Source organism: Myotis nattereri (genome assembly GCF_964212035.1).
Source record: "Myotis nattereri genome assembly, chromosome: 13".
NCBI lineage: Eukaryota > Metazoa > Chordata > Mammalia > Chiroptera > Vespertilionidae > Myotis > Myotis nattereri.
This window is the reverse complement of record NC_138088.1, coordinates 60,927,614-60,986,853: the sequence shown is the minus strand read 5'-3', so window position 1 is coordinate 60,986,853 and position 59,240 is coordinate 60,927,614. Positions and strand designations below refer to the sequence as shown.

General features: G+C 62.1%; 1 protein-coding gene across 1 annotated transcript; it reads left to right on the top strand.

Moving 5' to 3' along the window:
• Positions 1-23,383: 23,383 nt before the first annotated feature.
• Positions 23,384-58,671, top strand: LOC308528770 (scavenger receptor cysteine-rich domain-containing protein DMBT1-like; the record flags this gene model as incomplete). The annotated part of the gene is made up of 21 exons (XM_081104547.1): positions 23,384-23,435; positions 23,522-23,557; positions 24,175-24,486; positions 30,085-30,467; positions 32,945-33,317; positions 35,789-36,181; positions 38,650-39,042; positions 41,494-41,994; positions 44,376-44,738; positions 47,260-47,589; positions 48,554-48,580; positions 49,389-49,436; positions 50,128-50,457; positions 50,848-50,874; positions 51,934-51,963; positions 52,425-52,575; positions 53,354-53,562; positions 54,477-54,661; positions 55,048-55,442; positions 56,079-56,352; positions 58,150-58,671. The coding sequence occupies 20 exons, from the start codon at positions 23,384-23,386 to the stop codon at positions 56,329-56,331; spliced, it is 4,791 nt and encodes a 1,596-aa protein (XP_080960673.1). The 3' UTR covers positions 56,332-56,352; positions 58,150-58,671.
• Between the last annotated feature and the right edge of the window lie 569 nt (positions 58,672-59,240).

The following is a 59,240-nucleotide window of genomic DNA, read 5'->3' as shown; positions in this document are numbered from 1 at the left end:
CGGATGTGGCGCAGGCCCCCCGGCCCTAGCTCCGAGCTCAGTCAGGAAGCCAGCTCTCTTTCCTTTTCTTTTTTTGGTTAATCCTCACCCGAGGATATTTTTTCCGTTGCTTTTCAGACAGTGGAAAGGAGAGGGAGGGAGGGAGAACCATCGATCTGAGAGAGACATCCACTGGTTGCCTCCTGCACGTGCCCAGGTTTGTGCCCTGGACCCAGAACCAAACCCGCGACTGTTGAGGGCACAGGCCAGGGCTCCTGCCGCCGAGCCCCTCGGCCAGGGCCAGGCCAGGCGCCCCTTTGAAAGGGAGACACTTAGGGGACAGGACTCGAGCCCGAACGGCCCTGCCCACGCCCCAGGATGATAGGGTGACACCGATTCTAGTTGTCCTGGGCTCTGGACCAGAAAGCAGACCGTCAGCCTGGGGGTGCAGAGCAGGGCTCCTCCCAAAGCACCCTTGAGGGGGCCCAGCCTCGGCAGCTCCAGGCACCTCTGTCTCCAGGGGAGGCTGCAGGAGCTCAGGAAGCTGGGCCCAGGAAGCCTGTTGCAAAGCTTGAGCTTGACCCACGGGCGTGGCTCAGGGGCTGAGCGTCGTCCTGCGAGCCAGGAGGTCAGGGTTCAGTGCCTGGTTAGGGCACAGGCCCGGGTTGTGGGCTCCATCCCCAGTAGGGGGCGTGCAGGAGGCAGCCGGTCCATGATTCTCTCTCATCATTGATGTTTCTCCCTTCCTCTCTGGAATCAATAAAATATATTAAAAAACAAAACGAGGAAACATTTGAGCTTGGAAGCGAGCCCAGGCCCGAGCCCCCGAGGCAGCCACACCAGGGGGCCGGGTCCACCCAGAGCAGAGGGAACCGGCTCCCGGAGAGTCAGGGTCAGAGGGGCTCGGGTCCTCAGGTCCCTCGGAGCCCGGAGGCTCAGGGGTCCAGGCACAACCGAAAGGTGGGAGGATGATTAGGCAGCAGCCTCATCAGCGCTGACCCGAGGCAGCTGGGCGGCTCATCCTTGCACTGTGCTCAGCTGACCGGAGAGCCGGAAGGAGCCGGAAGTCCTCCTGGCGTGGGGTTGGCCTTCCCTCCCTCCGTGAAAGGGGGTGACTCAGAGGGGCCTGTGGCGCCAGGCTGCACCCACAGCTGTTTTACCCGTGGCTGCTCCCCGGGTGGTCCCGGCGGGGAGGATGGGGGGGAGGGTACACGGGGGGGGGCAGGGGGGGAGGATGCACGAGGGGGGGGAGAGGGGGAGGATACATGAGGTGGGGGGGCAGCCAGCCGGCCGAGCCTGTCTTTCTCGGCCTGTCATGGCTCCCGAGGCTGCAGATGGTTGGTCTGGAAGGAGTCGGCCCGCGGGCGACTGACCTGGGTCCCTGTAAACACTCGGCAACATCCGGCGTCCAGGGATCTTGGGCCAGAGATGTGCCTGCGAGTGTGGTGACGTCCAAGCCTCAGACGCGGCAGCTCCGCACCCTGGTGGGCGCCTGATGTGTTTGGTTACGTGGCTGCGCTGACCTGCGGGGCCCTGGGCCTTGTGGGGGCTGCACGGGGATGGTGCACACACACTCATCCTCGTGGCTTTCACGGGACCTCCCGGGACATGTGTACCTTCTCCCCCCCCCCATATCCCCCTGCCCCTCCCCCTCCCTCCCCCTCCTCCCCCTTCCCCTCCTCCTCCTCCCTCCCTCCTCCCCCTGCTCCCCCTCCCCCTGCTCCCCCTTTCCCTCTCCCCTCCTTTAGGAGCATGGCTTAGGAGCAGGATGGACTTGAGTCCAACTCTGCTGCCTGCCTGTTGCTGGCTGTGCGGCCTTTCCCACCTGTAACAGGGGATAATCTCAGCACTGCCCCTCCCCCACCCCACCCCGCGGCTGCTGGGGATTGAAGGGGTCAATATGGGGCACCTGGTGAGCAATAAACACCCAGCATCGTCGACGTTACACGAAGGTCCTGGAGCCTCAGCTTCCCCTTGTTAGAACGGGGATCACAGGGATGGCCCCTCGCCTGGCGTCGGAGGGTTCACCGTGCGGTTGCCATGAGCCTGCCCCCGTGCTGGGCTCTGAGGACAGTCCAGCGGCTGCATCTGCCGGGAGCCGCCAGGTGGCAGACGCCGTTCTGTTCAGATCCGCCGAGGTGGGTGCCGGGTTTATCCTCTGACGTGTGAAGTAACCGACGCCAGAAACACTCATCTTGCTCCCGCCACAGGCTCCTGCATGGGGGCGGCCGCCACCCCAGGAGGTCTGAGCCGTGGGCGTGGCACTCTGATGGCCTGGGCGTGCTGGGCCCACGTGGGCAAGTGCCACTGCGGCCAGGGCCCTCCTGAGGTTGTGCGGGGTGGGGGGTGGGGGGGCGAAGGGGCCGGCCCAGGTTCCAGGCTCCTGTGACGTGTGACAGGTGAGGCAGACGCGGCGTCAGGTGGCTTGTGCAGGAGGGCAGGTGGGCTCCACTGTGGCCGCAGGGCGGTCAGCGGGCAGGACTGCCCGGGGCCCTGGGGAGCAGGCTGGGGGACCCCACTCCGCCATTTGGGTGGTGTGCTTGACAGGCAGGCTGGAGCTGAAGGCCCCCTCCTTCCCCACAGCGTCTCCCCCCCGTACCTGGCGTCTCCCCTCCACCTTGTGTCTCCCCCCCACCTGGCGTCTCCCCCCCCACCTGGCGTCTCCCCCCCCACCTGGCGTCTCCCCCCCACCTGGCGTCTCCCCTCCACCTGGCGTCTCCCCTCCATGTGGCGTCTCCCCCTCTGCCGCTAGCATCTGAGAGGATGGTCGGGGTGTGGGCTCCGAGAGCGATGCCTGTTTTGAAACAAGTGTTGTTGGTCCTGGCTGGTGTGGCTCAGTGGATAGAGCGTCGGCCCCTGGACTGCAGGGCCCCGGGTTTGATTCGGGTCAAGGGCACATCCCTCTGACCCGGCCCTGGTTGGGCGAGTGCAGGAGGCGACCCCTCCATGTGCCTCTCACGCTGATGCTCCTCTCTCTGCGTCTCCCCTCCCTTCACTCCCTAAACATCAGTGGGAGCGTCCTCGGTGAGGAGCCGGACAAAACCAAACGGGAGCAGCACGTGCCGCTGGTCGTGTCTGAGCCCCTGTTGTGTGTCACAGGGAGTCCCGCCAGGCGGGAGGCCGGTTCCTAGAGTCGCATGTTGGAGGCCACACCGGAAGGCCGCTGGGCCTGGTTCTGTGGGAGCTGGGCCTCCAGCCCCCTCTGCCCCGTGTCTGGCCCAGCTGGGGCGGCTCCCGCGGTCCGTGCCGGCTCCCACTGGACGCGGCCCCTGGGCTCCCATCCCGTGGGTGGGGCGGCCTTCCTGCCCCCGGGCGGCTGCTGTATCAGGACCACAGACAGCGAGGGTGGGGAGCCCTGCGAATGCAGTGGCGTCACAAGAAGAGCCGTTCAGATTCTTTTCTTGAAAGTATTTCTTTATTGACGTCAGAGAGGAAGGGAGAGGGAGGGACAAACATCAATGAGAGAACCCTGGACCGGCTGCCTCCTGCACGCCCTACCCTGGGGGCCGAGCCTGCAACCCGGGCTGTGCCCTGACCGGGAGCAAACCGTGACCTCCTGGCTCCTGGGCTGAAGCTCCAGCACCGAGCCCCTGGCCGGCAGCACCGCGGGCTCTAAGGCCGACGCTGTCCAGAATGAGGCCGTGATGATGGGCGTTTCTCCGGCCACAGAACGTGCATCACGAGGGAGGAGGCCTGGGCCTGGGCTCTGGGTGGTGATGATGTGTCGGGGGCATCGTGTGACGAGTGTGCGCGCTGCAGGGGTGCTGATGGGAGGCTGCGTGGAGAGGCCTGGGTTGTCTGGGAATTCAGCTTTCTGCTCAGATTTGCTATGAACCTAAAACTGCACTCAAAATGAAAGTCTATTAATTAACATTCAAAAAACTTCTGAACAAAGGAGACTCACAAACACACCAAGAGCCCCAGGCAGCACCTGTCGGACCAGGAAAGGACTCCGGGGGCTGCTCCCTCTATGGCCTCTGCCGCTCTGGCCCGGCCTGCGGACCGGGGGCAGGTGTCCTGGGAGCAGGGAGAGAGGAGCGGGGAGCGGGGAGCGGGAGCTAGAGAAGGACTTTCCAAGGGAGAGACGCCCCGTGGGCCCCGGTGTGCAGAGTCCCCCCCAACGAAAACGGCAACCCAGGCACAGCTGCTGGGAGGGTGGCAGCCGCCCCAGGGCTCCGTGTGGCTCCGCCCTGCTTCCTGCGACCCGCCCGCTGCTTCCTGAGCGGCCCCTCCAACGGACAGAAATGCACGTTCTCATGGAAGGAAATCTGTTCTTTTTAAATACATTTTTATTGATTTCAGAGAGGAAGGGTGGGGAGAGAGAGACAGAGAGACATCCGTGAGAGGGAATCACTGATTGGCTGCCTCCTGCAGGCCCCACACTGGGGATCCCGCAACCCGGGCCTGTGCCCTGACCGGGAATTGAACTCTGACCTCCTGGTTCATAGGTTGATACCCAAACACTGAGCCCCCCGGGCCGGGCGGGAAATCTGTTCCTGAGTCACAGGCCCGGGTGCTGCGTGGTGGGCTGGGGGCTCTGTGCGGCCCTCCAGGGACCACCTCGGGGGGCGGGGCAGTGCCTGTCCTGGTCACAACCCTCAGGCCCCAACAGGATCGAGGGGCTGCCTCTTCTCATCCATCCGCCGCCTCCTCCCTCCCAGGGCTCACGCGAGCCTTCACCTTTTGCAGGCTCCTCCCATCCAGGTGCACCTGCCGGCTCAGGGTCTCCTCCCTCGGGGGTGCCCCCTCCCATCTGTGCCCCATGCGGCTGGGCTGAGCCCTCCCCTCCGGGTCATTCCTAACCTCCTCCCCACCCCGGGCCTGGCTGGGCTGAGGGAGCAGAGTTCCAGGGAACCCTGTGGCCAGGAGGACGTGGAGGCGTGGCCACTAGGGGGTGAGCGGACCTCAGGCAATACCAGGCAGGTGCCAGGGTCCTGGATGTGAGAGGACAGACAGGGGAGAGCTGAGAGAGGGCAAGGGGCAGCTTCCTCCTCCTCCACCGAGGGCAGGAGGACCCGCCACCAGGAGAGGGGCCTGGCCACGCCTCCCACCTCCGTCCCCCACTCCCTCCCCCATTCCCTCCCCCCTTTCCTCCCCCATTCCCTGATGATCGGGAGGCGCGGTGCCCTGGGTGCTGGGCCACCGCCTGGCTGAACCTGCTGCGTGTTTGCTAACAACACAGGACACACAGCCTGGGGTCCCTTGGCTACGATTCCTGACCCCACAGGCCACCCTGAGCGGAGCCCGGACCTGCATGTCGTGCCATCGTCCCCCAGCAGGGAATTCCGGGGCACTCCCCCCCCCCCCCAAGCCCCCGACTCCCTCGCCACCAGCTGCTTTCTCAGGCTCCACAGGAGTCACGCGTTCAGGGACACGGAGCGAGCGCCTCAGGCCGGGGCCTCCGGAGCCTTGAGATGTGAGTCCGAGACGGGCCAGGCGCCCTCCGGGTGGCAGCTCCGGCTCCAGGTTAAAGGGGCCCCGTTTGTGTCTGTTTACAGCCCTTTGGGGCTGGACTTGGGGGGCCTTTGGGATGGAAAAGGGGAGCCCAGCTCCGGAGAATCCTGGTCTCGGAGGAGGAGGAGGAGGAGGAGGAGGAGGAGGAGGAGGAGGCTGAGCCGCCGAGTCCAAGAGGAGAGGAGCTGGCCTTTTCCGGGGCGCACCCAGGGGAGGGGTGTCAGGCCCAGGGCAGCCGAGGGAGGGGGACGGGGTGTGGAGGGGACGGGAGCCGCTGAGGAGACTTCAGGGCTGTGCTCGGCCCAGAGGAGCCAACGGAGGCGGCCAGGCCCCGTGAGCCCAGCGAGCCCAGTGGGCGGAGGAAGCGGGGGTTTCGGAATCGGGGGGCTGTGCTGAGGGCCTGGAGGTGGCGTGGGAGTGGGGGGCTTTATATTTACACCTGGAGACCTGGGCGACGGCCCAGCTGGAGGAGGTGCCCAGGCCCTGACACCTGGTTCCTCAGCCCTGGAAGGTGCCCCTCTGCTCTCCAGTCCCTCTTAGCTCCCGTGTCCCCTCCCAGCTCCCGTGTCCCCTCCCAGCTCCCGTGTCCCCTCCCAGCTCCCGTGTCCCCTCCCAGCTCCCCTGTCCCCTCCCAGCTCCCGTGTCCCCTCCCAGCTCCCCTGTCCCCTCCCAGCTCCCCTGTCCCCTCCCAGCTCCCGTGTCCCCTCCCAGCTCCCCTGTCCCCTCCCAGCTCCCGTGTCCCCTCCCAGCTCCCCTGTCCCCTCCCAGCTCCCGTGTCCCCTCCCAGCTCCCGTGTCCCCTCCCAGCTCCCGTGTCCCCTCCCAGCTCCCGTGTCCCCTCCCCGCTCCCGTGTCCCCTCTGAGGCGCATCCAAGGACCTGGGCGTCCATCCGGGACTCTCTGCTTTTTTTTTAAAAAAAATGTTTTTCTATCAGAGAGGAAGGGAGAGGGAGAGAGAGAAACATCACTGATGAGAGAGAATCACGGATCGGCTGCCTCCTGCACGTCCCGCACTGAGGATGGAGCCCACATCCCGGGCCTGTGCCCCGACCGGAATGGAACCGTGACCTCCTGGTTCCTAGGTTGATGCTCAGCCCCTGAGCCATGCGGGCGGCCCCTCCGTGACTTCTGGTTCCCGTGGTCTCCTCCCTGCGGCCGGTCTGCACGCAGAGGGAGGGCAGCTGCCGGTGCCCCTGGTTGGCCCCACAGGGAGCTGAGGGCGCTGCATGTTGAGGGACGTCGCCAAGCTCCAGAGCCAGCCGCCCACCATCCGCCTCTCACCCACATCGGCCAGACCCATTGTTCTCACCACCGGCCGAAAGCCCCCCGGGAGGAAACCAGAGGCGGGAGGGGCCGGCCCTGGGCGAGGACCAGGGGCAGCAGGGGCACAGCCAAGGCCCTGCCTGCCGCCCTGGTGTGGGGTTGCCTTGGAAACAGCTTCCTGATGGCGGCCAAGGGCATTTCCTTTGGCTTGACCACAGCCCCCTTCCCTCTCCAGTCTGGACGGATATAACCCGGCGATTTGGCGGGAGACGTGCCGCCGGCTGTGGAGCTGGGCCTCCTGGGAAGGCGGGCGGCCGCGTGCCTGTCACTCAGGAGAACGCGGTTCCCGGGCGGCCTCCCTGCTGTGGCCTCTGACCCGGAGGGCACCTGAGGTGGCCGTCTTCGCTGATGTTCCCAAGTCCTCGTCCGTCTGTCCGTCTGTCTGCTGCACATTAGTCACATGCACGCTCCCCATGCACCAGGCACTTTCTTTATTTCTTTTTTTTAAAATATATATCTTGTATTGATTTTTTACAGAGAGAAAGGGAGAGGGATAGAGAGTTAGAAACATCGATGAGAGAGAAACATCGATCAGCTGCCTCCTGCACACCCCCCATGGGGATGTGCCCGCAACCCAGGTACATGCCCTTTACCGGAATCGAACCTGGGACCCTTCAGTCTGCAGGCCGATGCTCTATCCACTGAGCCAAACCAGCTAGGGCCAGAAACTTTTTCAAAATAACCCATTAACCTCCCAAGATTTCACCTGCTTGCATTGGCTTCACCCCCATAGCCAATGATCATTTTCCCAGGTTATACTGACAGTTCCCTATAGTCCAGCACATCGCCCTTCTGGTGAAACAAACAGGCCTCTGCTTCGCAGTTGAATGTGCTCAACAATGTCTGACTCTTCCTTTGCTCTTTCAATAACTTGTTAACTGTAATAACATTGACACAGAAGGAGCTAATGTTTGCCACTACCAACTGTATGTGCCCGCAACCAAGGTGCATGCCCTTGACTGGAATCGAACCTGGGACCCTTCCGTCCGCAGGCCGATGCTCTACCCACTGAGCCAAACCGGTTAGGGCTCTTTATTTATTTTTCAAGAAATATATGTTTTTATTGATTTCAGAGAGGAAGTGAGAGATAGAAAGGTCAACAATGGGCGCGAGGTTCGGGAACAGGAGGGGCCTGGGAAAGGGCTCTAATCAGACGTTCTCCCCGTGGCTTCCAGCCCCTTATCCTGCCTTTGAGTTCCTCACTGAGCAAACGGGGACCTTCCCAAGGTCACAGCACCTTTACCTCTGGCCCTCACCCGGGAAAGATCCTGGAGGAGGGGCTGGAACTGTTAGCCTAACCCCAGGTGTCCCTCCACCAGGTGTGGCTCAGCCCAGGGCATCGCCATGGGGAGGGGATGGCCCTGCACCCAGGCAGGGCAGTGACCTGCCTCGACCACCTGCCTCAGAATTACCTGAGCGCCTGGCAGGGTTCCCAACTCCTCCCAGACCCCCTGATTCTGTGACCTAAGATTTGAGAACATCTGCGACTTTTCTATTTATTGCAACAGAAGTTGCTCAAAACATGAACAGTCTGAGCGGCTTCATGAGCTGGATGAGCAGGAAGTGTGGGTCCTTAGAACACGGGGTTGGACCAACCGCTTCTCGAGATTTCCAGATTTCGGTGGAGGACAGAACGGCCTGGGTAAACGGTAGCTCATAATTGCCCCCTATTAACAATGATCAGGGGCAGCGGCGGGCGGTTTATGGCGTCTCCAGCAAAGGCCGGCTTCGCTGAGTGGAAATTTACTCTCCCACGCGTTCCGCACGTCTCCGCGGGTCGGGGAGCCCCTGATAGTGCGGGCGTGGCCCCAGGAGCGGCTGGTGGACTTTGTCTGGGAGACTTTTGGGAATCAGAGTCACCCCCCAATAAAGCCACTGGGGGCGGGGGGCGGTTTCCGGCCATCCACGCGTGTGCTCACCCAAATGCCAGCGTCAGGGTGACTCACGGCAGTGGAGAATGCGCACGAACCTCCTGTGACCGCTCGGGGCGGTTGGTTCCCGGCACGGCCGGGGCCGCGGGAAATCCCGTAAGAGGTTCACCAGGTGAAGACGCACTCAGGGTGATGTGCCAGGGGCAGGGACGGGCCGCAGGCTCATTTCCTACAAAGGCAACCGGCTCGGTCAGCAGGTGCGGGCGGCTCCCGGGAGGTGGGGTTCGAGGAGCACCCCCCTCCCCTGGCTTGTGGCTGCAGGTGTGAGCTGCTCGCGATAAGGTTGGCAGGTAGCTGGACCTCCCGGGCCCGACGGGAATGACACTAGACGTTCACCGTTATGACCAAGCGTGTAAAACGTAACGGGAGCGCACACGCGTCCAGCGAAGGGTTTGCAGCAGGAGCTGGGGGCTCTGGGGGGAGGAGGCCAGCGCTCCTCCTCGGCTCATGGTGGCTCCTGCCTCCTCTGGGGGGGGGGGACTGGCGCGGGCAGGACAAGGTGTCCGCTCGCACAGACGCGCCCCGGTGAGCAGAAAGACGGCAGGAGCAACGGGTGGAGAGAGAAGCCGGAGGGAGGCGGGAGGAACGATGCGAAATGAGAGGACAGTGGTCCATCGCAGTCCAGGGCGTGGCCCCTGTAGCGGGTGGGAACCAGGTCCTGCCGAGGGCCACGCGGGTGTTTGTCGCGTCTTCCTCGGGCCGCACGACAGGAGCTTGTGCATCCGCTGCTCTGTTTGGCCAGACCTTTCATGAACTCACCCGCTGCCTTTATCGCACTCACACCGCCCGCGGGCCGGGCGCCCCCGCCCCTGAGTGAGGAACGAACCGTGAAGTAGGTCAGGGGCAGGAGCTGGGTTCACGCAACACATGAGCCGCGAGGTGGCGCCGTCTAAAATATCACGTTTCCAGTACATTTTGGAAAAATCCTGAATGACAGCCTCCCCTTACTACCCGGCTTCCCCCGCATCGCCTTCATCCCCGCGTGTGTCGTACGCGCACGTGCGCACGCGGTCCTTAGGGCAGAGGGTGTGTCCAGCGGGTGCGGGTGCGGACCTCGCTCTGCAGGTGGAGGGAAGCGGAGGGAGCCTGCCCGCCGGCGGGCACAGAGCGAGGCGGTGCTTTCCCTCCTTATCTGGGGCCGAGTTGAACCACCTTCGTCCTTACAACTCGGTGCTTTCTCTCCCACCCGAGCGGGTGCCTCAGCGCCGGTCCTGGAAGATCGCGCCATCGGGGCGGCTGGAGGGTTAGGGTCATGCTCACCTGGACGCGGAGGGGAAAGTGGCGTCCTGGCGAGTCCCTTCGTGTCCCAAACCCGCAGCTATTACACACCCGTGTCTGTGGTGAACACGGCGTCCGGCAGGCCCGGTCGGACGCCCTCACCGAGGGCCGCTGAGGGCACGCCCTGGGGCCTCGAGTGCTCATCCCCAAGCTCCCGGTGACGGGTGCGGAGCCTGGCCACTCAGGACTCCCCCGAGGCAAAGAAACACAGTGCAGCCGCCTGGAGTCTGTGCAGGCGCCTCCCGGGAGGGTCCCCGCCCCCCACATGCCCCAGGAAAGTCCTCGGGAGGAGACGGCAGGGACAACGGGGCAGGTACGGGTCTCAGCCTGGCAGCCAGGCCGGGGGCAGCCAGCCCCTGACTTCAAGAAGGGGCTGCCCAGACATGGCGCACGCCGGGGAGAGCTGAGGAAGGAGGCCCGAAGCAGCAAGGCAGCTGGGAGGCTAGGAGCCCCTGCTCGGACTCCAGGGGGCACCCCAGAGGGAGAGGGAGGCTGGCCCAGAAAAGACCGAGCCCCGCAGCACGGAGAAGCCAGCCATGGGCACCGGCCTGGCCAGGTGACAGGGCCCAGGTGGCGGGGCTCTTGGGCAATCTGTGTTGGCAGCATGAGCAGGAAGTGGCCCCTCGATGCCTCCAGTCGCTGCCACACAAAGTGGCTAAGAGAATCTACTCCTGTGCCCTAGGGCGAAGGGGGGAAGGTGGCGGGCCCTCACTAATGGGGAGCTTGCCCAGCCCTTCCTTTCCTGGAATAACCTGCGATGCCCTCCCTTCCCATCACCCCGTCCTCTGGGACCTGCAGGCGGCCCCACAGCGTCTCACTGCCCCCTCCCCCTCCCCCCTCCGAGGCCTTTCAGGGGCCGTGACCTCGGGCAGGAGGCAGGAGGCAGGAGGAGGAGGTGGCGGGCCCTCTCCTCTGGACCTGGGCAGGTGGCCTGACGGGGCAGGAACAGATGTTGGGCACCTGCTCTGGTTGTCAGACATGGATCCTGCGCTGTTGGCCGCGATCGTGTTGTTCTGATGAGAGAAGGCACATGCTCACCTGGCAAGGGGGGCGCACGTGGGACCTGGGAGCGCACCTGGGAATGCGGCCCGTCCTCCCCACCAGGGAGCCCCTGTTCTCACGGAGAGATTAGCACCGGTCGCAGGGACAGAGCCGCCAGCCCTTCGCATGTCACTAAGCCCTTTGCAGACCCAGCCCTCGCTCCCCCGCATTCCCTGTGAACTGCCGTCTGGCATGCCCTTTGCCTGCTCCCCATGTGATCTCCGTCCTTCTCCCCAATATAAGCAGCGGCTGATGGGGGGCAGAGCGGGTTTTTGTGGGTAACCCCCTGCTCCCTGTGCTGCCGGCAGAACTGGATTAAAGGCTCATGTAGGATTCAACCCTGTCTCTGCTTGGCTGGCTCCGGTGTGACAGGCGGCCCGGACCCCTTGGTTTGACTTCCTGAAGCTGTGCTCTCATCTGTGAAGTGGGGGGAAGGAGAAGGAAGCTGTGGTGTTGGCTGCGGGCCTTGGAGTTCTGGCTGCCGTTCTGTCAGACACTAGACTTTGCTAAAGTGGTGCCGTCAGACACTTACGAGATCTGGGGACCTCACCCCAGAAACATCAAGGACCTTCCACAGCCTCGGCGAGGCCCCCCAGAACCAGGGAGTCGCCCGGGGCAGTCCCCCACCGGGCCCAGCGCGGGCAGCCCGTGTACTGGAGTGATTTCACGTTTGCGTCTTAAGTACAAATATTTATACAAATATAACTCAAAGCATGACGTTCTCGTTCTAAAACACGATGGGCGCGGCTCAGTGACCAAGCGTCAGCCTATGAACCAGGAGGTCACAGTTGGGTTCCTGGTCGGGGCACGTGCCCAGGTTGTGGGTTTGGTCCCCAGTGTGGGCCGTGCAGGAGGCAGCCGATCCATGACTCTCTCATCATTGATGTGTGTCTCTCTCTCCCTCTCTGAATTCAGTAAAAATATATTTTAAAAAAATAAAACAGTGCTGTGTCGTGTAATAAAGATTTGAACTGCCCTGGCCGGTTTGGCTCAGTGGACAGAGCGTCGGCTGCGGACTGAAGGGTCCCAGGTTCTATTCCATCAGGGCACAGGCCCAGATTGCGGGCTCCATCCCCAGTAGGGGGTGCAGGAGGCAGCCAGTCCATGGTTCTCTCTCATCATTGTTGTTTCTATCCCTCTCTCCCTCTCCCCTCCTCTCTGAAATCAATAAAAATCTATTTAAAAAGAAGGTTTGAACCTCTAAGTATGTAGGCACTGCCAGGCGCCATCTCACAGACCTCCCGCTGCCATCGATCCGCCTCACCTGTGCCAGAGGAGGGTGTGAAGGTCCGGATTGCACCATCCTGTTTGTCATCGGCTCTCCGAGGTCTCGGGGCGTCTCCCGCGGTTCCGTCCCGAGGCCTCAGAGGCGGGGCCCCCCTTGTGTTCTGAGGGCATTGACTTTCCATTGCCCGGTGGATTCCTGTGGCGGGGGGGTCGCCTTATTCCTCCCCTGGCTGCCCAGCCTGTGGGCGTGGCTGCGCCTCGTGTCCCAGTCCACACGCGGCCTGTCCTTAGGGAACTCGGGGGTCTCTCGCCTCCATCCTCCTCCGAACGCCACGGGGGCTCCCCATGTCGCGCAGAACGAGACACGGAGGCCTCGCTGAGCCAAGACCGCTGCTCGCACCCCGCGCCGCCCTGCGCTCGCTCTTCCCAGGAACCTGCCGGGCAGCCAAGTGGCCGCCCAGAGCCGATCCCCTGGGGCCACACGCGGGTGGGCATCAGCATCACCTGGGAGTTCAAGAGACAGCCCAGCCCAGCCCAAGGCCGGTGGGGGGGGGGGGCGGCGGGGGGAGGGGCAGACACCTGTATCTTATTTTTACTTTTTAAAAATTTCAAACATATTGTTATTGATGTCAGAGAGGAACGGAGAGGGAGAGAGAGAAACATCCATGAGGAGAGAGAATCATGGACCCGCTGCCTCCTGCACGCCCCACACTGGGGGTCGAGCCGGCAGCCCGGGCCTGTGCGCTGACCGGGAATCGAACCCTGACCTCCTGGTTCCTAGGTCGACGCTCAGCCCCTGAGCCCCGCCGGCCGGGCTGTATTTGTTTTATTTACGTACTTACTGGAATTTATCTTTATTGTGGAAGATATTGCAGATGTTCCCCCCCCCCCCCCATGCTTCCGTGTCTGGATCTGTTTTGTTCGGTTGCGATGATTCCTCTCCGCCCAGCGCAGCCCACGGCCTCTCGTTGGGGGTCCGTCCCGCAGCCCCAGGGCCGCCCTTACACGCGGATCCACGGACGACAGCGGGCGGACCGAGCCCTGCCTGCGGGGGTTTCCGTGGTGAAGGCAGCTCGGGGGCTGGAGGAAGCAGCCTCCTCCTCCCACCCCGGAGGCCTCCACGCCCGAGGGGGGGCCGGGGGGGGGCAGTGGGGGCCGGCGGCTCTCCTCACCCAGGAAGCCCTGGGCCCCCCCCCAGCCCCCTACCGCCCATGGAGCAGCTCCCCCACAGCGGCTGCAGCAGGCAGCAGGGTCGGGGGGAGACCCTGTAAGGCGGCGGCAAGTGGCGGGGGGAGACCTTTGGGAGGGTTGGTTCGTCACTTTTGGGGCTCGGTTTCCCTCCCTGGAAGGTAAGGGCATTGCTTAGCGGCCCCTAAACTCTCTTTCTCCGCTGGGAAGACCCGTCGGAAAACAGTCCTTTCTCACACGTGGGCTTCGCGCCATTGCTGACACGGAGAGGACTCGGAACAGGAGCACCAGGGGCTCTGAGGATGTGGGGGACACAGCCCCCTCTGCGGATGTGGGGACACAGCCCCCCTCTGCGGAGTGTAGCTCTCTCCCTCCCCCTGGTTCTGAGGAGAGAAGGGACCGAAGCTGACCAGGGGATTCCTGAGAACATAGACGGTCAGGTCAGGGGAGGCTTCCCCCTCACCCAGGCCAGGAGGGGAGAGCAGCCAGGAGAGAAACAGGAGATGGCAGCAGGGGGCTCAGCGAGGGGAGCGAGGGGCGTCAGGGGGCTCAGCGAGGGGAGCAGGGGTGTCAGGGGGCTCAGCGAGGAGAGCAGGGGTGTCAGGGGGGCTCAGCGAGGAGAGCAAGGATGTCAGGGGGCTCAGCGAGGAGAGCAGGGGTGTCAGGGGGCTCAGCGAGGGGAGCAGGGGTGTCAGGGGCCTCAGCGAGGGGAGCAGGGGTGTCAGGGGGCTCAGCGAGGAGAGCAGGGGTGTCAGGGGGGCTCAGCGAGGAGAGCAAGGGTGTCAGGGGGCTCAGCGAGGAGAGCAGGGGTGTCAGGGGGGCTCAGCGAGGAGAGCAAGGATGTCAGGGGGCTCAGCGAGGACAGCAGGGGTGTCAGGGGGCTCAGCGAGGAGAGCAGGGGCGTCAGGGGGCTCAGTGGCTGAGGCCTCAGCCCTCCTCACGCCTCTCACTGAGGGCCTGGGATCTTGGGTGTAAGTGCTTCACCTCTGGGAGGGGAGGAGCCTCAGTTTCTCTGTCTGTGAAGTGGGGCAGCGTCGGCTGAGCCTCCCCGAAAGGGCGTGTGAGACCTGAGTCAGGGACAGGCCGAGCGCATGTCCAGCCAAGAGCGAGGCTTTCGTGTTACGTCTTCACGCGCTGTCTGTCTGCACTCTGGCTGGGTGTGGGTGGCGGCTGGGTGTGGGTGCCGGCTGGGTGTGGGTGGCGGCTGGGTGTGGGTGCCGGCTGGGTGTGGGTGCCGGCTGGGTGTGGGTGCCGGCTGGGTGTGGGTGGCGGCTGGGTGTGGGTGCCGGCTGGGTGTGGGTGGCGGCTGGGTGTGGGTGGCGGCTGGGTGTGCGGAGGCGGCTGGGTGTGGGTGGCGGCTGGGTGTGGGTGCCGGCAGGGTGTGGGTGGCGGCTGGGTGTGGGGTGCCGGCTGGGTGTGGGTGCCGGCTGGGTGTGGGTGGTGGCTGGGTGTGGGTGCCGGCTGGGTGTGGGTGGCGGCTGGGTGTGGGTGGCGGCTGGGTGTGCGGAGGCGGCTGGGTGTGGGTGCCGGCAGGGTGTGGGTGGCGGCTGGGTGTGGGTGGCGGCTGGGTGTGGGGTGCCGGCTGGGTGTGGGTGGCGGCTGGGTGTGGGTGGCGGCTGGGTGTGGGTGGCGGCTGGGTGTGGGTGGCGGCTGGGTGTGGGTGCCGGCTGGGTGTGGGTGGCGGCTGGGTGTGGGTGGCGGCTGGGTGTGCGGAGGCGGCTGGGTGTGGGTGGCGGCTGGGTGTGGGGTGCCGGCTGGGTGTGGGTGGCGGCTGGGTGTGGGTGGCGGCTGGGTGTGTGGTGCTGGCTGGGTGTGGGTGGCGGCTGGGTGTGGGTGGCGGCTGGGTGTGGGTGGCGGCTGGGTGTGCGGAGGCGGCTGGGTGTGGGTGGCGGCTGGGTGTGGGTGGCGGCTGGGTGTGGGTGGCGGCTGGGTGTGTGGTGCTGGCTGGGTGTGGGTGGCGGCTGGGTGTGGGTGGCGGCTGGGTGTGGGTGCCGGCTGGGTGTGGGGTGCCGGCTGGGTGTGGGTGCCGGCTGGGTGTGGGGTGCCGGCTGGGTGTGGGGTGCCGGCTGGGTGTGGGTGCCGGCTGGGTGTGGGGTGCCGGCTGGGTGTGGGTGCCGGCTGGGTGTGGGGTGCCGGCTGGGTGTGGGGTGCCGGCTGGGTGTGGGTGCCGGCTGGGTGTGGGTGCCGGCTGGGTGTGGGTGCCGGCTGGGTGTGGGTGGCGGCTGGGTGTGGGTGGCGGCTGGGTGTGCGGAGGCGGCTGGGTGTGGGTGGCGGCTGGGTGTGGGTGGCGGCTGGGTGTGGGTGGCGGCTGGGTGTGTGGTGCTGGCTGGGTGTGGGTGGCGGCTGGGTGTGGGTGCCGGCTGGGTGTGGGTGCCGGCTGGGTGTGGGTGGCGGCTGGGTGTGGGTGCCGGCTGGGTGTGGGTGGCGGCTGGGTGTGGGTGGCGGCTGGGTGTGGGTGGCGGCTGGGTGTGGGTGGCGGCTGGGTGTGGGTGCCGGCTGGGTGTGGGTGGCGGCTGGGTGTGGGTGCCGGCGGGATGTGCGGTGCCGGGGTAGAGGCTGTGGTCCCCGAGGTCACAGGGAGGACGCTGGGGGTGGGGCACTAACAACTCGGACCCAGCCGGGAGCTCGAGAAGACGGGGGAGCGGGTGCCCCTGCAGTGCCCGCAGCCGAGAGGACAGGCTCCTGGGGCGGCCGACGGCAAGGACTGAGGGAGCCTCCTCCGCTCGCAGGGGAAGGTGGGCCCTCCCAGGCCCGGCGCTTCCCGCAGGAGGAACGGAGCGGCGCTGGCGGGCGTCCAGTGGGGCCCCTGCAGGCCCAGCTCACTGTCTTGGGAGGGACCCGGGGGGTGGAGGGCACGGCTGCTGCCCGGCCTCGGGTCAGAGCAGCTCCTCCAGGGCAGTTTCTCCCGGCGGGGCCTCCCCCCTCCCCCTGCTGGACCCCCTGCTGCTCATCTCTGAGCCGCAGAGGCACCTGCAAAGCTGCGGGAAAGCCATCCCCCCAGCGCCACCCATTTCCTCTGCTGAAGTGGACAGTCAGGTGTCTTCTGGGGGATGCATGTGCGCACACACACACCCACACCGACGCACACACTCATGCACGCACGGGCACCATACATACATGTACATGTATGCACACAAGGCACGGCACATGCATGTACATGTGTACACACAGAGACATACAGAAACTCATTCATGCACACACTCATGCACATACAGGCACCATACATGCATGTACGTGCATGTACACACACACTCACACGCTGGCTCTGGGGGCCTCCTGAGTAACAGGAAGAAGGAAATGTGAATGAACCCTTTCTCGCTCAAGGAACCCACCTGAGGGGCGGCCCCAGCCTGGCTTCCTCCTCCGGCCGCGCACAAGGGGCCCATTCTGGCCGCGGCTCTTGGGCTCGGCTGACCCCACGCACTTTTGTTCCTCTGGTTTGGCGAGAGCTGCGGCTCGTCACTGCCCTGCGTCCTCAGAGCCCCTTTCTTTGTTCCAGTTTCCTTGGATTTGAGTATTTGTTGTTGTTTCAACACCACTCGTCACGGCCACGGCAGGGCTGGCAGGGCTGCGGGTGCGCGAAACGGTGGGTCTGACGGCTTCCTGAGCCCCATGTGGCCCCGCTCTCCAGGGGGGGCCCGGGGCAGCTTCCCGGTCCCCGGCCACACCTGCCACGTGAGCGCACGGGGCACAGCCGGCTCTCAGCCCCTTTTAAATTTATGTTTTAAAATATATTTTTAATTGATCTCAGAGAGGAAGGGAGAGGGGGAGAGAGAGAAACATCCATGATGAGAGAGAATCATGGATCGGCGGCCTCCTGCACGCCCCACACTGGGGATTGAGCCCGCAGCCTGGGCCGGTGCCCTGACCGGGAATTGAACAGTGACCTCTGGTTCCTAGGTTGATGCTCGACCATTGAGCCATGTGGCCGGGCTGTTTTTAGTTTCACTAAAGAAATGGTGGCAGTCCGTGTGAGCCCCTTCTCCCTGTTGCTCTTTGTTAACAGTTACATGTATGGGGGACAGCCTATATAATAAAAGAGAAACATGGTAATTAGCGTACGTCCGCTACCCTTCCCATTGGCTAATCAGGGCGATATGCAAATTAACTGCCAGCCAAGATGGCAGCCGGCAGCCAGGCAGCTTGAAGCGAACATGAGGCTTGCTTGCTTCAGTGACGGAGGCTTGCAACGTTCCCCGCCTGCCTTGCCGGCCTCTGAGTTTGCAGTTTGAAACATTGTAACAAATATAGAAGCTAAACAAAACCCAAGAAACCCATTTTCAGCCAGCCAGGAGTTCAGAGCTGGAGTTATACATTGTTTCGATTATAGAACCCAAACAAACCAGATACCTGCTTTCATCAGTAGAGACCTCAGAGCTGGAGCCAGAGCTAAAGCTGGCCCAGAATAAAAAAAGAAAAAAGAAAAAAAGGAGCAGTTGGGACCTTCAGTCACTCGCCAGCCTGAAAACAGCCCTCAGCCCCTCACCCAGACTGGCCAGGAACCCCAGTGGGGACCCCCACCCTGAAGGGTGTGTGACCAGCTGCAAACAGCCATCATCCCCTCACCCAGGCTGGCCAGGTACCCCAGTGGGGACCCCCACCCTGATCCAGGACACCCTTCAGGGCAAACCAGCTGGCCCCCACCCATGCACCAGGCCTCTATCCTATATAGTATAAGGGTAATATGCCTCCCAGCACCGGGATCAGCGGAGCCGCGAGGCCTCCTGGCACCGGGATCAGCGTGACAGGGGGCAGCGCCCAAATCCCCTGATCGCCCTGCGGCTCTGTGTGTGACAGGAGGCGGGGCCACAACCTCCCTATCCGCCCTGCTCTGTTCGTGACAGGGGTGGTGCCCCAACTCCCCAATTGGCCTTGCTCTGAGCAAAAACCAGGGGCTGCACCTAGGGATTGGGCCTGCCCTCTGCCACCCAGGAGCAGGCCTAAGCCAGCAGGTCGTTATCTCCCGAGGGGTCCCAGACTGCGAGAGGGCACAGGCCGGGCTGAGGGACCCCCCCACCCCCGTGAGAGCACAAATTTTTGTGCACCGGGCCTCTAGTCTATATATATAAAAGCCTAAGCGACTATTACAACCAGACAGTGGGGCGGTAGCCATGGCGTGCACTCACCACCATGGGTCAGATGCTCAATGCAGGAGCTCCCACAGCCAACCTCCCCTCTGCTAGCCAGCCCTGATCAGCCCCAATAGCCGGCCAGGCCCAGGGACCCCACCTGTGCACAAATTCGTGCACTGGGCCTCTAGGTGATTAATAAACCACACAGTCTTCACGTGATCAGCTCGATGACGCATGCTCTGCAGACGGCACCGTGTGCCCACCACCCACAGCCACGGCCCGTGTCACCATAGGGCTGGCCCTGCACTGCCCGCCCCTCTGGTGGCCACCGCAGTGCGGCCTGTGTCTGAGTCTCAGTTTGTATCCCACATGTGAGTGAAGCCACGTGCCTCCGGACTCTTTCTGTCTGACTTGTTTCGCTTGATGTTCGTTCTAAGGTCACCCACGTTTCACAAACGGCACTGTTTCCCCTTTCCTCGTGGCTGAGAGCTACGTGTTCCCAGCGTGCGTGTGCCCCCTCTGCATCCACCCCATCGAAGGACACGTCGGCTGTCTCCTGTCCTGCCGCGTGGAGGGGGCCGCAGTGAGCGTGGGGGTGCATATCTCTGCGAATAAGCTTTCAAACGTCTCGGGGAGAAGCCCAGCTCAGCGTCCTGCTCTTCGCAGCGGTTTTCGTTTGTGAGCGGCACTCTGGCCCCGCTCTTCCCCTGGCCGTGCTGTTGAAGATGCTCTGGCCAGTGGGCAGGGAGAAGGGGGCCTCCTGGGAGGGAGCTGCTCTGCTGGGGGTCCCCCAGGGGCACCCCTCTCCCCACAAGAGGAAGACCTGTCTGTACGGGGTCTGTGACCCCCACAAGGCTCCCGGGACAGGTGGGCCCTGGCGCGAAGGACTCACCTGGTGGCAGGTGGCCCAGTGTATTCTTCCTGGTCCGAGACCTTCCTGATGCGGGGACACTACCCCATCCCCCCCGGGACACGCCTGGCAGCTTTGACTGACAGCTGGGCTCCCTCCACTTCCTTCTCTGCTTCTGCTGAACAAAAGCTCCCAATCCCTTGTTGTCTTAGGGCTTCGCTGCTAACCACAGGGAGCGAGGCCGGGTCAGCCACGGGAAGGCGTGCAACGGTGAAATCTCGCCCGCTCTCAGGACGACGTTCCCGGTCCGAGCTGGGCTGTCCACGGCTGCTCAGGGTTCCCTGGCGGTACCTTCGTGCCTCGTGCTCACTCAGGCCTTGCTCCCCGTCCGGTCTCCCCACTCTTGGGTGCGGGTGGCTCCTGTAGGGGTTACTGTCTCAGGGAAACTGCCTGCCGTCGGATTTGGGTGCTTTTCTGCAGGTTCCCACAGCAAGTGGTGTTAATACCTCCAAGGGGGATGGGAGAGATCTGTAATATTATCAACAATAAAAAATACGTAAAAAATTAAATAAATACAATAGCTACAAAAAACACCCAATAATTTTCCTCCATAAAAAAAATATGAATAAATAGCCCAGCCAGTGTGGCTCAGTGGTTGAGCATCGACCTGTGAACCAGGAGGTCAGGGTTCGATTCCCGGTCAGGGCACAGGCCCAGGTTGGGGGCTCGATCCCCAGTGTGGGGTGTGCAGGAGGCAGTCGATCCGTGATTCTCTGTCATCATTGATGTTTCTCTCTCTCCCTCTCCCTTCCTCTCTGAAATCAATATATTTAAAAGTAGTGTTTACAAAAAACCTTGGAGAGGGGCTGTGCACAAGGCAGGGGGAGGTCAGGGCTGGATTTGTGGGTTTGCGAGGTCCATCCCAGCCCCGTGAGACCGCCAAGAGCAGGTGAGATGTCAGGTGGCTCGGCCGGAGCCCCGGTCCTTGGCCCTGTGCCGTGGGAATAGTGTGAGATCCAGACGCCGGGGCGGCTGCTCGCCCGGCCACGGCCACGGCCTCCTGGGACTCGCCCCAGCTCCTCCCGCCCCGTCTGCATGAACGCTGCCCTTGCTCTCCCAGGCGAGGGGCCAGTGTGTGGCCCTGCCAGGCCCGCCCGGCCCAGAGAGGGGCCTTCCCTTTGGCACCGGGGCTGTTTGCCCAGCAGCCCACATCCTGCTGGGGCCGCCTTCCCACGAGCTCACAGAGTCCTTGGGGGCGAAGATGGGGCCCCGCGGGCCGTGCGCCAGGAGGAAGTTGGAATCGGGTCCCTCAGGTCCGCGGCGGCAGGTGGGAGCAGCCGATGATCCGAGCGGCATCGATCGCACACGCCCAGGTCGTCCCACAGCTCAGCCAGACCATTACGCTTCCCCCTGTTGATTTATGGCATCAATAGGAAGGCCATGCCCAGGACACGCCTCCTGGCGGCTGGAACCCATAAATATCGAGGCTCCGTGTCCCCCGGAGCAGAGCCGGCACCATGGGGCTCCCCAGGGTCACCCTGGTAACGTGTCTGCTGCTGGGCCGCGTCCTCCACGCAGGTACTGTCTCCTCTGCGGCTGCTCAGCTCACGGGCAAACCCCACTCGCGCGGATTCGGGAAGGAAGTGCTTTTCTGGTTGTTTCCGCCTGAGAAAGGCCAGGGTCGTGGTTAGACGAGGCCGGGGGCCGCGGGTCAGAAAGGCTCCTGCAGCGAGGAAGGGGCACCAGGCCTCCGCGTGGCCATGGGGTGAGCTCGGACAGGGGGCGGGAAGCCGGCCCTGCACGGCCCTCAGGGCGCTCGGCCGGCGGCTCTGGCTCGGTCACTCCTGTCGCCCGGGGCGCCGGCCGGGCAGCGGGGATGTGTGTGCACCGCATGGGGCCACCAGCGGGCCTGCTGGGGACACCCTCCTTTCCTTCTTTTTTAAATAGAATAATTTTATTGATTTCAGAGAGAAAGGGAGGGAGGGAGAGAGAAACATCAATGATGAGAGAGAATCACGGATCCGCTGCCTCCTGCATGCCCCTCTCTGGGGATGGAGCCTGCAACCCGGGCCTGTGCCCTGACCGGGAATCGAACCGTGACCTCCTGGTTCCTAGGTGGATGCTCAACCCCTGAGCCACGCTGGCCAGACAGGAAACGTGCAGTGTTAAATGTTTCCTTTTAACTTAAAACATACAAACATGCTTGGACTCACCACTGCGCGGCTGGGGCTCCTGCCTCACGGGTCCCCCCTGCCAGGCTGCCCAGCAGCCTCTGAGCTCCGTGGACACGGACCCTCCCTTCTCGCACCTCCAGGTGGTGCCTCGGCCGCAGGGGTCAGACCCCCACGCCCAGTGAGTTAATCACGCGAGGGGCCCAGCCAACCACCAGGTGCAGCCCCTCGCTGCTCCGCTTAGCGGGGGGCCCGACGGAAGGCCTGCGTTTAGGGGTTCTCACTCGGCCTTTTTTCTTTGTATTTTCAGCAACACCAGTAACAGCAGACATGACGACGGTGACCTCGTCTAGGGAGACGTCTGTGCCAACCGGTAACCCTAAACCCCGGGGCGGAGCCGCAGTGGGGACCGGGGCCACCCCAGGACGCGGGCTTGGGCCGGCTGCGGGGTTCTGCTGGTTTCAGATGTAGGACGGGAAGGACGGCCCTGTTGGGTCCCAGTCCCTTCCTCTAACGCGTCTCCATGCTGGTCTCTGCCCAGCCACCCTTTTCCCTGAGACCTCTGCCCCCTCGCCCTGGGCTGCCCACGGGCGTCCAGTCAGCGGGAAGGGGCAGGGGGGCAGAGCATGACCCTGGCTCCCTGGGTGTGATCACACCTTTTCTCTGCTTTCCTAGGTTTCTTCACGGGTCCCCTGGGAACGGAGGACACCTCTGCCTCGGCTGGTAACGTCTCTCTTTCCTCCTCTGGTTGTTGTCCCCAGGCACCCGCCTGTGCAGGACAGGCCACCATTGGACCAAATTGTTCAAGGTCCTGGAAATATGTACCAGGGGGCAGACTAGGGAGGCGGTTCAGAGTGGCCGCCTGCGTCCAAGTCCCGCCCGGGCCCTCGCCCGCCAGCTGGTCTCGGGTCCCCTTCCCCAGCCTCCGTTTCCCCAGGGGCTGTTTTGAGGATGGACTGAGGGAATGCCCATAAAGCTCTCTCACGCGATCTGAGGTTTCGTGTTAGGAAACGCTCAGAATCGCCTCCATGATTACACCTTAAAAATCAGCATCCTTGATGTCTGCCTCTCTCCCTCTCCCTTCCTCTCTGAAATCAATACAAATATATTTAAAAAAAAAAATCAGTGCCCTGGCCGGGCCGGCTGGCTCAGGGGTTGAGCGTCAACCTAGGAACCAGGAGGCCAGGGTTCAATTCCCGGTCAGCGCACAGGCCCGGGGTGCAGGCTCGATCCCCACTGGGGGGCCTGCAGGAGGCAGCCAATGGATGATGTTTCTCTCTCATCATTGATGTCTCTCTCTCTCTCTTCGTCTCCCTTCCTCTCTCTGAAATCAATCTTTAAAAGTAGTTTAACATTTTTTTTACACATTCACTTATGTAACGGCCCCCCGAGTGGCGGTCCCCCAGCGGACTCTGCTCACATTCCACACTGCAGGGCGGACTCGCTGCCGCAGGGAACCCTGGCCCCAGTGCGACCGCCCGCTGGCCCAGCCCCGGCTCTGAGCACAGGGCGCACCCCAGGACGGTGAACTGCGGCGTGAGGGCGCCTGGCGGAGAGACCCACTTACCCCACCTAAACGAAGGGAACATCCCACACCCAACCCGTTTGTTTTCATCTAGAGCAGCGGTTCTCAACCTGTGGGTCGCGACCCTTTGGGGGTCGAACGACCCTTTCACAGGGTTCGCCTAAGACCATCGGAAAACAATCTATAATTACATATTGTTTTTGTGATTCATCACTATGCTTTGATTATGGTCAATTTGTGACAATGAAATGGGGGGTCAGCACAACATGAGGAGCTGTATTAAGGGGTCGCGGCATCAGGAAGGTCGAGAACCGCTGATCTAGAGTCACAAAACCCTGAGCAACGATGCTGGAGGCAACCAGACCCACGGTGGACCCGCTGCGCCCCCTGGCGGATCGTAAGGGGAAGCGCAGCCACTGCCTGGGGCTGGGGCTCCTTTGCCAAGGGAACCTCCCTGCTAAGGTGCCTTTGGTCTCTCTCCAGGGCCGGGGGCCACGCAGACGGAAGGCTACGACTACGGTGAGGCCTTTTCTGTGGCTTTTATGGCGTTCCCAGGGGTGGTCCCCTGGCCGGGCCGGCCGGTTCTGCGCTGCAGCCGTGGGTGGTGGAGGCTGGGTGGCCACTAAAACCTTGTGTGGAGCCCCCGGGCTGGGGAGGCGGGTGTGGGGTCCTCTTTCTGGGGAGCTCCCAGAGCCCATGGGCAGGTCCTTGGGGGGCTGAGAGCGGGCTGAGACGGAGAGGCTGCTGGGACGGCAGGGGAGGCAGGTCCCCAGAGAGGAGAGGAGGCAGTGAGCGAGGCGGGCGGTGCCACAGGGGAGAAGAGGGGGCGGGAGGCCAGTCCCGGCAGAGACCATGGCTTTCTTTTCTTTTAAGAAATGTTTTCATTTCTTTTTTTAAAATACGTTTTTATTGGTGTCAGAGAGGAAGGGAAAAGGAGAGAGAGAGAGAAGCATCCATGATGAGAGAGAATCACGGATTGGGCGCCTCCTGCTCGCCCCCCACTGGGGATCGAGCCCACAACCCGGGCCTGCGCCCCGACCGTGAATCGAACCCTGACCTCCTGGTTCATAGGTCGACGCTCAACCACTGAGCCACACTGGCCGGGCAGGGACGATGGCTTTCCCCTGTCCATGCAGGCTTGCCGCTGAGGCTGGTGAACGGCGCGGACCGGTGCCAGGGCCGGGTGGAGCTCCTGTACCAGGGCGCCTGGGGCACCGTGTGCGACGACAGCTGGGACGCCCGGGACGCGGACGTGGTGTGCAGGCAGCTGGACTGCGGCCACTCGGTGTGGGCGCCCGGCGGGGCCCACTTTGGCCAGGGCTCGGGGAACGTCCTGCTGGGCACCGTGGACTGCGTGGGCTGGGAGCCCTCCCTGTCCAGCTGCCCCCACGGCGGCTGGTACCACCACGAGTGCGGACACAGGGAAGATGCCGGCGTCGTGTGCTCAGGTGGGGCCCCCTTCGCCTGGCCAGGCGCCCCGACCGCGCTGCGGACAGCGCCCCCTGCTGGCCCCAACGCCGGGCCCACGCACACCGCTCCCAGTCACACCTCCTTCTGTGTTCGAGGGCAGGAATCACGGTCCCTTTTCTTTTCTCATTTAAAAAATATATTTTTATTGATTTCAGAGAGGAAGGGAGAGGGAGAGAGAGAGAAACATCCATGATGAGAGAGAATCATGGACCGGCTGCCTCCTGCATGCCTCCCACTGGGGATGGAGCCCACAACCCGGGCCTGTGCCTTGACCAGGAATCTAACCCGGGACCCTCCAGTCCACAGGCCAGCTCTCTATCCACTGAGCACACCGGCTAGTGCAGAGGGTGCAGGTTCAGAAACGGCCCCTCCTCCTGGGGGCGAGGCCTCCCTCTCGGGAATATCTCCAGGGGGTGGGGGTAGACTCCTGCCGTCCGAGGGTGTCTGAGCCGCAGGGCTGGGCACTTGGTATCGAGTCCCGTGCTGTGAATGAGGGCGGGAGTCCGCGGGCTCTGTGGTGGATTCTGTGGAAGGAAGCGCAGGAGGGGAGGGTGGTGACGGGCCAAGGGCCCCTGTGGCATCCGGGCATCGATCCAGGGCCCGCAGAGGGTGAGTTCCGCCTCACAAGGAAGGGGTGTAGCCTCGCTGCCGGGTCTCCCGCCTGCACCTGCCTCAGAGCCCGGGCGGAGGGCCACCCTCCAGGAGGCCCCAGCACTGACCTGTTCCCTCTGCTCTGCAGCTTCTCTGCTTTCCACGGCGGAGACCCTGGCAGCATCCACGGAAGGTATGCTTGTCACGTGGGATTTCTGTGCCCCAACCCCCGCACCCTGACTGGGGAGAGGTGCAGGAGTGAGAGATGGGGTGCTTAGCTCCCAGGGCCCCTGAGCAAGGCCTCGGGCTGCAGCGGTGTCCTGGCCACGAGCTTTGCCCCTCCCCGAAACTCCAAGGTGGGGCTAGATGACCCACATTAAGGGGATCCAGCCACCCAGGCCCAGGGCCCACCCCGGTGGCACCCCAAGCCACGCTGGCCCCTGGCCAGGCTCAGGCGCTGGGATTCGGGCTGCGGGGGCCAGCGAGGCAGGTGCACACCTCTGAGCAGCATCCTGGCCTGTGCCCTCCCTGAGCCCCCATCAGGGCACCTCGGACCATCTCGGCACGGAAGGCCCTTGGTCCTCCCTCCCGTGGGGCAGAGTCCCGTGCCCCCCTGGGGTTCTGCCTCCAGCGACAGAGCTGGGGTGCAGGCCACACAGACCGGGTGCCGGCAGCCTGGGCTTTGGGAAGGAAAGTCACCGCCCTTTCTCCCTGGGAAACTGGCCCCGAGACAGGAGAAGGACGGCCTCCAGGCCAAGGCCCCGGCCAGGACCCAGCAGGGACCAGGGGACCCGGGCATTTCTCTTTCTCGGGTCCTGGGTTCCCGTCCCCGAGGCCCACGGCGTCAGGCCCGGCTGGACCTTCCCTGTCCAGTCCCGCTGGATAAGGACAGAGATGTCGCTGGAGCCGAGGCGGAGCCTGGCTTCATCCTCTGTGAACGTGTCCCCTCCCTGGACCCTCCGTGCAGCGGCGGGAGGAGGAGGACCCCTGGCCCTCGGAGCGGCTCCCCCAGACCCTGCCCCGTGTTAGGAACGTCGTGGGCCTGACGAAGCCCGAGGCGCCAGCGTCCGGCCAGGCCTGCGCGGGAGGGCTCAGGTGCGGGGCCCTCTGCCTCTGACCGGCCTGCAGACAGGACTTCCCCAGACCTGCCAGGCCCTCCCGAGGGGACAGGGGGTGGGGGTCGCACCTCTAGATCGGAAGGGCCCTCGTGCTGACGCCCAGGAGAGGCTCAGAGGACACGGGGCTCTGGTGCAGTGGTTTGAGCAGCTGCCAGGCCATCCTCTCTCCACGCCCAGCACCAGGCCGGCTCTTGCTGGGGCCGTGGGCAAGCCCAGGGCTCCTTGAGGCAACTCGACAGCCACAGGCTCGCAGCCAGCCTCGCACTGACCAGGGAAACACGAGCAGCGTTTCCAGGGAAGTGAAAGCAAAACCAGTCTGCCCTTCAGCGCCCCCACCCCTGGCCCCCGCACACTATGCCACACAGGGCACTAAAGATGCTGGCCAATGCAGTGAGACGGGAGGACTCAGGGAGAAGTGCCGCGCTGTGAACATTATTTCTGTATCCATTTCCTGGCGCCTGTGCAGGTCCCATGAGGAAGGCCCAATGCAAGCTCGGCAGGTGGATGCGGAGATACCCGCTTCCCCTGAACAGCCTTTAAAACACATTTTTATTGATTTCAGAGAGAAAGGGAGGGAGAGAGAGAGAAACATCAATGATGAGAGAGAATCATTGATTGGCTGCCTCCTGCAAGCCCTCCACTGGGGATGGAGCCCCCAACACGGGCCTGTGCCTTGACCGGAATGGAGCCCAGGACCCTTCAGTCCACAGGCCAGCGCTCTATCCACTGAGCGACACTGGCTAGTGCAGAGGGTGCAGGTTCAGAAACGGCCCCTCCTCCTGGGGGCGAGGCCTCCCTCTCGAGAATATCTCCAGGGGGTGGGGGTAGACTCCTGCCGTCCGAGGGTGTCTGAGCCGCAGGGCTGGGCACTTGGTATCGAGTCCCGTGCTGTGAATGAGGGCGGGAGTCCGCGGGCTCTGTGGTGGATTCTGTGGAAGGAAGCGCAGGAGGGAAGGGTGGTGACGGGCCAAGGGCCCCTGTGGCATCCGGGCATCGATCCAGGGCCCGCAGAGGGTGAGTTCCGCCTCACAAGGAAGGGGTGTAGCCTCGCTGCCGGGTCTCCCGCCTGCACCTGCCTCAGAGCCCGGGCGGAGGGCCACCCTCCAGGAGGCCCCAGCACTGACCTGTTCCCTCTGCTCTGCAGCTTCTCTGCTTTCCACGGCGGAGACCCTGGCAGCATCCACGGAAGGTACGCTTGTCACGTGGGATTTCTGTGCCCCAACCCCCGCACCCTGACTGGGGAGAGGTGCAGGAGTGAGAGATGGGGTGCTCAGTTCCCAGGGCCCCTGAGCAAGGCCTCGGGCTGCAGCGGTGTCCTGGCCACGAGCTTTGCCCCTCCCCGAAACTCCAAGGTGGGGCTAGATGACCCACATTAAGGGGATCCAGCCACCCAGGCCCAGGGCCCACCCCCGTGGCACCCCAAGCCACGCTGGCCCCTGGCCAGGCTCAGGTGCTGGAATTTGGGCTGCGGGGCCCAGCGAGGCAGGTGCACACCTCTGAGCAGCATCCTGGCCTGTGCCCTCCCTGAGCCCCCATCAGGGCACCTCGGACCATCTCGGCACGGAAGGCCCTTGATCCTCCCTCCTGTGGGGCAGAGTCCCGTGTGCCCCCCTGGGGTTCCCCCTCCAGCGACAGAGCTGGGGTGCAGGCCACACAGACCGGGTGCCGGCAGCCTGGGCTTTGGGAAGGAAAGTCATCTCCCTTTCTCCCTGGGAAACTGGCCCCGAGACAGGAGAAGAACGGCCTCCAGGCCAAGGCCCTGGCCAGGACCCAGTAGGGACCTGGGGACCCGGGCATTTCTCTTTCTCGGGTCCCAGCTTCCCGTCCCCGAGGCACACGGCGTCAGGCCCGGCTGGTCCTTCCCTGTCCAGTCCCGCTGGTTAAGGACAGAGATGTCGCTGGAGCCGAGGCAGAGCCTGGCTTCATCCTCTGTGAACGTGTCATGTCCCCAAACTCTCAGTGCAGCGGCGGGAGGAGGAGGACCCCTTGCAGAGTGGGCGGGATCAGGGGGCAGTGGGAGATGGCAGGTGGCCAATGAATGGAAAGAGCCAATAGGGGCCTTGGGAATGGGGTATTATGACCCCATGGAAAAGTCTAGAAATGGGTATAAACTCTCAATATCAGAATGGATCAAGGTTGAAACATCAGTGTGCACAAAGGGTCAGAGGGCGTGGCTCTGGAAGGACTGTGAGGTGCGGGGCAGCACTGCTGTGTCCTCCCCAAGGCCATGTGCACGGCGTCAGCTCTGTGTGTAGAAGCTGAGGGTTACCAACCCAGGATCTGGGTCGGGCACCTGGGAGCTTGGTCTGACTGTTCCTTTCTTCCCACAGCTACTCAGGCCTCCACATCCTGGCCAGGTGAGTCCCAGCCACCTCTCCTGGGAATCCCTCTCTCCTGCCCACCTGTGCCTGTCAGCCCTCTCCAGCTGACCCCTGGCTCTTTGAACCCCATCTGGACCACACTTTTGCCCTCTGTCTCCTTATCTATTGGGGGAAGGGGGATGCCAAAGGCTCTGTCTGTCCATCCTCCTTGTGAGTTCTCATCAGATAATTGGCGGCCATCGCGGGGGAGAGCGGCGATGGTCAGAGAAGTGCCTCCCCTTCCATGAAGGTGGCCCCGTGGCTCCAGGCTGAGGAGGGCTTTGTGGGAGAGTGGACACTGATGCCCACTGGCTTTCTGATGATGGGACAGCAGTTTTCTGGGTTCTCTCCTCCTCTCACACCTGCCGCACCCTGAGGGCCAGCATGGTCATACCCGCATCCCAAGGGGGCAGAGACAGTGCCCGGGGATGGCAGTGAACACGTGCTGAGGGTCCTCTGGGTACCAGGACCTGTGATTGCCTCCTGGTTCAATAACCGGGCCCTGACTCTTTCAATCCAGCTTCAGAGTCAGGCCGACACCTCAAGCCACCAGTGAGTGCCTGGCTCAAGGGGGAGAGATGGGAAAGGTCTTCTGATGGGGAGGAACATGGCGGTCAGAGACGTGGAGGATGCGGCTGGTCTCTCCCAGGCTTTGGATCCCGATGACCCAGCCGAGTGGGAGGCTAGTGGACAGGCAGGGAGCACGTGCAGGGCCACATGGGAAAGTCACGCTGAGCGACCCACCCTTTTGGAACGACTCCGTTCCTAAGGCCTCACCACAACCATTCTCTTTGTTGTCCCTTCCAGACGCATGGACACCTCCTTCCACAGCTGCCTCTACTCAAATAACAACAGGTACAGGACCCGGCACCCTCCCAGGGCCCTTCTCTGTCTCTGTATCACGCCTGGGATGAAACTTGAGAGGAAGAGGCTCCATGTGGGCCATACCCATCCTTGCCCTGTAGGGGGGTGGAGCCAGAGGAGGGTCTCTGACCAGGTCTTTGTCTGACATGGTTGGCTGATGACTTGTCTCCAGGGGGGTTCTGGGAGGAGGCTCAGCCAGGACCCTCCCCTTTGCTCAGTATCAGCCCTAGAGGCCTCCTGGCACCTGCTGAGACCCCTGTGCTGGCTCACCCTCAGGGTGGGTGAGTCTCTGTCCTCTCATGTCTGACAGAGGTCCCATCCCCTCCGAGGGCTTTGCCTCAAGTCAGGCAGGACCATGGAGAAGAAATAAGTGGCCAAGGAGGCCATGGCCTTGATCCCCGGAGCCATGGACCTAAACCCTGTGTGGCCCTGGTGGATACGGGGGGCAGTCCTCACCTCATGGGCAATCCTGGGGCTCTCTACCTAGGACACCCTTAGACCAGGCAGGACAGGACGTCCTTATCCTTTTCCTGTGATGGAGATGAACCCCTGGTGGTGTCCAAAGATGACCGTCTGCCATTAGGCATGGCCATGAGGGAGGCCCTAAGTCTAGAACCTGCCTTGGGCCTGGAGCTCAGCACAGACATGGAGGAGGTGTCCTTGTGCCGTCCTCTAGATTTCGGGACCGATTCGGCTCTGGCCCTGAGGCTGGTGAATGGTGGTGACCGGTGTCAGGGCCGCGTGGAGGTCCTCTACCGAGGCTCCTGGGGCACCGTGTGTGACGACGGGTGGGACACCAACGACGCCAACGTGGTGTGCAGGCAGCTGGGCTGTGGCTGGGCCAGGTCGGCCCCAGGAGGTGCCCGGTTTGGACAGGGCTCAGGCCCGATCGTGCTGGACGACGTGAGCTGCTCGGGGCACGAGTCCTTCCTGTGGAGCTGCCCGCACAGGGGCTGGAACTCACACAACTGTGGGCACGGGGAAGACGCCGGTGTCATCTGCTCAGGTGCGTCGCTACCATCCCTGGTGGCACTTCTTGGCTGATGCTGCTGAGAACACGCCCACTACCCATGCCAGGGACCCCCTGAGCCTCGTACTGTCCCCCAGGCACTGGAGTGACTCAGGGCAGCAGGCACCCAGGTGCTAGGTTACTGCTCAGGCTAAACGTCCGCTTGGTGGGTCCATGTGCCCAGCATCCTGAAGGCAGTGCCTGAAACTGGCTCGAAGGGCCCTGAGCTCTGTGTTCATGCACAGGAGGCAGCGTCCTGAGCACAGAGAGGAGCCTGGCCTTGTGCCCCCGGAGCCAGCTCAGTGCCACCTGCAGGGTGTCTGGGGCTTCCACCAGGGCAGCTGGTCCTGGGTGAGGGGGTTGGTGAGCACCTCCCTCTGTGAGGACGGTGTCACCTGGGGTCTCCCAGATAGTGACACACAGGGGACAACCTGAGAGCAAAGAGGTCCTTTGTGAAGGACAGAGAGAGCGGGAGGGAGCAGGGGGACGAGGGAGATGGCGGGTGGCCAATGAATGGAAGGAGCCAATGGGAGCCTTGGGGATGGGGCAATATGACCCCATGGAAAAGTCTAGAAATGGGTGTAAACTCCCTTTAGCAAAATAGGTCTAGGCTGAGAAATCAGTGTGCATATTGATTGACCCCATTATGTGGGGTCATTACCCGTTCTTGCTGGGGTCAACACCAGAGCCCTGATGGCCTGTCCTAGGCATGACACTGGCTTCCATACACTGGACAGGAGTCCTCAGGCTCAGAGAGGCAGGCGATGGCTGGGGACAGAGGGAGTGGCTTTGGAAGGACTGCGAGGTTCGGGGCAGCACTCCTGTGTCCATACACCACCCCGTCCCTCCCCCGCCAAGGCCATGTGCACGGCGTCTGTTCCGTGTGCAGAAGCTGAGGGTCATCAACCCAGGATCTGGGCTGGGCACCTGGGAGCTTGGTGTCTGACTGTCGTTTTCTTCCCACAGCTGCTCAGACCACCACATCCTGGCCAGGTGAGTCCCGCCACCTCTACTGGGATGTCCCTCTCTCCTGCCCACCTCTGCCGTTAGGCCCTCTCCCGCTGACCCATGGCTCTTTAAACCCCATCTGGACAACACTTTTGCCCTCTGTCTCTTTAACTATTAGGGGAAGGGGGGAATCCAAAGACTCCGTCTGTCCATCCTCCTTGTGAGTTCTCATTAGATACTTGGCGGCCGTCCCGGGGGAGAGCGGCCGATGGTCAGAGAAGTGCCTCCCCTTCCATGAAGGTGCCCCCGTGGCTCCAGGCTGAGGAGGGCTTTGTGGGATAGTGGACACTGATGCCCACTGGCTTTCTGATGACGGGACAGCAGGCTTCTGGGTTCTCTCCTCTTCTCACACCTGCCGCACCCTGAGGGCCAGCATGGTCATACCCACATCCCAAGGGGGCAGAGACAGTGCAGGGGATGGCAGTGAACATGTGCTGAGGGTCCTCTGGGTACCAGGACCTGTGATTGCCTCCAGGTTCAGTCACCAGGCCCCGACTCTTTCTATCCAAGCTTCAGAGTCAGGCCAAAGCCTCAAGCCACCAGTGAGTGCCTGGCTCAAGGGGGAGAGATGGGAAAGGTCTTCTGATGGAGAGGAGCATGGCGGTTAGAGACGTGGAGGGATGCGGCTGGTCTCTCCCAGGCCTTCGACCCTGATGACCCAGCCGAGCTGGAGGCTAGTGGACAGGCAGGGAGCACGTGCAGGGGCACATGGGAAAGTCACGCTGACCGACCCATCCTTTTGGGAAGGACTCCTTTCCTGAGGCCTCACCAACGCCTTTCTCTTTGTTGTCCCTTCCAGACGCATGGACAACTCTACCCACAACTGCCCCTCCTCAAACAACAGCAGGTACAGGACCCTTCGCCCTCCCAAGGACCCTCTCTGCCTCTGAATCACGCCTGGATGGAACGTGACAGCAAGAGCCTCCCCATGAGCCATCCTTATCTTTGTCCCTCTGGACAGGCAGAGGAGGGTCTCTGACCAGGTCCTTGTCTGACATGGTTGGCTTTGACTTGTCTCCAGTGGGCTTCTGGGAGGAGCTCTTCCAGGACCCTACCCTGTTAATCAGTGTCAGCCCTCTAGACCTCCTGGGACCTGCTGAGACCCCAATGCTGGCTGAGACTCAGGGTGTGAGTCTCTGTCCTCTCATGTCTGACAGAGGTCCCATGACCTCTGTGGGCTTTGCCTCAAGTCAGGCAGAACCATGGAGAAGAAATAAGTGGCCAAAGAGGCCATGGTTTTGACCTGTCCCTGGAGCCATGGACCTCCACCCTGTGTGGCCCTGGTGGATGCGGGCAGAAGTCCTCACCCCATGGGCAATCCTGGGGCTCGCTCCCTAGGAGCATACTTAGACCTGGCAGGACAGGATGTCCCCGATCTTTTTCCCGTGATGGAGATGAACCCCTGGGTGTGTCCATAACTGACCACCTGCCCTGTGGTATGGCCATGAGTGAGACCCTGAGTCTAGAACTTGCTTTGAGCCTGGAGCTCAGCACAGACATGGAGGAGGTGTCCTTGTGCCGTCCTCTAGATTTCGGGACCGATTCGGCTCTGGCCCTGAGGCTGGTGAATGGCGGTGACCGGTGTCAGGGCCGTGTGGAGGTCCTCTACCGAGGCTCCTGGGGCACCGTGTGTGACGACGGGTGGGACACCAACGACGCCAACGTGGTGTGCCGGCAGCTGGGCTGTGGCTGGGCCAGGTCGGCCCCAGGAAGTGCCCGGTTCGGACAGGGCTCAGGCCCGATCGTGCTGGACGACGTGGGCTGCTCAGGTCACGAATCTTTCCTGTGGAGCTGCCCGCACAACGGTTGGAACTCACACAACTGTGGGCACGGAGAGGACGCCGGCGTCATCTGCTCAGGTGCGTCGCTACCATCCCTGGTGGCACTTCTTGGCAGATGCTGCTGAGAACACGCCCACTCCCCACGCCAGGGCCCCCCTAAGCCTCGTACTGTTCCCCAGTCACTGGAGTATCTCACGGAAGCTGGCTCGCAGGTGCTAGGTCTCCTGCTCTGACTACATGTCAACTTGTTGGGTCCATGCTGCCAGCATACCTAAGGCAGGGCCAGGAACTGGCTCGAAGGGCCCTGAGCTCCGTGTTCATGCACAAGGGGCAGTGTCCTGAGCACAGAGAGGAGCCTGCCCTTGTGCCCCCGGAGCCAGCTCACTCCAACCTGCAGGGTGTCTGGGCTTCCTTCCAGGTCTGCTGGTCCGTGGGTGTGGGGGTTGGTGAGCTCCTCCCTCTCTGAGGACGGTGTCACCTGGGGGCTCCCAGATAGCGATGCAGAGGGGACACCCTGAGAGCACAGAGGTCCTTTGTGAAGGACAGAGAGAGTGGGAGGGAGCAGGGAGAGTAGGGAGATGGCAGGTGGCCAATGAATGGAAGGAGCCAATGGGAGCCTTGGGGATGGGGCATTGTGACCACATGGAAAAGTCTAGAAATCTGTGTAGACTCTCAATATCAGAATGGGTCAAGATTGAGAGATCAGTGTGCACATTGATTGACCCCATTTTGTGGGATAATTTTGTGTTCATTCTCTGGTGTCAACACCAGGGCCCCAGTGGCCTGTCCCAGGCATGACACTGGCTTCCATTATCTGGACAGGAAGTCCTCAGGGTCAGGGAGGCTGGAGATGGCAGGGGACTGTGGGTGTGGCTTTGGAAGGACTGCGAAGTTCGGGGAAGCACTGCTCTGTCCCCTTCCCGCCCCCGGAGGCCATGTGCACAGTATTAGCTCTGTGTGCAGAAGCTAAGGGTCACCAACCCGGGATCTGGGCCGGGCACCTGGGAGCTTGGTCTGACTGTTCCTTTCTTCCCACAGCTACTCAGGCCTCCACATCCTGGCCAGGTGAGTCCCAGCCACCACTCCTGTGATGTCCCTCTGTCCTGCCCACCTGTGCCTGTCAGCCCTCTCCAGCTGACCCATGGCTCTTTGAACCCCATCTGGACCACACTTTTGCCCTCTGTCTCCTTATCTATTGGAGGAAGGGGGATGCTAAAGGCTCTGTCTGTCCATCCTCCTTGTGAGTTCTCATCAGATACTTTGCGGCCATCCTGGGGGAGAGCGGCCGCTGGTCAGAGAAGTGCCTCCCCTTCCATGAAGGTGTCCCCGTGACTCCAGGTTGAGGAGGGCTTTGTGGGAGAGTGGACACTGATGCCCACTGGCTTTCTGATGATGGGACAGCAGTTTTCTGGGTTCTCTCCTCCTCTCACACCTGCCGCACCCTGAGGGCCAGCATTGTCACCGCATCCCAAGGGGGCAGAGACAGTGCCCGGGTATGGCAGTGAACACGTGATGAGGGTCCTCTGGGTACCAGGACCTGTGCTTGCCTCCTGGTTCAGTCACCAGGACCTGACTCTTTCTATCCAAGCTTCAGAGTCAGGCCGACACCTCAAGCCACCAGTGAGTGCCTGGCTCAAGGGGGAGAGATGGGAAAGGTCTTCTGATGGTGAGGCACATGGTTGTCAGAGACGTGGAGGGATGCAGCTGGTCTCTCCCAGGCCTTCGACCCCGATGACCCAGCCGAGCTGGAGGCTAGTGGACAGGCAGGGAGCACGTGCAGGAGGCACATGGGAAAGTCACGCTGAGCGACCCACCCTTTTGGAACGACTCCGTTCCTAAGGCCTCACCACAACCATTCTCTTTGTTGTCCCTTCCAGACGCATGGACACCTCCTTCCACAACTGCCTCTACTCAACTAGCAACAGGTACAGGACCCTTAAACCTCCCAGGGCCCTTCTCTGTCTCTGTATCACGCCTGGAATGGAACTTGAGAGGAAGAGGCTCCATGTGGGCCATACCCATCCTTGCCCTGTAGGGGGGTGGAGCCAGAGGAGGGTCTCTGACCAGGTCTTTGTCTGACATGGTTTGCTGATGACTTGTCTCCAGGGGGGTTCTGGGAGGAGGCTCAGCCAGGACCCTCCCCTTTGCTCAGTATCAGCCCTAGAGGCACCTGGCACCTGCTGAGACCCCTGTGCTGGCTCAGCCTCAGGGTGGGTGAGTCTCTGTCCTCTCATGTCTGACAGAGGTCCCATCCCCTCCGAGGGCTTTGCCTCAAGTCAGGCAGGACCATGGAGAATAAATAGGTGGCCAAGGAGGTCATGGCCTTGGCCTGTCCCTGGAGCCATGGACCTCCACCCTGGATGGCTCTCGTGCATACGGGGGCAGTCCTCACCCCATGGGCAAGCCTGGGGCTCCCTACCTAGGACACCCTTAGACATGGCAGGACGGGACGTCCTGATCCTTTCCCTATGATGGAGATGAACCCCTGGGCATGTCCAGAGATGACCGTCTGCCCTTGGGCGTGGCCATGAGGGAGGCCCTGAGTCTAGAACCTGCCTCAGGCCTGGAGCTCAGCACAGACATGGAGGAGGTGTCCTTGTGTCATCCTCTAGGGTTCGGGACTGATTCGGCTCTGGCCCTGAGGCTGGTGAACGGCGGTGACCGGTGTCAGGGCCGCGTGGAGGTCCTCTACCGAGGCTCCTGGGGCACCGTGTGTGACGACGGGTGGGACACCAACGACGCCAACGTGGTGTGCAGGCAGCTGGGCTGTGGCTGGGCCAGGTCGGCCCCAGGAAGTGCCCGGTTTGGACAGGGCTCAGGCCCGATCGTGCTGGACGACGTGGGCTGCTCAGGGCATGAATCCTTCCTGTGGAGCTGCCCGCACAATGGTTGGAATTCCCACAACTGTGGGCACGGAGAGGACGCCGGCGTCATCTGCTCAGGTATGTCGCTACCATCGCGAGTGCCATCTGGGAAGATGCTGCTGAGAACACGCCCACTTCCCTTTCCAGGGCCTTGTCTGAGTCTCATACTGTCCCCCAGGCACTGGAGTGACTCAGGGCAGCAGGTTCCCAGGTGCTAGGTCACCTGCTTAGAATACAGGTCAGCCTGGTAGGTCCATGCGCCCAGCATCCTGAAGGCAGTGCGTGGACCTGGCTCGAAGGGGTTCAGCTCCGTGTTCATGCACAGGAGGCAGCGTCCTGAGCACAGAGAGGAGCCTGCTCTTGTGCCCCTGGAGCCAGCTCACTGCCACCTGCAGGGTGTCTGGGCTTCCTTCCAGGGCAGCTGACCCCTGGGTGTGGGGGTTGGTGAGCTCCTCCCCTCTGTGAGGACGGTGTCACCTGGGGGCTCCCAGATGGTGACACAGAGGGGACAACCGGAGACCACAGAGGTCCTTTGTGAAGGACAGAGAGAGTGGGAGGGAGCAGGGGAGGAGGGAGATGGCAGGTGGCCAATGAATGGAAGGAGCCAATGAGAGCCTTCGGGAAGGGGCATTATGACCGCATGGAAAAGTCTAGAAATGGGTGTAAACTCTCTTTAGCAGAAAGGTTCTAGGCTGAGAAATGAGTCTGCATATTCATTGACCCCATTTGGTGGGGTCATTACCCTTTCAGGCTCTGGGGTCAACACCAGGACCCTGATGGCCTGTCCGAGGCATGACACTGGCTTCCATATTCTGCACAGGAGTCCTTAGGCTCAGGGAGGCAGGCAATGGCAGGAGACAGAGGATGTGGCTTTGGAAGGACTGCGAGGTGCGGGGCAGCATTGCTGTGTCCCCTCTGAGGCCATGTGCATGGCGTCAGCTCCGTGTGTAGTAGCTGAGGGTCACCAACCCAGGATCTGGGCCGGGCCCTGGGAGCTTGGTCTGACTGTCCCTTTCTTCCCACAGCTGCTCAGACCACCACATCCTGGCCAGGTGAGTCCCAGCCATCTCTCTGGGATGTACCTCTCTCCTCTTCCCCTTCTGCCTGTCGGCCCTCTCAGGCTGACTCATGGCTCTTTGGACCCCATCTGGACCACACTTTTGCCCTCTGTCTCCTTGTCTATTGGGGTGGGGAGATTCCAAAGACTCCATCTGTCCTTTTTCCTTGTGAGTTCTCATCAGATACTTGGCGGCCGTCCTGGGGAGAGCGGCCGATGGTCAGACAAGTGCCTCCCCTTCCATGACGGTGTCCCCGTGACTCCAGGCTGAGGAGGGCTTGGTGGGATAGTGGACACTGATGCCCACTGGCTTTCTGAAGACAGGACAGCGGGCTTCTGGGTTCTCTCCTCCTCTCACACCTGCCGCACCCTGAGGGCCAGCATGGTCATACCCACATCCCAAGGGGGCAGAGACAGTGCCCGGGGAGGGCAGTGAACACGTGATTAGGGTCCTCTGAGTACCAGGACCTGTGCTTGCCTCCTGGTTCAGTCACCAGGCCCTGACTCTTTCTATCCAAGCTTCAGAGTCAGGCCAAAGCCTCAAGCCACCAGTGAGTGCCTGGCTCAAGGGGGAGAGATGGGAAAGGTCTTCTGATGGGGAGGAACATGGCGGTCAGAGACCTGGAGGGATGCGGCTGGTCTCTCCCAGAATTTGACCCCGATGACCCAGCTGAGCGGGAGGCTAGTGGACAGGCAGGGAGCACGTGCAGGGGCACATGGGAAAGTCACGCTGACCGACCCCCCCTTTTGGGAAGAATTCCTTTTCTAAGTCCTCATCACCCCCTTTCTCTTTGTTGTCCCTTCCAGATGCATGGACAACTCGTTCCACAACTCCAACCACAACTGCCTCTCCTCAAAACACAACCGGTACAGGACTCTTAAACCTCCCAGGGCCCCTCTCTGCCTCTGAATCATGTCCGGAATGGAACGTAAGAGGAAGAGGCTCCCCGTGGGCCATCCTCATTCTTGTCCCTCTGGACAAGCAGAGGAGGGTCTCTGACCAGGTCTTTGTCTGACATGGTTGGCTGATGTCTTGTCTCCAGTGGCCTTCTGGGAGGAGGCTCATCCAGGACCCTACCCCGTTGCTCAGGGTCAGCCCTAGAGGTCATCTGGCACCTGCTGAGACCCCTGTTTTGGCTCACCCTCAGTGGGTGTGAGTCTCTATCCTCTCATGTCTGACAGAGGTCCCATCCCCTCCGAGGGTTTTGCCTCAAGTCAGGCAGGACCATGGACAAGACATAAGTGGCCAAGGAGGCCATGATCTTGGCCTGTCCCCGGAGCCATGAACCTCCACCCTGGGTGGCCCTGGTAGATACGGGGGGCAGTCCTCACCCCATGGGCATTCCTGAGGCTCCCTTCCTTGGAGCACCCTTAGACCTGGCAGGACGGAATGTCCCCGATCCTATCCCCGTAATTGAGATTAACCCCTGTGGTGTCCAAAGCTGAACGCCTGCCCTGGGGGTGGCCATGAAGGAGGCCCTGAGTCTAGAACCTGCCTCAGGCCTGGAGCTCAGCACAGACATGGAGGAGGTGTCCTTGTGCCGTCCTCTAGGGTTCGGGACCGATTCGGCTCTGGCCCTGAGGCTGGTGAATGGTGGTGACCGGTGTCAGGGCCGCGTGGAGGTCCTCTACCGAGGCTCCTGGGGCACCGTGTGTGACGACGGGTGGGACACCAACGACGCCAACGTGGTGTGCCGGCAGCTGGGCTGTGGCTGGGCCAGGTCGGCCCCAGGAAGTGCCCGGTTTGGACAGGGCTCAGGCCCGATCGTGCTGGACGATGTGGGCTGCTCAGGGCATGAGTCCTTCCTGTGGAGCTGCCCTCACAGGGGCTGGAACTCACACAACTGCAACCACGGGGAGGACGCCGGCGTCATCTGTTCAGGTGCGTCGCTACCATCTCTGGTGGCTCTTCTGGGCTGAAGCTGCTGAGAACACGCCCACTCCCCACGCCAGGGCCCCCCTGAGCCTCGTACTGTCCCCCAGGCACTGGAATGACTCAGGGCCACAGGCTCTCAAGTGCTAGGTTACCTGCTCAGACTATATGTCAAATTGGTGGGACCATGTGCCCAGCATCCTGAAGGCAGTGCCAGGAACAGGCTCAAAGGGGCCTGAGCTCCATGTTCAAGCACAAGAGGCAGCGTCTTGAGAACAGAGAGAAGCCTGGCCTTGTGCCCCCGGGGACAGCTCACTGTGACCTGCAGGGTGTCGGGGCTTCCTTCCAGGTCTGCTGGTCCCTGGGTGTGGGAGTTGGTGAGCTCCTCCCCTCTGTGAGGATGGTGTCACCTGGGGGCTCCCAGATAGCGATGCAGAGGGGACACCCTGGGAGCACAGAGGTCCTTTGTGAAGGACAGAGAGAGTGGGAGGGAGCAGGGGAGGTGGGAGATGGCAGGTGGTCAATGAATGGAAGGAGCCAATGGGAGCCTTGGGGATGGTGTATTATGACCACATGGAAAAGTCTAGAAATGGGTGTAAACTCCCTTTAGTAGAATGGGTCAAGGCTGAGAAATCAGTGTGCACATTTATTGACCCCATTTGGTGGGGTCATTCCCCGTTCATTCTGTGGGGTCAACACCAGGACCCTGATGCCCTGTTCCAGGCAAGACACTGGCTTCCATACACTGGACAGGAGTCCTCAGGCTCAGGGAGGCAGGCAATGGCAGGAACAGAGGGCGTGGCTTTGGAAGGACTGCGAGGTTCGGGGCAGCACAGCTCTGTCCCCCCCGAGGCCATGTGCACGGTGTCAGCTTCGTGTGCAGAAGCTGTGGGTCATCAACCCGGGATCTGGGCCGGGCACCTGGGAGCTTGGTGTCTGACTGTCCTTTTTTTCCCACAGCTGCTCAGACCACCACATCCTGGCCAGGTGAGTCCCACCACCTCTCCTGAGATGTCACTCTCTCCTGCTCACCTCTGCAGGTGGCCCTCGCCAACTGACCCATGGCTCTTTGAACCCCATCTGGACCACACTTTTGCCCTCTGTCTCTTTATCTCTTAGGGGAAGGGGGATTCCAAAGACTTTGTCTGTACTTCTACCTTCTAAGTTCTCATCAGATACAGGTGGCCGTCCGGGGGACAGCGGCCAATGGTCAGAGAAGTGCCTCCCCTTCCATGAAGGTGGCCCCGTGGCTCCAGGCTGAGGAGGGCTTTGTGGGAGAGTGGACACTGATGCCCACTGGCTTTCTGATGACTGGACAGCAGTTTTCTGGGTTCTCTCCTCCTCTCACACCTGCCGCACTCTGAGGGCCAGCATTGTCACCGCTTCCCAAGGGGGCAGAGACAGTGCCCGGGGAGGGCGGTGAACATGTGATGAGGGTCCTCTGGGTACCAGGACCTGTGCTTGCCTCCTGGTTCAGTCACCAGGCCCTGACTCTTTCTATCCAAGCTTCAGAGTCAGGCCAACACCTCAAGCTACCGGTGAGTGCCTGGCTCATGGGGGAGAGATGGGAAAGGTCTTCTGATGGGAGGAACATGGCGGTCAGAGACGTGGAGGATGTGGCTGGTCTCTCCAGGCCTTCGAACCCGATGACCCAGCCGAGCAGGAGGCTTGCGGACAGGCAGGGAGCACGTGCAGGGGCACATGGGAAAGTCACGCTGACCGTCCCACCCTTATGGGAAGGCCTCCTTTCCTGAGGCCTCACCAACGCCTTACTCTTTGTTGTCCCTTCCAGACGCATGGACAACTCTACCCACAACTGCCCCTCCTCAAACAACAGCAGGTACAGGACCCTTCACCCTCCCAAGGACCCTCTCTGCCTCTGAATCATGCCTGGATGGAACGTGACGGCAAGAGCCTCCCCATGAGCCATGCTTATCTTTGTCCCTCTGGACAGGCAGAGGAGGGTCTCTGACCAGGTCCTTGTCTGACATGGTTGGCTGATGACTTGTCTCCAGTCGGCATCTGGGAGGAGCTCTTCCAGGACCCTACCCCGTTAATCAGTGTCGGCCCTCTAGGCCTCCTGGCACCTGCTGAGACCCCAATGCTGGCTGAGACTCAGGGTGTGAGTCTCTGTCCTCTCATGTCTGACAGAGGTCTCATCACCTCTGAGGGCTTTGCCTCAAGTCAGGCAGGACCGAGGAGAAGGAATAAGTAGCCAAGGAGACCATGGACTTGGCCTGTGCCCGGGCCATGGACCTCCACCCTGGGTGGCCCTAGTGGATGGGGGGGGGCGTCCAGCTCACTTCTTGGGGTATCCTGGGGCTCCCTACCTAGGAGCACACTCAGACCTGGCAGGACAGGATGTCCCTGATCCTTTCCCTGTGATGGAGATTAACCCCTGTGGTGTCCAAAGCTGAATGTCCGCCCTGGGGATGGCCATGAGGGAGGCCTTGAGTCTAGAACCTGCCTCAGGCCTGGAGCTCAGCACAGACATGGAGGAGGTGTCCTTGTGTCGTACTCTAGGGTTCGGGACCGATTCGGCTCTGGCCCTGAGGCTGGTGAATGGCGGTGACCGGTGTCAGGGCCGCGTGGAGGTCCTCTACCGAGGCTCCTGGGGCTCCGTGTGTGATGACGGGTGGGACACCAATGACGCCAACGTGGTGTGCAGGCAGCTGGGCTGTGGCTGGGCCAGGTCGGCCCCAGGAAGTGCCCGGTTCGGACAGGGCTCAGGGCCGATAGTGCTGGACGACGTGGGCTGCTCAGGGCATGAGTCCTTCCTGTGGAGCTGCCCGCATAATGGCTGGAACTCACACAACTGTGGGCACCACGAAGACGCCGGTGTCATCTGCTCAGGTGGGTTTCTGCCTCGCTGGTGGCCCTTCTGGACTGCTGCTGCTGAGAACACACCCACTCCCCACGCCAGGGCCCCCCTGAGCCTCGTACTGTCCCCCAGGCACTGGAGTGACTCAGGGCAGCAGGCACCCAGGGCTAGGTTACCTGCTCAGGCTAAACGTCCGCTTGGTGGGTCCACACGCCCAGGATCCTGAAGGCAGTGCCTGGAACTGGCTCGAAGGGGCCTGAGCTCCGTGTCATGCACAGGAGGCAGCGTCCTGAGCACAGAGAGGAGCCTGGCCTTGTGCCCCCGGGGCCAGCTCAGTGCCACCTGCAGGGTGTCTGGGGCTTCCAACAGGGCAGCTGGTCCTGGGTGAGGGGGTTGGTGAGCACCTCCCTCTGTGAGGACGGTGTCACCTGTGGGCTCCCAGATAGTGACACACAGGGGACACCCTGAGAGCACAGAGGTCCTTTGTGAAGGACAGAGAGAGTGGGAGGGACCAGGGGGAGGAGGGAGATGGCAGGTGTCCAATGAATGGAAGGAGCCAATGGGAGCCTTGGGGATGGGGCATTATGACCACATGGAAAAGTCTAGAAATGGGTGTAAACTCCCTTTAGCAAAATAGGTGTAGGCTGAGAAATCAGTGAGCATATTGATTGACCCCATTTGGTGGGGTCATTACCCGTTCATTCTGTGGGGTCAACACCAGAGCCCTGATGGCCTGTCCCAGGCATGACACTGGCTTCCATACACTGGACAGGAGTCCTCAGGCTCAGGGAGGCAGGCGATGGCTGGGGACAGAGGGAGTGGCTTTGGAAGGACTGCGAGGTTTGGGCAGCACTCCTGTGTCCGCCCCACCCCTCAAGGCCATGTGCACGGCGTCTGTTCCGTGTGCAGAAGCTGAGGGTCATCAACCCAGGATCTGGGCTGGGCACCTGGGAGCTTGGTGTCTGACTGTCGTTTTCTTCCCACAGCTGCTCAGACCACCACATCCTGGCCAGGTGAGTCCCGCCACCTCTGCTGGGATGTCCCTCTCTCCTGCCCACCTCTGCCGTTTGGCCCTCTCCAGCTCACCCATGGCTCTTTGAACCCCATCTGGACCACACTTTTGCCCTCTCTCTCCTTAACTATGTGGGTGGGCGGAATCCAAAGACTCCGTCTGTCTATCCTCCTTTTAAGTTCTCATCAGATACTTGGCAGCTGTCCCGGGGAGAGCGGCCGATGGTCAGACAAGTGCCTCCCCTTCCATGAAGGTGCCCCCGTGGCTCCAGGCTGAGGAGGGCTTTGTGGGATAGTGGACACTGATGCCCATTGGCTTTCTGATGACGGGACAGCAGGCTTCTGGGTTCTCCCCTCCTCTCACACCTGCCGCACTCAGAGGGCTGGCATCGTCATACCCACATCCCAAGGGGGCAGAGACAGTGCCCGGGGATGGCAGTGAACATGTGCTGAGGGTCCTCTGGGTACCAGGACCTGTGATTGCCTCCAGGTTCAGTCACCAGGCCCTGACTCTTTCTATCCAAGCTTCAGAGTCAGGCCAAAGACTCAAGCCACCAGTGAGTGCCTGGCTCATGGGGGAGAGATGGGAAAGGTCTTCTGATGGGGACGAACATGGCGGTCAGAGATGTGGAGGGATGCGGCTGGTCTCTCCCAGGCCTTCGAACCCGATGACCCAGCCGAGCAGGAGGCTTGCGGACAGGCAGGGAGCACGTGCAGGGGGCACATGGGAAAGTCACGCTGACCGTCCCACCCTTTTGGGAAGGACTCCTTTCCTCAGGCCTCACCAACGCCTTACTCTTTGTTGTCCCTTCCAGACGCATGGACAACTCCACCCACAATTGCCCCTCCTCAAACAACAGCAGGTACAGGACCCTTCACCCTCCCAGAGCCCCTCACTGCCTCTGAATCACGCCTGGATGGAACGTGACAGCACGAGCCTCCCCCTGAGCCATCCTTATCTTTGTCCCTAGGACAGGCAGAGGAGGGTCTCTGACCAGGTCCTTGTATGACATGGTTGGCTTTGACTTGTCTCCAGTCGGCTTCTGGGAGGAGGCTCAGCCAGGACCCTCCCCCGTTAATCAGTGTCAGCCCTCTAGGCCTCCTGGCACCTGCTGAGACCCCTGTGCTGGCTCAGCCTCAGAGAGTGAGTCTCTGTCCTCTCATGTCTGACAGAGGTCTCATCCCCTCCTAGTGCTTTGCCTCAAGTCAGGCAGGACCATGGAGAAGAAATAAGTGGCCAAGGAGGCCATGGCCTTGTCCTGTCCCCGAAGCCATGGACCTCCACTCTGGGTGGCCCTGGTGGATACGGGTGGCATTTCTCACCTCATGGGCAATCCTGGGGCTCCCTACCTAGGAACACCTTTAGACCTGGTCGGACAGTATGTCCCGGTCCTTTCCCTGTGATGGAGATGAACCCCTGAGTGTGTCCAAAGATGACTTCCTCCCCTGGGGGTGGCCATGAGCGAGGCCCTGAGTCTAGAACCTGCCTTGGGCCTGGAGCTCAGCACAGACATGGAGGAGGTGTCCTTATGCCGTCCTCTAGGGTTCGGGACCGATTCGGCTCTGGCCCTGAGGCTGGTGAACGGCGGTGACCGGTGTCAGGGCCGCGTGGAGGTCCTCTACCGAGGCTCCTGGGGCACCGTGTGTGACGACGGGTGGGACACGAATGACGCCAACGTGGTGTGCAGGCAGCTGGGCTGTGGCTGGGCCAGGTCAGCCCCAGGAAGTGCCCGGTTCGGACAGGGCTCAGGCCCGATCGTGCTGGACGACGTGGGCTGCTCGGGGCATGAGTCCTACCTGTGGAGCTGCCCACACAGTCCCTGGAACTCACACAACTGCAACCACGGGGAGGACGCCGGCGTCATCTGCTCAGGTGCGTTGCTACCATCCGTGGTGGCTCTTCTTGGCTGATGCTTCTGAGAACAAGGCCCACTCCCCACGCCAGGGACCCCCTGAGCCTTGTACTGTCCCCCAGGCACTGGTGTGCCTATGGGCAGTGGGCACCCAGGTGCTAGGTCACCTGCTCAGACTACAGGTCAGCCTGGTGGGTCCATGCGCCCAGCATCCTGAAGGCAGTGCGAGGACCTGGCTCGAAGGGGTTCAGCTCCGTGTTCATGCACAAGAAGCAGCGACCGGAGCACAGAGAGGAGCCTGCCCTTTGCCCCCGGAGCCAGCTCACTGCCACCTGCAGGGTGTCTGGGGCTTCCACCAGGGCAGCTGGTCCCTGGGTATGGGGGTTGGTGAGCTCCTCCCCTCTGTGAGGACGGTGTCACCTGGGGGCTCCCAGATAGTGATGCAGAGGGGACACCCTGAGAGCACAGAGGTCCTTTGTGAAGGACAGAGAGAGTGGGAGGGAGCAGGGGAGGTGGGAGATGGCAGGTGGCCAATGAATGTTAGGAGCCAATGACGGCCTTGGGGATGGCGCATTAGGACCCCATGGAAAAATCCAGAAATCTGTGTAGACTCTCAATATCAGAATGCCTCAAGGCTGAAACATCAGTGTGCACATTGATTGACCCCATTTATTGGGTTCATTCTGTCGGCTCAACACCAGGGCCCTCGAGGCCTGTCTCAGGCATGACACTGGCTTCCATACACTGGACAGGAAGTCCTCGGGTTCTGGGAGGCAGGCCATGGCAAAGGGAATAAAGGTGTGGCTTGTGAAGAACTATGACGTGCAGGGCAGCACTGCTGTGTCTCACCCGGGGGCATGAGCATGGAATCAGCTCCGTGTGTAGAAGCTGAGGGTCATCAACCAGGGATCTGGGCCGGGCACCTGGGAGTTTGGTTTCTGACTGTCCCTTTCTTCCCAAAGATGCACAGCCTTCTACATCCTGGCCAGGTGAGTCCCAACCACCTCTCCTGGGATGTCCCTCTCTCCTGCAACCCTTTGCCAGTTGGCCCTCTCCAGCTGAACCCTGGCTTTTTGAACCCCATCTGGATCACACTTTTGCCCTCTGTCTCTTTATCTATTGGGGGAAGGGGGATGCCAAAGGCTCTGTCTGTCCATCCTCCTTGTGAGTTCTCATCAGATACTTGGCGGCCGTCCCGGGGGAGAGCGGGCGACGGTCAGAGAAGTTCCTCCCATTCTATGAAGGTGGCCCTGTGACTCCAGGCTGAGGAGGGCTTTGTGGGAGAGTGGACACTGATGCCCACTGGCTTTCTGATGATGGGACAGCAAGCTTCTGGCTTCTCTCCTCCTGTCACACCTGCCGCACCCTGAGGGCCAGCATGGTCATACCCGCATCCCAAGGGGGCAGAGACAGTGCCCGGGGATGGCAGTGAACACGTGATGAGGGTCCTCTGGGTACCAGGACCTGTGATTGCCTCCAGGTTGAATCACCAGGCCCTGACTCTTTCTATCCAAGCTTCAGAGTCAGGCCAAAGCCTCAAGCCACCAGTGAGTGCCTGGCTCAATGGGGAGAGATGGGAAAGGTCTTCTGATGGTGAGGCACATGGCGGTCAGAGACGTGGAGAATGCGACTCGTCTCTCCCAGGCCTTCGACCCCGATGACCCACTGAGCGGGAGGCTAGTGGACAGGCAGGGAGCACCTGTGCAGGAGGCACATGGGAAAGTCACGCTGACCGTCCCACCCTTTTGGGAAGGACTCCTTTCCTCCAGCCTTACTAAAGCCTTTCTCTTTGTTGTCCCTTCCAGATGCATGGACACCTCCTTCCACAACTGCTTATCCGCAAACAACAACAGGTACAGGACCGTTCACCCTCCCAGGGCCCTTCTCTGCCTCTGAGTCACGCCTGGGATGGAACGTGACAGGAAGAGACTCCACGTGGGCCATCATCTTTCTTGTCCCTGTAGGGGGATGGGGCCAGAGGAGGGTCTCTGACCAGGTCCATGTCTGACATTGTTGGCCTGTGACTTGTCTCCTGTGGGCTTCTGGGAGGAGGCTCAGCCAGGACCCTCCCCCGTTGCTCAGGGTCAGCCCTCTAGGCCTCCTGGCACCTGCTGAGACCCCTGTGCTGGCTCAGCCTCAGAGAGTGAGTCTCTTTCCTCTCATGTCTGACAGAGGTCTCATCCCCTCCGAGGGCTTTGCCTCAAGTCAGGCAGGACCATGGAGAAGAAATAAGTGGCCAAGGAGACCATGACCTTGTCCTGTCCTTGGAGCCATGGACCTCCACCCTGGGTGGCCCTGGTGGATACGGGTGGCATTTCTCACCTCATGGGCAATCCTGGTGCTCCCTACCTAGGAGCCCCCTTAGACCTGGTCGGACAGGATGTCCCGGTCCTTTCCCTGTGATGGAGATGACCCCCTGGGCATGTCCAAAGATGACTGCCTCCCCTGGGAGTGGCCATGAGGGAGGCCCTGAGTCTAGAACCTGCCTCGGGCATGGAGCTCAGCACAGACATGGAGGAGGTGTCCTTGTGCCGTCCTTAGATTTCGGGACCGATTCGGCTCTGGCCCTGAGGCTGGTGAATGGCGGTGACCGGTGTCAGGGCCGCGTGGAGGTCCTCTACCGAGGCTCCTGGGGCACCGTGTGTGACGACGGGTGGGACACCAATGACGCCAACGTGGTGTGCAGGCAGCTGGGCTGTGGCTGGGCCAGGTCGGCCCCAGGAAGTGCCCGATTCGGACAGGGCTCAGGCCCGATCGTGCTGGACGACGTGGGCTGCTCGGGGCATGAGTCCTACCTGTGGAGCTGCCCACACAGTCCCTGGAACTCACACAACTGCAACCACGGGGAGGACGCCGGCGTCATCTGCTCAGGTGCGTCGCTACCGTCCCTGGTGGCTCTTCTTGGCAGATGCTGCTGAGAACAAGATCACTTCCCACGCCAGGGCCCCCCTGATCCTCGTACTGTCCCCCAGGCACTCTAGTGACTCAGGGCAGCAGGCGCCCAGGTGCTAGGTCTCCTGCTCAGACTACAGGTCAGATTGGTGGGTCCAAGCGCCCAGTATCCTGAAGGCAGTGCGAGGACCTGGCTTGAAGGGGTTCAGCTCCATGTTCATGCACAAGAGGCAGCGTCCTGAGCACAGAGAGGAGCCTGCTCTTGTGCCCCTGGAGCCAGCTCAGTGCCACCTGCAGGGTGTCTGGGGCTTCCACCAGGGCAGCTGGTCCCTGGGTGTGGGGGTTGGTGAGCTCCTCCCCTCTGTGAGGACGGTGTCACCTGGGGGCTCCCAGATAGTGACACAGAGGGGACACCCTGAGAGCACAGAGGTCCTTTGTGAAGGACAGAGAGAGTGGGAGGGAGCAGGGGGAGGTGGGAGATGGCAGGTGGCCAATGAGTGGAAGGAACCTATGGGGGCTTTGGGGATGGGCTATTATGACCTCATGAAAAACTCTAGAAATGGGTGTAAACTCTCAATATCAGAAGTGGTCAAGGCTGAAACGTCAGTGTGCACATTGATTGACCCCATTTATTGGGGTCATTGCCCATTCATTCTCTAGGGTCAACACCAGGGCCCCAGTGGCCTGTCCTTAGGCATGACACTTGCTTGTATACATTGGATAGGAAGTCCTCAGTCTCTGGGAGGCACGCGATGGGAGGAGACAGAGAGCATGGCTTTGGAAGTACTATGAGGTGCGGGGCACACCGCTGTCTCCCCTCCCACCCCCCGTCCAGGGCATGAGCATGGAATCAGTTCCGTGTGTAGAAGCTGAGGGTCCACAACCTGGGATCTGGGCCCGGCACCTGGGAGCATGGTGTCTGACTGTCCTTTTCTTCCCACAGGTGTTCCGACCACCACATCCTGGCCAGGTGAGTCCTGCCAACTCTCCAGGGATGTCCCTCTCTCCTGCCCCCCTCTGCCTGTCAGCCCTCTCAGGCTGACCCATGGCTCTTTGAACCCCATCTGGATCACACTTTGGCCCTCGGTCTCTTTATCTATTAGGGGAAGGGGGATGCCAAAGGCTCTGTCTGTCCATCCTCCTTGTGAGTTCTATCAGATAATTGGCGGCCATCCCGGGGGAGAGTGGCCGATGGTCAGAGAAGTGCCTCCCCTTTCATGAAGGTGGCCCCGTGACTCCAGGCTGAGGAGGGCTTTGTGGGAGAGTGGACACTGATGCCCATTGGCTTTCTGATGACGGGACAGCGGGCTTCTGGGTTCTCTCCTCCTCTCACACCTGCCACACCATGAGGGCCAGCATTGTCACCGCATCCCAAGGTGGCAGAGACAGTGCCCGGGGATGGCAGTGAACATGTGCTGAGGGTCCTCTGGGTACCAGGACCTGTGATTGCCTCCAGGTTCAGTCACCAGGCCCTGACTCTTTCTATCCAAGCTTCAGAGTCAGGCCAAAGCCTCAAGCTACCAGTGAGTGCCTGGCTCATGGGGGAGAGATGGGAAAGGTCTTCTGATGGGGAGGAACATGGCTGTCAGAGACGTGGAGGGATGCGGCTGGTCTCTCCCAGGCCTTCGACCCCGATGAGACTGCACAGGCGGAGGCTGCAGACAGGCAGGGAGCATGTGCAGGAGGCACATGGGAAAGTGACCCTGACTGACCCCCCCTTTGGAATGACTCCTTTTGTGAGGCATCACCAAGGCCTTTCTCTATATTGTCCCTTCCAGGCGCTTGGACAACTCCATCCACACCTGTCTCTCTTCAAACAACAGCAGGTACTGGATCCTTCCCCCTCCCAGGGCTTCTCTCTGAGTCTGAATCACTCCTGGAATGGAAGTGACAGGAAGAGGCTCCACATGGGCCATCCTCATCCTTGTCCCTGTAGGGGGTGGGGCCAGAGCAGGGTCTCTGACCAGGTCCTTGCCTGACATGGTTGTTTGTTGACTTGTCTCTAGAGGGCTTGTTAGGAGGCTCAGCCAGGACCTTCCCCTGTTGTTCAGGGTCAGCCCTGGAGGCCTCCTGGGACCTGCTGGGAGCCATGTGCAGGCTCAGCCTCAGGAGGTTGAGTCTCTGTCCTCTCATGTCTGACAGATGTGTTCACATCCCTTCCAAGGGCTTTGCCTCAAGTCAGGCAGGACCATGGAGAAGAAATATGTGGCCCAAGAGGCCATGGCCTTGGCCTGTCCCCAGAGCCTTGAATCTGCACCCTGAGTGGCCCTAGTGGATGCTGGGTGCAGTCCAGCTAACTGCATGGGCAATCCTGGGGCTTCCTACCTAGGAGCACCCTTAGACCTGGCTAGACAGGATGTCCCCAATCCTTTCCCTGTGATGGAGATGAACCCCTGGGGTTTCCAAAGCTGACCGCCTGCCCTTGGGCGTGGCTTGAGGAAGGCCCTGAGCTAGAACCTACCTTGGGCCTGGAGCTCAGCACAGACATGGAGGAGGTGTCCTTGTGCCGTCCTCTAGGATTCGGGAACGACTCCGGTTTGGCGCTGAGGCTAGTCAACGGCAGTGACTCATGTCAGGGCCGCGTGGAGGTCCTCTACCGAGGCTCCTGGGGCTCCGTGTGTGACGACGGGTGGGACACCAACGACGCCAACGTGGTGTGCAGGCAGCTGGGCTGTGGCTGGGCCAGGTCGGCCCCAGGAAGTGCCCGGTTCGGACAGGGCTCAGGCCCGATCGTGCTGGACGACGTGAGCTGCTCGGGGCAGGAGTCCTACCTGTGGAGCTGCCCGCACAGGGGCTGGAACTCACACAACTGTGGGCACCACGAGGACGCCGGCGTCATCTGCTCAGGTGCGTCCCGTCTTGGGCCCTCCCTGTTAGTGTGGCACCCTGGTTCCAGGGCTCCTCTTACCTCAGCCCAGCAGTAGACGGGCCGTTTCAGTTTCAAGCTCGCATCGCCAGCAGCTGCTGGGTTCCTGGAAGTTTGGGAGTGGCTGTCGCATGGCCCAGCCTGGCCCTCAGATAAACCCCAACACCTTTTTTAGAGAAGAGCCCCTATACTTACTAGGCAGCTCCCGTGGGCCGCTCCCCGGAGCAATTCTGAGGCCACGGGGGTGGGGGGTGGGGGGACACACAGGAGCCCCTCTGTCCGCATCCTGAGGGTCTCTTTCCCACACACTCTGGGCCCAGGACTGACCCCTCTGGGCCCAGGACTGACCCTGATGCTTCTCTTTCTCGCAGCTTCGCCCATCATCGTGACCACCCCAGGTGAGTCCCGCGGCCCAGGCTTCCGGTGGAGCCCCTGCTCTGTGTTTGCAGGAAGAGAAGGGTGGGCTCTGGGGTAGCTTTTCTCTCTGATGATCCTGGTTCCCAAGGTGATGTGCTAGGGCGCAGGACACTGCTGTCCTTAGGCTCAGCCTGGGAGCCCCTCTGAGCCCTGCCTCTGCCACTTCCGGGGCTCACGGAGAGGCTGTGGTGGGAGAGGATGGTCCTGGCATTTCAGGTGCAAATAACCATCCAGGTCAACCCGTGGCGAAAGGTGACCATTGTAGAAACATGGCCGAGTAGAACCCCTACAGATGCTCGTCTGGTAACGAGTTCCTTCACCCAGGAGCACAACCCCCGACTGCTCTCTGTGTCCCGATGGAAACACTCGGTGCCAATTATGGTTGCAGTGCTCCCAGGGGCTCCCTGGCCATGGACTGTGACCTGGATGGTCAAGGCTCTGACAAGTCCTGCAATAAGGACAAGACTTGACTCTCTTCTGTCACACTCTGGGCCATGGACTTTCAACCATTCTAGGAACATCGTCAGTCTCTTCATCTTCTTCCCAGGCTGGTGGCACCCATCACCCACCGCCCCTGCTCTTCCGCCTCACACACAGGGCGGCGGCTTATGGGCCCGATGCGCCTGTGCATGGCGGAGGTGCCGCACGTGTGCCCCCCTCTCCACCTGCACACACACCCTCCCCAGCCCGCCCCTTGCACCCTCACCCGCCTGCGTGCACACAGCCAGCATCCTGCTCGCGCACACTCACTCCCCACATTGCCCCTGCCAGCTGGGTAGCTGCTGGTTTGTGTGTGTGTGCGTTTGTATTTAAATTCTTTATTGTTGAAAGTATTACATGTGTCTCCTTTCCCCCCATTGAGCTCTCCCCGGCCGCTCCCACCACCTTCAGGCTGGGAGCTCCGGCGGGCGTGGCCTGTGTCCAGCGTCTCGCTGTGGCCCCGGGTGGCACATGGCTAGCACGGAGCGAGCATGCGCTCGCTCAGCGGCTGAGCCAAGGATGGCAGGAAACTGACCATGATCTTTCCTCTCTGTCCCCAGAGCCTCCCGTCACCAGCACCAGACCAACTGGTAAGCCCTGTGCTCCCTGCCCTCGGTGACCGTCAGTGAGGCTGGGAGCAATGGTGGGAATGGTGAGGCGGTGGCTTCCCTGCACGTTCCTCGGCCTCAGGGACAGGCCACGCTGGGGCCACCTCCGTAGGGTTTCTGTCTTGGGAATTGTTTACAAATCCCCCTCTCTTTCCCGGCCAGCGTTGTTCAGTGATTAGTGTCGAACTATGAAGCAGGAGGTCCGGGTTTGATTCCCGGTCAGGGCACAGGCCCAGGTTGCGGGCTCCATCCCCAGTGTAGGGTGTGCAGGAGGCAGCCGACCCATGATTCTCTCTCATCATGGATGCTTCTATCTCTCACTCCCTCTCCCTTTTTCTCAAAATCAGTAAAAATGGATTTAAATATAATAAATAAGTAAAACTCCCCGGCCCGGGTGATGCGCCGTGTGCTCTGGGTCACCAGGATCTCATCTGTCCCGGCAGCCGTGGGGGCCTGTGGGGGCTTCCTGTCCCGGCCCTCGGGGCGCTTCTCCAGCCCGTCCTACCCCGGGACCTACCCCAACAACGCCCGCTGCGTGTGGGACATCGAGGTCCAGAACAACCACCGTGTGACCGTCGTCTTCCGAGACGTGCAGTGAGTGGGGTGCAGGCGGCCGCGGGGCCTCGGGGCCTCGGGGGGACATGGGGGACGTGGGAAGGGAGGGACCGGAGCAGGCGCTGTGGGAGAGAGGCTGCCCGTTGGCATTCTGCCCGTGGGTGCGGTTTTCGACCCAGCACAGGGGCAGCCGCGGCAGTGGGGCCAGCACAGGGCCTTGGCTCCGGTCTGTGTGGTCCCTACTGCCCAGTGTGGCCACAGGACGTCACTGGACTTTCCCGAGCCTCAGTCCTAAGAGAGGGATGAGCCGGCCGGCGTGGCTCAGGGATGGAGTGTCCACCTCTGACCCAGGAGGTCAGGGCTGGAGTCCCAGCCCGGGCACACGCCCGGTTGTGGGCTTCATCCCCAGTCGGGGGCGTGCTGGAGGCAGCCGATCCACATCATTGATGTGTCTCTCTCTCTCCCCCTGTCTCTTCCTCTCTAAAATCAATAAAAATACATTTTAGAAAAATAGAGGGACAAGCCCTGGCCTGGTTGGCTCAGTGGGTAGAGTGTCACCCTCAGACTGAAGGGTCGCAGGTTTGATTCCCGGTCAAGGGCACCTGCCTGAGTTGCAGGCTCCGTCCCTGGCCCCAGTTGGGGCGCGTGTGGAAGGCCTCCTATCTCTGTCTCTGTCACATCGATGTCTCTCTCTCTGTCTCCCCCTACCCGACTCTCCCTCTAAAAATCAATGGGAAAATGCCCTCGGGGAGGATAACAAAACAACAGCAAAGCCTTTTGTTAAGTGGAGCCCATACCCGGTGCCCCGTGTCCGCAGGCTGGAGAGCAACTGTAACTACGACTACATCCAGGTGTTCGACGGCCCCGCCCTCAGCTCCCCGCTCATCGCCCGGGTCTGCCACGGCTCAAGGGACTCCTTCACGTCGTCCTCCAACTTCATGTCCATCCGCTTCGTCAGCGACGGCAGCGTCACCCGCAGCGGGTTCCAGGCCGAATACTACTCCCGTCCCTCCAACCACAGCACCAGTAAGTCCCAGACTCTCAGGGCGGGGCGTCTGCCCCCCCCCCAACCCCCCCCCCCCCCGGCACCCGGACTGGCGGGACAGCAGACCAGAGCCGCCGGCAGGTCCACGTTCCGGATCTGCTGCCGGAAGAGACCGGTGGACGCCATGCCCAGGGCGGAAGTGGCCCTGGTGGGAGGCCTGTGACCAGCAGAGTGAGGGGCACCGTGACTGTGTCCTGAGACCTGGCACGTGTGGCTGCCGCCTCGAGGCCCTGGTTGCTGCTCCAGGCCCAGCAGAGGCTGGTGGCCAGGAGTGGAGCTGTGCAGGGGCCGGCCGGCCGGCTGGACGGACTGTGGCCGGCGTGCAGGTGCTGTCCCAGCCCTTGTTCCGCGGGACTCTCAGCCCTGCCGGCTCCACAGCCCACGGAGCCTATTTCACCGCGTCCCCACGATTCCACCCGAGCGTCACTTTACTCTGTGGCTCGCGGAGACCTGGCAGGACAGCTCCTCCTTCCACATCCGGCCTCCATTTCTCTTGTTTGTTTTCATTATCCTCCTCTGAGGACACTTTCCCCTTGATTTTTAGAGAGTGGACGGGAGGGGGAGGGACGAGAGAGAAACATCCTTGTGAGAGAGACACATCGACTGGTGCCTGACCGGGGATCAAGCCTGCCACTGAGGAACGTGCCCTAGACTGGATTCCAAACCGTAACTCTCAGTCCATGGGCTGACACTCTACCCGCTGGACAACACCGGCCAGGGCCGGTCTCCATTTTTCCATTCCTGTGCGTAGGGCACCTGGGTGTGGGGGGCTGTGTGAAAATACCATAATGTGGACCACCTTTGTCAGCCCCTCAATCCTGTGAACGGGGCGGGGGTGGGGGGAGCCCCCGGTGGGTTTGGGGCGCGCACTGACCCGGCCGCCCTCGGCCCCCAGAGCTGCTCTGCCTGCCGGACCGGATGCAGGCCAACGTGAGCAGGAGCTACCTGCAGTCCCTGGGCTACTCGGCCAGCGACCTGGTCATCCCCCACTGGCAGGACGTGCAGCAGTGTAAGGCCCAGGTCACGGCGAGCCAGGTGACCTTCACCATCCCCTACGCGGGCTGCGGCACCACCCAGCAGGTGAGCGGCCTTCCCGCCCTCCCCGAGCCCGCTTCCTCCGGGCGACGTCCCGGCGTGGCCTGGATTCTGGGGCCCAGGGGACGGATTGTGTCTGTAGAAGCGGAACGTGATTGGGGTGAAGGCATCCGTGCCCCTCCCACTTCCAACCACAGGGAGGCGGCGGCAGGCGGTCTCCCCACCGTCCAGGCGAAGGGCGCCCGGCAGGCTGCCCAGCACGTCCATCGTCGCCGCCACGGCCGCTGCCAGAGCTTCGTGGGGCCTGAAGCCACGCCGGCCGGGCCTGGGAGGGTTGTGAAGGGCGTGGAGTCACTTCTGACTCTAACAAGACCAGCAGTGAGATCCCCTCTCAGGGCCGTGTGCCTGACGCCCTCTCCCTCCCCCTCCAGCTGGATAACGACACCATCACCTACTCCAACACCCTCCAAGCAGCCATCCCTGTCGCAAGCGGCCTCATCCAGAGGCGGCCGAGCCTGCACCTCCACGTGAGCTGCCGGATGCTGCGGGACACCTGGATGGACCTCCTGTACGTGGCCAGCGACAACGCCGCGGTCGAGGAAGTGCAGTATGGCAACTTCGCCGTCAACATGTCCTTCTACACGTCGTCCTCGTTTGCATACCCCGTGACCACGCACCCCTACTACGTGCGCCTGAACCAGGACCTGTACGTTCAGGCCGACATCCGCCACACCGACGCCTCCATGGCCCTGTTCGTGGACACCTGCGTGGCGTCGCCGTCCTCCGAGGACGTGCCCTCTGTGACCTACGACCTCATCCGGAGCGGGTAAGCGTGTCCCACCAAGCAAGCCAAGGCCTTGGGTCCTGGGAGCTCAGCTGAGCCCCTCTGGGTGCCCCTCTGGTTAACGCCCAGAACGGGGGCGCCTGACGTGCGGAATGGCTCTCTGGTGGCCACCAAGCCAGTGGCCTGTCAATGGGATGAGGCCCAGTGAGGAGCTCCGGGCAAGCCCTGGCATCAAGGACGTGGGTGTGGTGGGAAAGCTTTCATTTGGGAGCAGATGGAGATGAGATGCCAGATGCCAGCTGCACCTTCTGGGGGCAGTGGCTTCCTGAGCCTGTCTCCACCCACCAAGTGAGCAGGGGGACGCCCACATCAGAGGCTGCTGGGGGATGAGTGAGGGTGTAGGTGGGGTTTGGGCAGAGAGAATGCGCAGCGGGAATGGGGGTTCTCAGTGGGCCTGGCCAAGGGCATCCAATGTCGCCCCAAATCAGCTGAGAATGGACGTTGTCACAGTCCTGGTTCCAACCACGCTCCAGGGCAGATGTGCCGGGAGGGGGGCCAGGAAGGGGGGTTGAGGAGTTGAGGGGGTGCGGCTGGGGGCATGGGTCCCACGCCCAGTGGATCCCGGTCGGGGCGGCCGAGGCCCTGGCGCTGATGGCGCCGTCTGCTCTCTGCTTGCAGGTGCGTGAGGGACGACACCTACCAGGCCCTCCCCGCCCCGGCACCCGGCCTCGCCCGCTTCAAGTTCCGCTCCTTCCACTTCCTGCACCGCCTCCCCGCCGTGTACCTGCACTGCAAGGTGCTCGTGTGCAGGGCCCACGACCCCGCCTCCCGCTGCCGCGGTGGCTGCCAGCCCAGGCCCAAGCGGGACCTGGGCTCCTACCAGGACAAGGTGGACGTGGTCCTGGGCCCCATCCGGCTGCAGGCGCCATAGCCCGGGAGAGGAGGAGCCTGGGTAGGTGGTCGCCCTTGACCCGCGCCCCCCGCCCCCTGCCACCCGCCAGGGCTCAGCCGTGATCCGGGGGATGCGGGAGGTCGTGGACGTTTCTGTTGGGGTCAGACTGCACCGTGTGGTGGGCATGGACTGCGTATCGGGCAGCGGGCTGCCGGGCGGTGCAGAGTGCAACTAGCCCTTCGGCCACCTTCCTCACAGGGCCCCTGGTCTACGAGGGACGCATGTGGGGTCTGGCCTAAGCTGTGGGCTGGGGTTGGGGGGACCCTTCATTCTGCCAAGGGTCATTTGGAAGTTTTTTAAAAGATACATTTTTATTGATTTCAAGCGGAAGGGAGTGGGAGAGAGAGAAACATCAATGATGAGAGAGAATCATTGACCGGCTGCCTCCTGCACGCCCCACACTGAGTAACAGCCTGCAACCTGAGCATGTGCCCTTGACCGGAATTGAACCCAGGACCCTTCAATCCGAAGGCGGATGCTCTACCCCAGTGGTCAGCAAACTGTGGCCCCTTGAGTGTGGCTCTTCCACAAAATACCACGCGCCGTGCGACTGAAACTTCGTGGCCACACTGACGGGGCCAAAGAGCAGCTCCATCTGGACAAACCTCTCGTGAACTCACCCTGAGGCCCCGGCAGGGCCAGAGCCAGTGATTCTCGGGCCTCAGGCGGCCTGCAGGCGGCACGCCCCCCAGCCCCGGCCGAGAGGGTCCGGACCTGGGACCCAGACACACCTGACCTCTCACCTCTGGGTTCTCACCCCCCGAGCCTCACTGCTCGTCTGTCAGACACAACGGCTCGCCCCCCACCCGCCTGTCAGGACTGTGAGGGGGTTGTGGTGGCTTTGTTACTATCACTGTCGTCACCGATATTAACACATCAATGACCACATGGTCACTCCTGTCCGCCTTAACCCCCCGCAGTCCCGGGGGAAGAGGTGGGGTCCATCGGGGCCGCGAGGGCGGGCGTGGGGAGCGTAGCTGTCAGCGGCCTGTGTCCCCTCGGGCGCAGGGCACACACCGCTGGCGCTCTCTGTCCTCGTGTCCGGCTCAGGCTGTCCCCGGTGCGGCCCGTTCTAGGCTCCGTCCTTCCTCATCCATTCTCTCCACGCCCACCTCCTGGAGGCCTCCCGGGCGCCAGGAGGCAGAGAACTAAACGCAGATCAAGCCCGGCCGGCGGGGCTCAGGGGCTGAGTGGGGACCTGTGAGCCAGGAGGTCAGGGTCCGATTCCCGGTCAGGGCACAGGCCTGGGTTGCAGGCTCGGTCCGCAGTGGGGGGCGAGCAGGAGGCAGCCGGTCCATGATTCTGTCTCATCATTGATGTTTCTATCTCCCTCTTCCTCTCCCTTCCTCTCTGAAATCAATAAAAACATATTTTTAAAAAATAATGAAAAGAAAAAGGAAGACAGATTGAAGGTCCCTCCCACCCCCCGGAAAGCTTACCTGTGGCCAGTGAGCAGAGGGCGAGGCACCCCCAGGGCAGCAGGGCAGGGGGTAGGAGCAGGGGGGTGACAGGGACCCCGCTTGCTCCTCTCTTCCCCCCTCTTCCCACGGGCACCCCAGTCGCTGGGGCCCGGGTTCCCTTGGCCTGGGACCCATGCACCCATTTCCCCACTGGGCTGCAATGTTCCCGCCCCCCACCCGGTCCACTGGGCGCCTCCAGCCACATTGAACCCCAAAACCCTCCGCTGGCTCTGGGCCCACAGGACACAGCGACGCTCCGCCCGCCCTCGGCCGCCCTGCCCACTGGCCTCAGGTTCCCCCTGGGCACTCCCCGCCCTCACTCCTCTTCCTCCCCCAGACAAGCAGCTCTGAGGGCGTCGCCTGCCCTGCGACCACCGCCCCACCTGTGTCCTCCTGTCCGCCGGCTCGTCCTGACCGACCTCCTCTCCGTCCCCACCCGCGGCCACAGCCGGAGCCCCCGCAGCGCTGTCACCTCGCGGGGTCACACGGGAGCACCCCCCCCCCGGCCTCGGCCCCTGCAGTGTGACCTCGGAATGCACAGGGGGGGCTCCCACCCCAGTGCCTGGACCCGAGGGGACAGGAAGCAACGGGTGCCCGCAGTCTCCGCCTGCTCTGCCGGGCACCGGGCGGGGCTGGGGTGGGGGTGGGAAGTCAGGGGCTGGTTTTCCTAACACCGGGCTGGGCACTGGACTGAGGGGCAGGCAGGGGCGTGTCCGGGACCCTTGGGCAGCCGTGAGCCACACCTCCCGCCACCAGCCTTCCCCAGGCAACGCCTTCCTGTCCTTCTAGAACCTGCTGCTCAGGCTGCAGCTGCCCTGCCATGTCGTGGACAAGCTGAATAAAGGGCATTTTCACAGCAAGTGTTGGTCTGGTCACTGTGGGGACTCCCCCCCACTCCCCCCCGGATCCCTGCAGATTGAGAGAAGGAGGAGGAGGGGGTCCCGGGCTTCCAGAACCTTCTGGGGCATGGAGACGGTGTGCTGGTGGGTACCGGTTCTCCCCAAAGCAGGAAATGGGGAGAGAAAGGCCAGCATGCGGGCACCACCATCATTCCTGGGGTCGGGACCAGCACGGAACAGACTGGCACCTCGATGTGTGTGGGGAGGGGGGAGAAGAAGAGATAATCCAAAGAACTCATAGGCCTATAGGCAGAGCCATGACACGGCCATCGGGGGAGGGGGCTGGGGAGAGGGGGAGGGTAGCTGGGAGACATTGGTAAGACTATCAACAATAAGAATCTATTTAAAAAGGAGGCAAAAACCCAAAGACAAATTTTCAAAATAAAAAGCTATCAGAGGCCGAGAGAGGAGAGCAGCGGCCCTGTCACCCCACACAGTGTCCACGAGGGGTCTCCCCGCCCCCAGGAGCCGCACCCCCAGGAGCAGCCATGGGGAACCTGGGAATTGCTGAGCAGGCCGGACCCCATGG